This window comes from Centropristis striata, chromosome 12 (genome assembly GCF_030273125.1).
Source record: "Centropristis striata isolate RG_2023a ecotype Rhode Island chromosome 12, C.striata_1.0, whole genome shotgun sequence".
NCBI classification, from domain to species: domain Eukaryota; kingdom Metazoa; phylum Chordata; class Actinopteri; order Perciformes; family Serranidae; genus Centropristis; species Centropristis striata.
In genome coordinates, this window is record NC_081528.1 from 38,759,796 (window position 1) to 38,829,540 (window position 69,745).

The 69,745-nt window shown below is 42.4% G+C and overlaps 4 protein-coding genes, 4 long non-coding RNA genes and 1 pseudogene across 8 annotated transcripts in view; 5 read left to right on the plus strand and 4 right to left on the minus strand.

Moving 5' to 3' along the window:
* Positions 1-882, minus strand: part of LOC131981454 (uncharacterized) — a 2,179-nt gene extending 1,297 nt beyond the window's left edge. Inside the window, exon 1 of the mRNA XM_059345724.1 lies at positions 1-882. This exon is cut by the window's left edge and continues 46 nt beyond it. Coding sequence (XP_059201707.1) covers positions 1-138 — 138 coding nt within the window. The 5' untranslated portion in view covers positions 139-882.
* Positions 883-5,907: 5,025 nt separating this feature from the next.
* LOC131981250 (uncharacterized) lies at positions 5,908-7,658 on the plus strand (annotated as a pseudogene).
* A 3,471-nt stretch (positions 7,659-11,129) lies between these two features.
* On the minus strand, positions 11,130-12,741 carry LOC131981455 (uncharacterized). The gene is made up of 6 exons (XM_059345725.1): positions 12,699-12,741; positions 12,266-12,571; positions 11,834-12,178; positions 11,518-11,658; positions 11,374-11,432; positions 11,130-11,293 (listed from the first exon to the last, which is right to left on the minus strand). The coding sequence occupies exons 1-6, from the start codon at positions 12,739-12,741 to the stop codon at positions 11,144-11,146; spliced, it is 1,044 nt and encodes a 347-aa protein (XP_059201708.1). The 3' UTR covers positions 11,130-11,143.
* Positions 12,742-16,687: 3,946 nt separating this feature from the next.
* Positions 16,688-19,543, minus strand: LOC131981456 (signal-regulatory protein beta-2-like). The gene is made up of 6 exons (XM_059345726.1): positions 19,525-19,543; positions 18,423-18,752; positions 17,949-18,281; positions 17,715-17,831; positions 17,528-17,586; positions 16,688-17,291 (listed from the first exon to the last, which is right to left on the minus strand). The coding sequence occupies exons 1-6, from the start codon at positions 19,541-19,543 to the stop codon at positions 17,163-17,165; spliced, it is 987 nt and encodes a 328-aa protein (XP_059201709.1). The 3' UTR covers positions 16,688-17,162.
* Positions 19,544-23,122: 3,579 nt separating this feature from the next.
* On the minus strand, positions 23,123-24,530 carry LOC131982139 (uncharacterized). Its single transcript, XM_059346716.1, has 5 exons — positions 24,494-24,530; positions 24,020-24,352; positions 23,786-23,902; positions 23,599-23,657; positions 23,123-23,405 (listed from the first exon to the last, which is right to left on the minus strand). Exons 1-5 carry the CDS (start codon positions 24,528-24,530, stop codon positions 23,271-23,273), a joined length of 681 nt encoding a protein of 226 aa, XP_059202699.1. The 3' UTR covers positions 23,123-23,270.
* Positions 24,531-47,432: 22,902 nt separating this feature from the next.
* LOC131982067 (uncharacterized) lies at positions 47,433-48,421 on the plus strand. The gene is made up of 3 exons (XR_009395350.1): positions 47,433-47,711; positions 47,841-47,923; positions 48,048-48,421. It is a non-coding gene; the product is annotated as an uncharacterized LOC131982067 (long non-coding RNA).
* A 4,490-nt stretch (positions 48,422-52,911) lies between these two features.
* LOC131981310 (uncharacterized) lies at positions 52,912-53,900 on the plus strand. Its single transcript, XR_009395297.1, has 3 exons — positions 52,912-53,190; positions 53,320-53,402; positions 53,527-53,900. It is a non-coding gene; the product is annotated as an uncharacterized LOC131981310 (long non-coding RNA).
* A 7,435-nt stretch (positions 53,901-61,335) lies between these two features.
* On the plus strand, positions 61,336-62,324 carry LOC131982388 (uncharacterized). The gene is made up of 3 exons (XR_009395386.1): positions 61,336-61,614; positions 61,744-61,826; positions 61,951-62,324. It is a non-coding gene; the product is annotated as an uncharacterized LOC131982388 (long non-coding RNA).
* Positions 62,325-69,134: 6,810 nt separating this feature from the next.
* LOC131982389 (uncharacterized) overlaps positions 69,135-69,745 on the plus strand; it is a 989-nt gene continuing 378 nt past the window's right edge. The window contains exons 1-2 of the long non-coding RNA XR_009395387.1: positions 69,135-69,413; positions 69,543-69,625. This is a non-coding gene — a long non-coding RNA (uncharacterized LOC131982389). The remainder of the gene's footprint in view (positions 69,414-69,542; positions 69,626-69,745) is intronic.

Sequence of the window (69,745 nt, forward strand, 5' to 3'; positions counted from 1 at the left end):
TGTGAGTGCACAGTGATACATCCCCTCGTCTTCTTCAGTCGTCTTCAGGATGGTCAGGTTATTTGACTTCTTATCATGATTTAGCACGAACCTCGATGCAGGAAACTCTGGTGCATACTCAGGTTTTGAATTCCACATTGACACAACCAATCTCAGAGTCTCCCCGGCACTCTGTTTGTACCAGTGGAGCTTTCCCCTTCTCAAATCTTCATCAGGAGTAACACATGTCAAGGTTGCAGGTTCACCAAGATGAACTGTGGTAACTGGAGTCAGCGTGTCTAGATACACAAGACAAACAGCAAATAATCAGTGCAGTAAAGATGTTAAAAACCCTTACAATGTTCACATGAGGCACCACACATATAGACTACATGCAGATACAGATACATTAGAAAACAGTTATTAAATATCACTTACGTCCCTGATGAAGGAGAAGCAGTGTCACCCACAACACCATCATCTTCACTTTGTCCCTGGTGAGGAAACTTGTTGCTTATTTTGTGAGTGAAGGAGGTGAAATGAACCTGATAGGTTCAAATGCATCTTGTATCTGATTGGTTAAGACAGATTTACAATCAAAGTGCATTTCCTGCCACAGTGGTCTCCTTTTCCTGTTTTTTTTCTTTTTCTCTTTTTTTTTCATTTTTTGGAAGCCATAGTCATTGTTTACGTCATACACTACTTAAAAGAAGCGTACTTACCTCTGAGTCTGTGAAGTCAATGCAGAAGAGCCTTGAGGCGAGACACTACAGGCCAAAACATGTTTCTCCCAAGAACAAACATTATGGTGTATATTTTACTATTTTATTACTAGTCTAAACCTCGTCATCACAGGCATCGTTAGAAAACTCCCACTGTCCTGCAAAATATTAGGTGTTTTATATGTTCTATTGTTGTTGCTGTGAATGAGACACAATATTTTGTCTTCAAATAGTCATTTCCATTAAGGATGTAATGATGATATAATATTTAAATTAGTTTATATATATATATATTTCATTTTTATTTCTCAAATGTTTGGCATACAGGAATAGAATTTCTTTTCTTTTCTTCACTTAAATGAAACCCCCCCCCATGGTCCCATGTGAAAATAATAAAAAATAAAATAAATAGCGCAAAATAAAATAATATAAAATAAAAATAAATAAATAAGTAAAATATACATACATTAGTATACACATATACTTACACAGTAATAATTAAAAATACAAATGTAATGTCAATAACTGCTTACTCCTCAGTTTTGAAAGGAAGTTTGTCATGCTGGAGTGTCTCAGGGTGAATAGATCTCACAGGACTGCGTTCAAACATAACAATGGGACTTTACACAGATACTTCCCGGCTGGCAGCCCATCTAGATAGTTAAGTAGTGGTCTCCAATGAGTAGAACCTGTGAGATGAACCTCGGAGTGAGGATTTGATCTTCTCCTGTTTCAGAAGACTGAACATGCCATGTAACCAGACTTTGATTGATCGTGGTTGAGAAGACTTTAAAAATAAAATAATTCACGAGAGAAATAAGGGATGAGAAGGCATCAACGTTATTTTGAATGGCTGTGGTGCTGAAAATAGCGATATGAGGGGTTGGAATTAGATTTATGCCTAATATATCTGAAACTGCTTCAAAAATTGTTTCCTGAATTCAGACAACTTGGGGCATGGTTTTGAAAGTTTTCCCTTACCATAGTGCAGCCTGAAAAAGACCTTACTCACTGGAGTCAGCGTATGCAGATCCATCCATCCATCCATTTTCTTCCGCTTATCCGGGGCCGGGTCGCGGGGGCAGCAGGCTAAGCAGGGCATTCCAGACGTCCCTCTCCCCAGCCACAACGTCCAGCTCCTCCTGGGGGACCCCGAGGCGTTCCCAGGCCAGGAGAGAGATATAATGCCTCCACCATGTTCTGGGTCTTCCCCGGGGCCTCCTACCAGTTGGACCTGGACCTCCTCTAACGGGAGGCGCCCGGGAGGATCCTTACCAGATGCCCAAACCACCTCAGCTGACTCCTTTCGACGCGAAGGAGCAGCGACTCTACTCCGAGCTCCCTCCGGATGTCTGAGCTCCTCACCCTATCTCTAAGGCTGAGCCCAGCCACCCTACGGAGGAAGCTCATTTCAGCCGCTTGTATCCGCGATCTTGCTCTTTCGGTCACTACCCAAAGCTCATGACCATAGGTGAGGGTTGGAACGTAGATGGACCGGTAAATCGAGAGCTTTCTTTCGCTTTCAGCGACTGCCGCAGATGCAGCCCTTCTGGCCGAACGGTACCTGTCTGCTGATTCCAGAGACCCCTCGGCCAGCCAAGACCGAAAGGCCTCCTTCTTCAGCTTGATGGCCTCCCTCACCGCTGGTGTCCACCAGCGGGTTCTTGGATTGCCGCCACGACACCGACGGCCTTCAGGCCACAGCTCCTACCAGCCGCGTCAACAATTGAGGCTTTGAACATGGCCCATTCGGACTCCATGTCCCCAACCTCACCCGGGATGTTGGAGAAATTCTTCCGGAGGTGTGAGTTGAAGACCCTGCGGACAGGGGCCTCCGCTAGACGTTCCCAGTTCGGCCTCACTACACGTTTGGGTTGCCAGGTCTGTCCAGCATCCTCCCCCACCACCTGATCCAACTCACCACCAGGCGGTGATCAGCTGACAGCTCTGCTCCTCTCTTCACCCAAGTGTCCAGAACATGCGGCCGCAGATCTGACGATACGATAATGAAATCGATCATCGATCTTTGGCCTAGGGTGTTCTGGTACCAGGTACACTTATGAGCAACTCTATGTTTGAACATGGTGTTTGTTATGGACAATCCATGACTAGCACAGAAGTCCAATAACAAAACACCACTCGGGTTCAGATCGGGCAGGCCGTTCCTCCCAATCACCTCCTCCAGGTACCGTCATCGTTGCCCACGTGAGCGTTGAAGTCTCCCAGAAGAACTACAGAGTCTCCAGGCGGTACCCCTTCCAGGACACCACCCAGAGACTCCAAGAAGGCCGGGTACTCCGAACTGCTGTTCAGTGCATAGACACTAACAACAGTCAGAGACCTTCTCCTCGCGACTTGCAGCCGCAAGGAGACGACCCACTCGTTCCTCGGGGAGAACTCCAACACAGCGGCGCTCAGCCGGGGGCTTGTGAGTATCCCCACACCCGCCCGGCGCCTCTCACCCTGGGCAACTCCGGAAAAGGAGAGAGTCCAGCCTCTCTCCAGGAGTTTGGTTCCAGAGCCCACGCTATGTGTGGAGGTGAGCCCAACTATTTCTAGCTGGTAACGATCCACCTCCCGCACAAGCTCGGGCTCCTTCCCCGCCAGCGAGGTGACGTTCCACGTCCCCAGAGCTAGCCGCTGGAGCCGGGGGTCAGCACGCCCAGGTACCCGCCCTCGCCTGCTGCCCGACTCCCACTGCACCCGACCCCTATGCCCTACTCTGCGGGGGGTGGGCCCACAGGTCGGCGGATCCACGTCGCTTCTTCGGGCTGAGCCCGGCCGGGCCCCATGGACAAAAGCCCGGCCACCAGACGCTCGCCTGCGTGCTCCCCTCCCGGGTCTGGCTCCAGGAGGGGGCCCCGGTTTACCCGTGCCGGGCGAGGTACGCTGGTCTCTCATGGTCCGCTTCATAGAGGTCTTTTGAGGTATTTTAGTCTGGCCCCTCCCCTGGGACCACTTTGCCATGGGAAACCCTACCAGGAGCTATTGCTCCCGACAACACAGCTCCCAGGATCACTGGAGCACACAAACCCCTCCACCACGATAAGGTGGCGATTCTTGGAGGAGTGCGATGCACATGCATATGGATGTTAGATGTTAGATGGATGTTAGATGGATGTTAGATAGCTGTTAGATGGATGTTAGATGGATGTTAGATGATGTTAGATGGATGTTAGATAGATGTTAGATGGATGTTTGATGGATGGTAGATGGATGTTTGATGGATGTTAGATGGATGTTAGATGGATGGTAGATGGATGGTAGATGGATGTTTGATGGATGTTAGATGGATGTTAGATGGATGTTAGATGGATGTTAGATGATGTTAGATGGATGTTAGATAGATGTTTGATGGATGGTAGATGGATGTTTGATGGATGTTAGATGGATGTTAGATGGATGTTTGATGGATGTTAGATGGATGTTAGATGGATGGTAGATGGATGTTTGATGGATGTTAGATGGATGTTAGATGGATGTTTGATGGATGTTAGATGGATGTTAGATGGATGGTAGATGGATGTTTGATGGATGTTAGATGGATGTTAGATGGATGTTAGATGGATGTTTGATGGATGTTAGATGGATGTTAGATGGATGGTAGATGGATGTTAGATGGATGTTAGATGGATGGTAGATGGATGTTAGATGGATGTTTGATGGATGTTAGATGGATGTTAGATGGATGTTAGATGGATGGTAGATGGATGTTAGATGGATGTTAGATGGATGTTAGATGGATGTTTGATGGATGTTTGTTAGATGGATGTTTGATGGATGTTAGATGGATGTTAGATGATGTTAGATGGATGTTAGATGGATGTTAGATAGATGTTAGATGGATGGTAGATGGATGTTTGATGGATGGTAGATGGATGTTTGATGGATGTTAGATGGATGTTAGATGGATGGTAGATAGATGTTAGATGGATGTTAGATAGATGTTAGATGGATGTTTGATGGATGTTAGATGGATGTTAGATGATGTTAGATGGATGTTAGATGGATGTTTGATGGATGTTTGTTAGATGGATGTTTGATGGATGTTAGATGGATGTTAGATAGATGTTAGATGGATGGTAGATGGATGTTTGATGGATGGTAGATGGATGTTAGATGGATGTTTGATGGATGTTTGATGGATGTTAGATGGATGTTAGATGGATGTTTGATGGATGTTAGATGGATGGTAGATGGATGTTTGATGGATGTTAGATGGATGTTAGATAGATGTTAGATGGATGGTAGATGGATGTTAGATGGATGGTAGATGGATGTTTGATGGATGTTAGATGGATGTTAGATGGACGTTAGATGGATGTTAGATGGATGGATGTTAGATGGACGTTAGATGGATGTTAGATGGACGTTAGATGGATGTTAGATGGATGGATGTTAGATGGATGTTTGATGGACGTTAGATGGACGTTAGATGGATGTTAGATGGATGTTAGATGGACGTTAGATGGATGTTAGATGGATGTTTGATGGATGTTAGATGGACGTTAGATGGACGTTAGATGGATGTTAGATGGACGTTAGATGGATGTTAGATGGATGTTTGATGGATGTTAGATGGACGTTAGATGGACGTTAGATGGACGTTAGATGGATGTTAGATGGACGTTAGATGGATGTTAGATGGACGTTAGATGGATGTTAGATGGACGTTAGATGGATGTTAGATGGATGTTAGATGGATGTTAGATGGACGTTAGATGGATGTTAGATGGATGTTTGATGGATGTTAGATGGACGTTAGATGGACGTTAGATGGACGTTAGATGGATGTTAGATGGACGTTAGATGGATGTTAGATGGACGTTAGATGGATGTTAGATGATGTTAGATGGATTTAGATGGATGTTTGATGGATGTTTGATGGATGTGCTGTGCTTTGGCTGATCAACATCACCTGCATCTGCTGAAACCACCGATAACGACCCATATGAGCTTTTGGTCAAAATGACCCATATTAGGAGCACTCGAAAAACAAACAAGTTAAAAAAACACACAAGAAAACAATTTCATTGAATTTAGGCTACAAAACCACTGAAATAGGTTTATGTCCAAACATTTCCTGGTAAGGCTTTTTAAATATTAACCAATCAGGTGCATTTGATGGTTTGACCTATCAGGAGCATCTTTGCTTCCTCACTCACTGAAGTAACAACACGTTTCCGAATCAAACACTAGTCTCAAGATGATCCTGCTGTGTGTTGCATTGCTTGTTCTTCATCAGGGAGGTAAGTGTGCTCTCTAATCATAACTGAACATTTTCTCTGCATTCAAACTAGGTGTGTGATAGTTTGTGTGCTTATTGTTTTGCATCCTGATTATTATTTTCTTTACAATAACTGCCATTTATGTATTCATGTATGTCTACATTTACTTCAGATGCTCTGGTTCCAGTGATCACAGTTAAACTTGGTGAACCTGTGACCTTCACATGTGACGCTGCGATCAGTAGTGAGATGTTCACTGGTGCAAGCAGAGTGACGGGAGACTCTGAAATCACTTGTGACACTGCAGAGAAACGTACGGCATGTCTACGGACCAGAGTATTCAGCTTCAAGATTGGATTTAATAGTTAATAAAACTCATAGCAATCTGACTATTTTGAGCACGATTCAAGAAGACGAGGGAATGTGTCACTGTGCACTCGTGGACTGGATTAATAGAACTTGGAGTGGCTCCTATTTGTCATTGAAAGGTAATTATGTGAGCAGTGTTAATAAAAAGAAAAAAAAAAGGGTTTTTGAGACGATTTCCAAATTCACAGTACAACTTACCTTAAAAATATCCAACTGAAATGTTATGTCAAGTCAAGTCAAAGTTTATATCTACAACACAGTTAGGACAACCAATGATTGACTAAAGTGCTGTACAATTAAGCCTAAATATAGCGCGACAAGCGCATGGTAAAATAAAGTTTTTCAATAGAAACAAGATAGAAACATCAAAGAATACAATCAAAATATAGTCACAATAAATCCCGACAATAAAATATTTAGGAATCAAGCTCAACTAGATTTAAAGCCAGCTAAAGGAGATCAGTCTCACGCTCTGATATGGAAAGATATATTCATCACATTTTGTCATGTGGAGGTTTTACCATGGATCAAATTTAACTTCTGGAAAATGCATTTGTTATCATTTCTGCAGAGTATCACATTAAATCATTTTTGCTGACATTACATTTGAACTTTGAACAGTTCTTGCAACCCAGAATTTAAAAAAGCTGCAAAAGGTTTACAGGGACGCTGTAAAAATGACAATGCAATGATTTGCCACCTACATTCAGTTGAATAGAGTACAAAGATAAGATATCTAAAGCCCAAACTGGGAAACTTTATTTTTTTGTAAATATATACAATCATTTTCACTTACGTATTCTGTTTTTATGAGTGTCGCAACTTCTTTTTTTGGGTTGTACATCCTTTTTAATATTTTACAGTGTGTGGAGATCCACAACTTTTAACATAATGTTGTATGATGCAGGAAAGACTCAGAAGACGTCCGACTACACTGTTGTTCAGCTGTCAGAGTCTGATCCAGTCCGACCAGAAGCAGAGACTCTGAGAGAGACATGTCACGGAGGTCACAGCGTGTTCTGGTTCAGATCTGTTGAATCTCATCCAAACATCATCTACACTGATGGAGAATCAAGTCATGAATGTGAGAAGAAATCTGACTCTCAGAAGAAAAACGTTCATCGTTTCTCTAAGAACGTCATTTCATCTGATGCTGTGATTTACTACTGTGCTGTGGCCACATGTGGAGAAATATTATTTGGAGACGTAACAACACATCGGTATGACTCTGCTATGAAAAATATTCCATAAAAAGTCTCCTTTTCCTTCAGAACTATTGATATGATGTTTTCTTTGTTATTTAGGGAAAACAGTTAGTGCTGACTTCATGGTAGTGGTGATAGTAGCAGTCTTTTCTTTGTGTTTCTTTGATTGGAAACATCTTTTTCATCTGTTACCGAAATTCAAAACCAGCATGTTTACAACCTAAAGGTAAGTTTTGTTGACTGAGTCAAGTATCTTAATATTCCCATGGTTTTAATTGGAAAGTTATATATATATATATATATATATATATATATATATATATAGACCTCTGGACAGATTTGATGTCTCTAGTTCACTATACAATGAACATATCAACAAATCAGTTCTTTTAGTCTGATGTAGAATTCAGTGTACCAGACTGTGTCAGGATTTGTCTCAACAACAGAATGAGACTTAGCACTGAAGTTGGTTCTATCACCTATTTCAACAACGTAACTGCGTCCAGTAGTGACGTACTAAAGTTGTTATTTTAACACAAACCCTGATCTTTCGCCTCAACTTCATCAAGTTATTTTGCCTTGTTTGCCTTAAACAAGTAGATGCATTTCACAGTGTTATTGACATGTTTGAAACAGAGATTGTGTGACCATTTCTCAAAGGGAAACAGAACAATCATATTTCGTAAGATACTGTGCGAGCCATTGTGTATGTTTTTGTAGGATGAATAAATGAATACATGTATCTGCAAACATCTGTACCAGTCTTTATATTACTGTTTATTGTAAACAATGTCAATAATTGAAAAAAAAAAAAAGAAAGACATGTTTTGATTTAAACATGTTGAATCTTCTGAGGATATGGATTGTAAAGTCAGATAAAAAACAAAGTTTTTGTATTATTTTACATTTTAGAAATAGAAAGCACAGCTTCCAAAGCAAGAAATGACAACTCCTGCCTGCCACTTCAAGATATGGTCCAAAATTATACAAAATTACATTATTTGTTTTTTTTTCTCTGAACATGATTCCATACAGCAACATATAATACCATGACTATAAACTGAGGCTTTTTATCTGCTGCAGAGTGAAGCTGGACCTGTTCTTACTTACTTACTTGATTCCTGTGGTCTATGTCTAGTACCTTCAGGTTGAATGCACTTATTGTAAGTCGCTTTGGACAAAAGCGTCTGCTAAATGACATGTAATGTAATGTAATGTTCTGAACGACGCTGCGCTGCATTTCTCTGGAAACGAAGCTCCAAGAGGAAGCAAGAACGAGTTGAACACTGAAGAAAGTGTTTATTCACGAGTTAAACGGTGAATGTGAAAGTGTATCTTTATAAAACAAACTGGTTGGTTTAAAGTTCTGGCGTCTAACAGTGTAAATAAATAATTAAACATGTTGCATGTTCCTGTATACCTTTAATAAGATAAAAGACAAAATCATAATATACAGGCCGTTTCTCCAGACCCTTTGCATCTGTTTATTTTTATTATTTTCTGTGAGAAATATTAACCCTCACTTATTTTAACAGACATAAAGTTCAACAGGGCTATTAAAAATATAAAAATTTGTAAATAAATGGTTGAAATTGTTTGTACATGTGAAATATATTATGTGTGATTGCCCTGCTAACATTGACGTTTCTCACAACATCATCAATCTTGTAAGCAGCATTAGTGTTTTTCTCTGCTCTTACTGGTCACTGTAACTGTTACAAGAAATAAACTGAAGGAAACTTAAGAAGATAACAATTTGATTTGTCCAACTCTGACTGTTGTATTCTCCTGCTGCCGTTAGCTGATCTTTAACACTTCTTTGCAGGGAAAGATTATGTATTGGAATGGCTTAAATGGGGGATGAGGAACAATTACAAAGCCTAATAACTCTTAAAATACAGTGCAGGGGAGTGGGAACAGATAGACTTCAAAAAGTGTCAACCTACCTTTTATTGCTTCATAGTTTATGGAGAAAGATTATTATTAGCAACCATGATAGCGTGGCTGACATTGTTTTCTCTTGTGTGTGTCTGTGTTGTCATGGAGACGCCGACTGAAGCAGGAACTAAAACAGAAGCAGTGTTAGATGCGGTAAGGAAACTTGAAATGTGTGTTTGAGAGTTTGAAGATGGGTGTGGTCAGAGCAAAGGGGGCAGAAGTAGACCAATCTGTAACAGATTTGGTGTCTTGAGTTTCACTATAAAATTAACATATCAACTTCTTTTAGTCTGATGTAGAATTCAGTGTACCAGACTGCGTAAGGATTTGTCTCTTACAGCTTACAGGGAATAAGAGTTAGCACTGAAGTTGGTTTTATTATGAGAGCATGCAAACGGCGAGATCAAGTGATCACAAACTAAACCTGCCAGGGTCCCATTAACATGATCGAGATCAACAACTGGAGGGTCTGACCAGTCTGCCTCCTGTTGGGAGCTACTGGCAGCTACAACATGGAAAAGTGACTGCTGCTTCTAAAGGGGTTTGCATAGATTCTGCAGCATCAGTTATATCAGAACTGGAAAACATTTCTTCATTGCAAGAGCAGAGAACAGGACTGCAGGGCTTTGCCATAATAATAATAATAATAATAATAATAATAATAATAATAATAAGGACTGGGACTGGGGTTTGTGCCAGCCTTCTGCATTATTGTGTCGGTGTTGTGTGTTGCACTGATCAGTATTTAGCATTCAGTGCAGCACTGTTTGAATGTCTTGAACTTTGACATGAGTGGCCCTGACCTTTGTGAACAAAGTCAAAGTATCCTGCAGTGCTTAAAGTGGGTCAACAGTCACCGTGATGTGTTAGCAGTTCTGATTTCTGTAGTTTTGAGTAATTAAATATCAGGTCCTGAGGTATAAACTAAAGCAGGGTGAAAATATTCATGTTGAAATTGTTATACATGACTGAAAACATTAGAAATATCATCACCTGATGAGGTTGCATCAGCTTGATATGATTGAAATTCAGTGAAAAGTCAGTGTAACTCGCAGGCCGCTAACAGTTTCTCTTCTACTTGCACATTTATGAGTCATATCCAGAGAGGTGACTTTTTAAAATCAGCTGTATGTTCATAAATCTGGATCGCATGAGTGTTACCAGATCGTTATGTTTCTGTCTGAGTCATTACTGTTAATAGTTGTTTCTGAAATGCTGCAATTATTAAATATATAAAAAATAAAGACATTGAACCGGTGAGTCACACTGAGAAATAATGCAACAAAGGTTCAAAAGTCATGTCCCTTATTCAACCATCAGTTTGATTACTCGTCATGTTCTGTTTTATTTATAAAGGAAGCAACACACCTACACAACCATCACTGTTAGTACAATATGTTTTCATAGTACAGAGAGAAAAGTATGTGGGTCTTAGAGGAAAGTAACTTTAAGTTCATCATAAACAAAGGGAAGTTAAAAATAAAACTTTTATAGATTCTGAGGAATCAACACAGCATAAGTATCTTAAACTTAAATTCTAAAATACATTATTTTCTTTAAAGACCATATTATTACAATTTCAATAAAGTATGATACATATTTGTTAACTTATTAAAAAAAAAAAAGAATTATTTACCGACTTTAGAGGTGAAATTTAGTGCCGGTACATTTTCCACGAGCTAAAATCTCTCAGCATTAAGTATCAAGTCTGGTTTTCAGACTCGAGTCCACGAGCCCGGACATGGCTGTAGATGCTCTCTTCCTCGTCTGTTTTTGCGTCCCTCGTCCCTCCCTTGCTGGTTTTCCTGCTGGTGAAGGTTGGTGCAGAATAAACCAGCGAGTCCTCGTCTGTCTGAGAAAATATACAGAGATGTTATGAGACATAAACACTTATAGCATTTGAGAGGAAAACATGCTGTTTCTATTCTTTACCTGCTGACTTTGCTGATGACCACCAGCTGATGCTGCACTTGTTTGCAGAGCAAAAGCATCTGTAGTATAAAATAAAAACAGCATTAATGTGAATTCACATTTACCAAATGTGTAATAGATCGATGTGTGAATGACTTTACTTACCGTCGCAACAAGCGCAAGATTTTTTCTTGAGCTTCTTGACTGAATAAGTGAGAAAGGCTATAACAATCAGGCTTATAACCAAAGCTGCACATAACAGACAGACAACTGTGTTGTTTTTCTGTGAATTCCACATGTTGAGTGCTGAAACAAAGCAAAAAATAAAAAAAGAGCAAAATATAAAAGTAAGCAATTAGTAGAAGTGGAATTAAGAGTAGATTATCATTTATGATGGCATGGTACATTAAGAACAGAGACTTGACCTTAATTAGGTTCATATGCAAAATTTCATTTTTATACATAAATATGCTTCAGTTACCTTCAGTGTTGAGTTTTGAATCGTTGGAAATGGAAAATGTGTCCTCACATGTGGCAGCAGCACAGAAACATGTCCCGGCATCAGACGAGCTGACGTTCTTGAAGAAGCTGTAGACACATTTCTTCTGCGAGAGTCCGTCAGGGTTCTTTTCATGTTCTGCGACGCGGTTTCCATCAGTATAATTAAAACTTGGGTGACACTGATGTGATCCGGCTCTGAAACAGCACACACTGTGTCCTCCTGGACAGGTTTTGTTCTCGGAGTCGGAGAGGACTGAACACTGCAGAGACAACGAGGCTCCTGGACGGACTGGATCAGACGGAGGGACTGCAGTGGTATCTGGCCCTGAAATCAATTTAAAACGTCAAGGATTTTTAAAAAACATATGCCAATATCAAACAAAGCTGTAATGAAAGTAGGGTTTGTATTTACCTTTAACTCTGAGGTCTATTCCTTTCAGAAACGTGAAGTTGTTCTTGTATTTTTTCATGCAGAAGTAAACTGCAGCATCACTGAGCTTTGCTTCTTTAATAAGCAGAACAAAGAATCCAGGCTCTTCGGTGGCTGTGATGCGAGGATCCGTCTCAAAGCTAAATGTTTTTCCTAAGACTTTAGGCAAGTCTCCAGAAACAAGCCTGAACCAAAACAAGCTTCCTGAAGACTCACGGGCACATTTCAGTGCCACATCATCTCCAACACCAACAGTCTGTGTGTCAAAGATCTGATCAAGCTCACATCCTGGAAAAGACATTTTATATTAAAAACAGAGAAATAATAATGTAGCTCTCTACTAAACAACTGTAAAAACACAACAATGGATCAAATATATATCTGGAGTAAATCTGACATCTAGAAATATACTTACGCCCGACGCTGAGCATCAGCAGTAAATAAAATATGATCTTCATTTTCTGGTTATTCCGCCCGTTACTGCTGTAATTTATGAAACGATTCACCGTAATGTAATCATATGAAGTGGGAGGGAAATGTTTCAGAGCGATCTGATTGGCCTCTCACTATGTTCAACCACAGTGGAAATAAAATCAAGCATCTTTCCAACCAAAACACATGAAACAGCACCAACTACACGCTTCTGCTTCATGGTGGGTTTCTATAACTGACACTGAGAGAAAACACAACAGGTGCTTCTCTCATCTTGATTTAGTACCTTAAACTTAGACTTCATCCTTCGTCATTTATTTTTAAGTGGGCGGTAACGCTGTACATAGAATAGGAAAGCCCCTTTAGAGTCTAGACAAGAATGGTGGTGGTGATGAGAAAAATGTCAGAAGGTCACTAGATATAACAAACTGAAGGTGAAGGTGTTTTTTGCCTAAAATCACAGCTGACAGAGGCAGAGAGGAGATTTTAAGTTTGACAGCAATGACATGACTGACTGATGGAGATCCTCAATATTAGTTGATTTATCTAAAAGAATACATGCGAATAATGAGCAGATTAAGAAGCAGGATGTGTGTGTGAGAGTAATATGAAGCATAAAGAAAGACTTACTCACAAAACCAAAAAGCACAATATGACACAATCTTTTTTATGTTGTATATCTCATTTATTAGCGGAGGGGAACTTCAACAGCTCCACATCTTACTGTCTTTTTGCCATTTTTAAAATTCTTTTTTGGCTTTAGGCATTGACCGCCCTGTTTCCATCAATAAAATTTCTCTGCACATTTTTTACTTGAATTGGTTTTTGTCTTTATATATATATAAAAAAGTTAATGTGCTAAACAAGAGATGGAAACACTTTTTGTGAAAAAGTTCTGACGGGCGAATATTTAACACAATGTTTCCACTCTGACATGAAGGAACAATTATAAGTCGCCCAATTGAATCCAATTCCTGAAGACATGTTTTCTCTTGTCGACGGCCAAATAGCAATACTCTTTTGTATTATTTTTTCTCTCTTGCTCAATCTCAACTTCTTCTACTGTTTACTGATGGATTAGCCTATAGCAACACATTACACTGCCATCTTCTGACCAAAGTAAGTCTGTGCATCTTAGTTTATTCACTCTAAATCAGTAATCAGTAATTCACATTTTCTTTAATGCAACATTTCAATATTTCAATAAGACTCAGTCCTTGTGGTAGGCGCTCTACCAGTGAGCAACCAGGGCGCCCCCCAAAATATTGATCATGCTTTAAACAGGAACTCGATTGATCAGCTTGATTGGCTTACATTTAAAAATGTGTCCAGGTATTTGTGTGACAGTAACACAGAAAGGGGCAGTCTTACTGTGAATATAATGGGAACCCAGATGTTCTGATGAAGCAGTTTACCTCCAAGCAGCAACTTCTGGGGTTGAAGAATTAAGCAGAACTGAACTGAACAGAACTGACATGCTGGTCCTCCCTGCTAAACCCACAATACACCACAACATCAACATCAAGATTGACTCCCTGTGTCTTTCACCCACCAGGTGGTGAGAAACTTAGGGCTGATGATTGATGACCAACTGATCTTTTCCAGTCATGTCGCCTCAGTTACCCGGTCATGCCGCTTTGCACTTTACAACATCAGAAAAATCAGACCTTACCTAACTCAACATGCCACTCAACTCCTGACACAAGCTGTCGTCATCTCAGAACTTGACTACTGTAAACCTCCTGACAGGCTGCCAGCCTGCTCAGTAAAACCGCTTCAGATGGTCCAGAACGTGGTGCTCCTGGTCTACAACCAGCCAAGAAGGTCACATTTCCCATCGCTGCTCATTGAGCTCCACTGGCTACCTGTTATAGCATCAGATTCAAATCTCTACTGCTGACTCTTTATATAACTCCTCCATTTACATTACATTAAGGCTTAAAGTTATGCATAATTAGAGGTTAGGCCTATTTGATTGACAGGTGGGTGGTGTCACAGGTGGCGTGTTTCAGCAACCGGCGTGTTTCAACTCACCGGAGCTCCACCTCCACCACACTGAGCACAACAGCTCTACAGAAACCTCGGGGTGGAGTCACAGAGACGATGACCAAGCTCTTTCAAAGAAACTCAAACGAATTTAAATAAAAGGAAGCAGTGGACACCCACAGATAACAACAACACCTGAAGCTGTCATGTTGTTTATGACACCACAAACTCAAAGAATTACAGAAACAGAGTGGGGGGTTTCTAGCAAAACGCTTTTAGAGACTGACAAAAATAGATCGACAACTGACGGAAAAAACTGCAGTGACATTTGTCAGACCGCTGCACTGTGGTTTGTGGCCTTTATCGGGGTCAGTGAATTGTTACCACAAGCCCAAAGACATTGGTTTAAAGTTCTTCTTAATACAATAGAAAGTTTTAAAATAACCCTACAGTTAAATCAATGCCCTGTCCAACCCCTGCACACATCACACACAAGTTAGATATACAGAAGGGTGGAGACAGGAAACAACTGTGACACGTAGTTCAAAAGAAAACAGCCCTGCAGTGAAGACTATTACGTACTGAGTCCTGCTTTGTAGCATACGCAGACGCAGACGCATACAAAAATGCATTCACAGTCACTGATGGATGGAAACTTAAGCATTGTTGTGGTTTGGCTTCAACCTAAGGCGGCATTATAAAGGGGCTTTTTTATTTATTTTTTACTTCTCTCACTCTGTTTCAGCTCCAGGAAGTTGGGCTTGACTGCTGTTTTAACACAGTGTAACATCACATTCATGACTCTAATATCACAGCAGTTAAAGAGTAGAGTCACGCCTTGTCGTTTTTTAAATGCATTTTTCTGCTGTTTGGTGCTTTTCATTGGAAGTCGTGTTCGGAGGTGGTGCTTGTGAAGCACAGAGCTGAAGTTTGCCAGATAACTGACAAAAAGGTTTGACAGTCTTTTCATCACATGGCACAGTGACGTACGTTATGTTCCAATAAAATAAAAACATGAATCAATGTGCGTCTGAGGTGTTTTAAGACTGCAAATGCATCTAGTCGTTGCACGATGCATCTTTTAAAACAACAGATATTTTTGTAGTTTTAGCTCTCCCCTCACTGAACATCCTGTTGAATAGTCTGTTCTGACTAAACAGCCTTGTTGGTTGGTCAAAGGGAGGAGAATCAGCCCACCACAGCACATGTCAGTCAGTGGAGCTGTTGCATGTGGCTTTACTTGTTCTCACGACAGACAGGCAGAAGATCTTTACAGAGTGCCGTGAGACCACAAAAACAGAGCAGCCATTATCCCCTGACAGATTTTTATACTTTTGAAACATGTTTTTTTGAAGGATGTTGTGGTGTGCAGCACACCGACATACAGAAAAACTAGTGGAAAGTGGCTGTCCTCGAAACGTTTAAGACATTAGCTTAATTACCCAAAGGTAACCGTTTTCTGTCAACATGGAAGTTTATTTTGCAAAGTCACGATGGGAAAGTGACACACTGTCAGACTTATAAATTGCTATTTGCATAGGTTAAAGGTCAAATTAGTGACATTTTGTGTATTTGAAGAATAAATGAAGCTCTAGTCACACACAAACCAAGTAAGCACACACACATTTTGGAAACAAGTCACATACAAATTATGTCACTAAACTACAGATAATCATCATCAAATCGTTATTTTATCTCAAGTCGATAACAGCTGTTTTTTGTTTTTGTTTGAACGTTTTGGTTTTTGGCCTTACACTAGTTGAACCCTGTGTTCAAATTCTAATTTCAGAGTAGTCCATATGTTAGTTTTTCCAGGAGCAAATGTGAGAAACATGTTTGCACTGCAGAGTCTTCACAGCAGCAAAAATCCATGCATTTTAATTGTAGCACTAAGAGATCAGCATGAGTGACACATTAAGCAATATGAAATAATTCTACCATTTAAGCCTCCGGGGTTATTGCTTTAAAAGTGATTTATTTGTTTTATTTTGTTAAAAACAAAGTACTTTACCATACAAGATGCATCATCAAGTAAGTGCAACTAAAAGTATTTTCAAAATAAACAAATCATGACTTAACAATTAAAATGAAACACAACCACAGATCGTCATAAAACAGAAAGAGAAAACACTTTGAAAAACCTGAAAATGGTGCTCTAACATTGCTCTAACATCTAAAATTGCAATGATAAGAAAAGTTAACTTGAATGTCCACATAACTTAAGATAACTTAAAAATGCATTTCAATAAAAGAGACAGAAAGGAAACCTCCCTAAAAAAGAAAGAAATAAGCCAACCAGTGATTGGACAAAGCATAATGTCAAAATGATAAAATAAAATGTTTGAAGGTTATCAACCATACAAAGACGAAATTTGATTTGAAATGTATGTAAAGGCAGCATTATTACAACAGGTGCAGCAGTAAAACATTCAAAGCATTTATTAGCAAATCCAGTAGATTGTTAATCTGTCACCCTGACATCAGTGTAGACGGTCTCTCCCTCTGCTGTTTTTGCTTTCCTTCTCTCTGCTCGGACAGTTTTCTTCTTGCTGAAGGTTGGTGCAGAATAAACCAACGAGTCCTCATGTCTCTAAAGGAAATACATGGAACAATATTATGCAAATTTGTATCTTTCTTTATAAAGATTTAATTAACAAAATCTCTTTAAATCAAGGAGATAATAAACAACTCAACACCAGTTCAACTTATTTTCCCTGGCTTGCACAAAAAACATGATTTAGGAAAATAAATGAATAAGATATTTGTTTTTGAAAATGCACTGTTCATATGTAGGAAGAAAAGCTTGCAAGAATCTTTTCTTTTTACCTGCTGACTGTGTTGATCACAGCTGGCTGTTGCAGAGTTTGTTTGCAGACCAAAAGCATCTGGATTATAAATAAAAACAAAAAGATTATGTTCTGTAGGTTAATTACACAAATTGTCATTCTAAATGTTGGTTACTAGCTATTGCAAAAACTGTATGAGAAACGTATTTTACTATTGCAACACTCACAAGTTTTGTTCTTGATGGAATAAATCAGTGCTGCGATAACAATCAGACTTATAGCCAACGCTGCACATAACAGAATCAGAGCTGTTCTGGTTTGCTGCAGTTCCCACATGTTGAGTGCTGAAACAATACCAGGAACAAATCATTAAAGCTATTAATGTATTACTGACAAATGTTTTCTAATACTTGATAGTTTCTACCAGACTCAAAATTAAAATTGAATCATTCTGCACTCACCTTCAATGTCCAGTTTTGTCCCGTTTCCAAATAATATCTGTCCACATGTGGCCACAGCACAGTAATAAGTCCCAGCGTCAGAGGAGCTGACGTTCTTAGAGAAGCTGTAGACACATTTCTGTGGAGAGTGAGCTTCAGGGCTCCTCTCACATCCATCACTGCTGTTTCCTGCATGAACTAAACTGGGAGTTTCATCTGATCTGGCTCTGAACCAGAACACACTGTGTCCTCCTGGACAGGTTTTATTCTCTGAGTCGGAGAGGACTGAACACTGCAGAGTCACTGAGTCTCCTGGAAGGACTGCATCAGAGTGAATGATATCAGGTTCTGTTCCTGGTGAGTAAAAAATAAACATGCTTTAACAAACATATTCTGCCCTCATTCTTCCCTATGAAGTATGGAAACTTGTGCTGTCTTTATATATGCATGAAGGAGAATTAAACTGTGTAAACTGTTGTTATAAATGGTGTTTACCTTCAATTCTCAGAAATGTTCCTTTCAGAAGTGTCATTTCAAAGCCGTTTACATTTATACAGTAGTAAACTCCAGTATCGCTTAGCTTAGCTTCATTAATATGCAGGATAAATGCTCCAGGTTCTTGTTTTGTTGTAATGCGAGGAGTCTCATTAACACCATCATAGTCAAATGAATATGTTCCTCCAAAGAATTCAGGGATGCTTCCAGAAACAAGTCGGATCCAAAACAAGGTTGCTCTGAGCTCAGATGTCTGCCGGGAACACGTCAAAGTCGCATCATCTCCAACACCAACAGACTTCGTCTCGAAGATCTGATTCTGTTTGCATCCTGAAAATATAAAACACTGATTAGTGATTAAAGACAAAAAGACAAACGTGTGCCCTGTTAATCCACTGTGAGAAGATGAAAATACTTAGATTTACTTACGGCCCAATGTGAGACTCAGCAGCAAATAAAACAAGATCAGCATTTTGTTGTTATTTCACTTCCACCTGCAGTCGAGGAGGGTCGTATTAGAAGACGAGTCGCCTTAATATAATCCTATAAAGTGGGAGGGAACATTTCAGAGCGATCTGATTGGCCTCTTATTATGTCGGTGTTTCACTGTTTGACCACAGTGGAAATAAAATCTACTCTTTCCAACCTGAGCACATGAAACAACATCAACAGCACACTTCTGTTTCATGTTTCATGGTGGGTTTCTAAAGCTGACACTGACAGTAAACACAACACATGATTTGTTTGTTAGGTGAACTATAGTAATCCAAACTTTCTGGTTATTTTTGCTTTGTACCTTCAGAATATATGGCAGGGCTGCAGATTATGACCATGATCTGAATAATTATTTTTTATCAATATTGAGATCACAATTATTTAAGAAGAAATATCATGCATTTATTGAAATTTCAATACAATTAAACTGAAAAACCTAAAATCCAACTTATAATAATAATAATTAAAAATATATATCATTGAAAAGATGAGTAATATATAATCAAAATAATAATAATAGATAATTTAATAAATATATGATTAAAAATATATAATACATAATTCAAGAAATAGTAATATATTATTATTTTTTTAAATTCTACGATACCCTGTCCTTTGACCCTCATGGTGGACAAGGAAAAACTACTAAAAAAAAATAAACAAAGTAAAATGGGCTTATCCAAGCCAAAATTGTAACTGAAATAAAATTTGATTAATCGGCAGCTGAAATATTTGGAAAGAGATAGCGGTTATTCACTAATATGGCTGACCTGTTTGTGATATTACCTGTTGGGAGTCATGAGTTAAGAACGCAATCCAGCACATTTTGTGTTGTACATCTTGTTTTTGTTCGCTGATGTACTACCATAACTATATTTGTAGCCTGATTTCCAGAAACCCTAAAAGATATAGTAAGTACAGTTGAGATAAAGAGGAAATGTATTTGTACATGTGGACAAACAGCCCTAAGAAGTTTCGCTTTCTTATTAAGAATATGTGAATATAAAAGTAAGTAAAAATAAGTAGAAATAGAACTGCAAACAAAGACACCGTGACGGGTAAAAAGATGATGCAGCTGTGCCACATATAAGATGCACCGTGAATGCACACGACAGTAGTTCCTACATTGGCACCAAACATAAACACTGGATGTAAATGATGCACTGCAGAGAAGTCCAGTTAATTCCTAGAGACTGGACTTACTGCTGTAAGTTCTGAGTCCAAACATTTACATTTAATGGCTGTATTCTATATGTAGAGTTGGGAGATAGATGAGATTTTATCAAAACATTAACAACTCCATCACATCAGTGCCACCCTGTGGTAAATGTAATGGACCTGCACTTATATAGCGCTTTTCTAGTCGATTTGCGACCACTCAAAGCGCTTTACACTACAGACTGACTCATTCACCCGTTCACACATTCATCCTGGTGGCAGAGGCTACCCTAAACGCTGCCTCCTGCCACCGTTGGGAATTCATTCACACACCGATGAACGCAGCATCGGGAGCAGTATCTTGCTCGGTGGGCAACCTGATCTACCAACTGAGCCACAGCCACCTCAGAGGACAAGAAGAAGAAAAGGTTTACAACACAACCCTTTCTGTTAACCATGTAAGTGGTCATCTTTAAGGGAATGTTTCATTTCCATTTCATTATAAATGCTTTGCATAGAATGCAATGAAGGCTCTGACCTCTCTGCCTATAGCTCTGCACAGGAGAAACCGGGGTGTAATTAACTGCCTTTTGTCTGCAAATCAAAATGTGTGTTACCACTTAATTAAACAGAGATTTAATTGCATGAAAGAAAAACATGTATCCAGCTATTTGCCACAGTGACAAAGACACAGGAGCCATCTTAAATATTGTGCAAGCCAGCCAATCAAAATGCTGCACATTCTGATGACCCGCCCACTCTGCCTGTCAATTACTTCAGCAGGAAGAGCTCAGCGTTCAGAGGAGGGCAGTTAAAGCATCTATCTGCTATACAAATGTCAGGAGATTCAGTTTCTGAGCTGCATATTTGTATCTAAAGGGCCACCATATGTACAGTGTTTGACACCAGCTGATAATATAAAACAGTCTAATACAACACCACAAACTCTGGCGTCAAGAAGAATTAAAATAGACAGACAACGTATCTATCTACAGGGCCAACACTGCAGGAAGGTTTGTCAGACCAGCACACTGTGGTTTGTGGCCTTCATCAAGGTCAATATATTGTTGACAACGATCCAAAACACTCTTTGCACTTTCACACATATAGAAACACACCACGACAAACAAATGATGCATGGAAACTTTAGCATTGTTGTGGTTGGGCTTGAAACTGAGGTGTTGATATAAAAGGGGCCTTTCTACCTTTCTCTCAGTCAGCTTTAGCCTCAGGGAGCTGGGCTACACTGCTGTTTGAAAAAGGCAAGAGGGAGAATTTAAAACAATTGACAGGAGTCGGTGAAGGGTTCAGGAGGGTTGGACACCCAGAAACACGTCTTTACTGTTTTTCATTGCACTTGTTTGGTGTTTTTAATTTAGCAGCAGTCTAAACTGTGATCTTAAGTTTGCCTGATTATCCACAAATAAGTATGAGAGCCTTACTAAAGTTAATGGGAAAAAAATATTAGTGAATTAATCAATAAATCTACATTAAAGTTAAAACCAACATCAACTAATAGAAATATTTTATATTTTACATCTGCAGATGAGTCGGCTGTAGGTGACTGTGGCTGCATCTTTTAAGAGTTTAGAGTTTCTATAAAATGTTTTAAATGTTAAGAGCCAAGAAAAAACCAACAACACCCATTTTAAGTAAATGTAGCCTGCAGAGACCTCATGTAGCTCTCCCCTCTCTGCACATCCTGTTGAATAGTCTGTTCTGAGTGAACAGCCTTGATGGTCACAGGGAGGAGGAACAGCCCACAGAGCAGCTCAGTCAGTGGAGCTGTTGCATGTGGCTTTACTTTCTCATGTTCTAATGACGGACATGTTGAAGGCCTTTACAAAGTGCTGCCTGACCAGAAAGACAGAGGGACTTATTCATTCATGTAGTCATCCCTTGACCATTATTTTGTACTGTCTAACTTTGAAAGGTTAAATATGTCTACAACCCTGCATGTGCACAGATAGACCTCAAAGGGGCTTGAGCTCCTGCCCTTTGGCCTCCCACAGAGAAAATACCCTTTTAAAGCAGTTTAAAAAAATAAATAGATACATTCCTGTTTGTGCACAGCCTGCCCTGCCAAACAGATATATTGATGGAGTCAAACTGTCATGTTGGGAGTATGTGCTCCCAGGTGATGCCCTCTGCGGGCAGCGAGCCTTTCTATGGTGAAGAACACATATGCATGAGAAATTGTATACATGCATGCATAGTTTCTCCACTTTTATGTGGACTTTAAGACCCTAAATGGTGAGATGTCTTTCTGATCAGAAGTGTTTTCAGTTAGTTTCAGTTTCCACCTCAGATAAAGAACAGCGCTGCCTCTTGTATGAAATTTATTTCATGCAGAGGCCAAAGTGTGTCACACCTCCATCAGACGTCTGAGGGGATATTACCGAATCAGCAGACAATAATTTCATGCACGGAAGATTATAGGACAGATTGTTTTTGTCGTTATGTAATATGATTTTACTTTAATTCAATTCAGATTTTTTTCTATAAATATAAGCCTCCAACTTTATTACCAACTTCTAAATGAACACAGATATTTGTAATGTGTTTCAAATGTGTTGAAAGAAATTAGCAGAACTCGTTATAAAATAATAAAAATGAATAAAAACAATCACAAGATTGGACAGGAGAGTAAATCATGTCTACATATGTGATTCCATTATATATTTTCATTTTAAATTGTCATCTAGTGCATGAAGTTTGTGTTGTGTTTTGTTTCCTTTACAAAAATAAACACAATTCCACCATAAATTGATGCAAAAAGGCACAAATTAGTGCATAGAAACTCATCTTAATGCAGAAATTTAAATTTTCAGTGTTTCAATAACAGTGTTGCACAACACAGTTTTTAAGGCAAATATTTATTTACATGTTTGGGGGTATTTTTATGAATGTATTACATATAGTAAATGATGACAGGAAATGAAGCAGGGAGACATAATGCTCCAAACAGACTTGAGCTCAGGCCACTCCTGCTATGTTCATCTGAACACCTGCATTAAAATATACAATCTGGAATCAATATACAATCAAACAACTGGACAAAACTTAATTCTAACATTAGAATACTATAATAGGTGCAGTACCACCTACTAGCCACATACTGTTTCACAAACTGTTTAGACTAACATTAACGTGATCATACAGTATCAACTGATGGTAAACAGACCTGTTGACTCACTAATCCAACCCAAAAGTTTTGACAGCAGCGTAGATCCTCTGTCTCTCTGATGCGTTTTTCTCCTTCGTTGCATCACATCCAGTTTTCATCACAGTGAAGACGACAGCAGAATAAAACTGTGCCTCCTCCTCTCTCTGAAAATATAAATGATACAACAAAGTTAAACTACTATGAGAATGATTATAACAAAGTCAATCTGACTGTGACTTTATTTCTTAGGGTTAAAAAAAAACATGATTTAAGAAAATAAATGAATAAGATATTTGTTTTTGAAAATGCACTGTTCATATGTAGGAAGAAAAGCTTGCAAGAATCTTTTCTTTTTACCTGCTGACTTTGTTGATCACAGCTGGCTGTTGCAGAGTTTGTTTGCAGACCAAAAGCATCTGGATTATAAATAAAAACAAAAAGATTATGTTCTGTAGGTTAATTACACAAATTGTCATTCTAAATGTTGGTTATTAGCTGTTGCAAAAACTGTATGAGAAACTTATTTTACTATTGCAACACTCACAAGTTTTGTTCTTGATGGAATAAATCAGTGCGGCGATAACAATCAGACTTATAGCCAACGCTGCACATAACAGAATCAGAGCTGTTCTGGTTTGCTGCAGTTCCCACATGTTGAGTGCTGAAACAATACCAGGAACAAATCATTAAAGCTATTAATGTATTAGTGACAAATGTTTTGTAATACTTGATAGTTTCTACCAGACTCAAAATTAAAATTGAATCATTCTGCACTCACCTTCAATGTCCAGTTTTGTCCCGTTTCCAAATAATATCTGTCCACATGTGGCCACAGCACAGTAATAAGTCCCAGCGTCAGAGGAGCTGACGTTCTTAGAGAAGCTGTAGACACATTTCTGTGGAGAGTGAGCTTCAGGGCTCCTCTCACATCCATCACTGCTGTTTCCTGCATGAACTAAACTGGGAGTTTCATCTGATCTGGCTCTGAACCAGAACACACTGTGTCCTCCTGGACAGGTTTTATTCTCTGAGTCGGAGAGGACTGAACACTGCAGAGTCACTGAGTCTCCTGGAAGGACTGCATCAGAGTGAATGATATCAGGTTCTGTTCCTGGTGAGTAAAAAATAAACATGCTTTAACAAACATATTCTGCCCTCATTCTGCCCTATGAAGTATGGAAACTTGTGCTGTCTTTATATATGCATGAAGGAGAATTAAACTGTGTAAACTGTTGTTATAAATGGTTTTTACCTTCAATTCTCAGAAATGTTCCTTTCAGAAGTGTCATTTCAAAGCCGTTTACATTTATACAGTAGTAAACTCCAGTATCGCTTAGCTTAGCTTCATTAATATGCAGGATAAATGTTCCAGGCTCTTGTTTTGTTGTAATGCGAGGAGTCTTATTAACACCATCATAGTCAAATGAATATGTTCCTCCAAAGAATTCAGGGATGGTTCCAGAAAGAAGTCGGATCCAAAACAAGGTTGCTCTGAGCTCAGATGTCTGCCGGGAACACGTCAAAGTCGCATCATCTCCAACACCAACAGACTTCGTCTCGAAGATCTGATTCTGTTTGCATCCTGAAAATATAAAACACTGATTAGTGATTAAAGACAAAAAGACAAACGTGTGCCCTGTTAATCCACTGTGAGAAGATGAAAATACTTAGATTCACTTACGGCCCAATGTGAGACTCAGCAGCAAATAAAACAAGATCAGCATTTTGTTGTTATTTCACTTCCACCTGCAGTCGAGGAGGGTCGTATTAGAAGACGAGTCGGCTTAATATAATCCTATAAAGTGGGAGGGAACATTTCAGAGCGATCTGATTGGCCTCTTATTATGTCGGTGTTTCACTGTTTGACCACAGTGGAAATAAAATCTACTCTTTCCAACCTGAGCACATGAAACAACATCAACAGCACACTTGTGTTTCATGTTTCATGGTGGGTTTCTAAAGCTGACACTGACAGTAAACACAACACATGATTTGTTTGTTAGGTGAACTATAGTAATCCAAACTTTCTGGTTATTTTTGCTTTGTACCTTCAGAATATATGGCAGGGCTGCGAGATTATGACCATGATCTGAATAATTACTTTTTATCAATATTGAGATCACAATTATTTAAGAAGAAATATCATGCATTTATTGAACTTTCAATACAATTCAACTGAAAATAAAAATAAAAAATAAAATATATACATATATTTATAAATAATCTAAAAGTTGAGTAATAATAAGTTAAGATAAGTTAAGAGTATAATTAAAATAATATCTAATTTGAAAATTAATATATAATAAAAATATCTAATATATTATTTTTTAAATAATAATATATCATTTAAAAAAAATTGTACGACATCCTGTCCTCATGGTGGACAAGGTAAAACTATTAAAAAAAATTGACAAAGGAAACCCTAAGAAATAGTAGGTACGGCTCAGATAAAGAGGAAATGTATTGGTACATGTAGACAGTCATCTCCAGGAAGTTTCTCTTTCTGATTAAGAATTTGTGAATATAAAAATGAGTCAAAAATAAATAGAAATAGAACTGCACACATATGCAGCTGTGCCACACATATTTAATTGACAGCTCAGAAACATGAATGTCTCATTTTGTTAAAATCCTGTTGCTCTGACTCGTCTCTCCTCGTGTCTCTTCCCTGCCTCCTCCATTGGCATCTCCTGTGGGAGGACTAAGCTGTTGGAAGAGGAGGCCAGAAAAGCTATCGAGGGTGTGCACACTGGGAAACAGGGAAGGCCCATAGTCACGATGCACCGTGAACGGCACACGACAGTAGTTCCTACATTGGCACCAAACATAAACACTGGATGTAAATGATGCACTGCAGAGAAGTCCAGTTAATTCCTAGAGACTGGACTTACTGCTATAAGTTCTGAGTCCAAACATTTACATTTAATGGCTGTATTCTATATGTAGAGTTGGGAGATAGATGAGATTTGATCAAAACACAACAGCATCAGTGCCACCCTGTGGTAAAAACCAGAGGACAAGAAGAAGAAAAGGTTTACAACACAACCCTTTCTGTTAACCATGTAAGTGGTCATCTTAAAGGGAACGTTTTATTTCCATTTCATTATAAATGCTTTGCATAGAATGCAATGAAGGCTCTGACCTCTCTGCCTATATCTCTGCACAGGAGAAACTGGGGTGTAATTAACTGCTTTTTGTCTGCAAATCAAAATGTGTATTACCACTTGGTTAAACAGAGATTTCATTGCATGAAAGAAAAACATGTATCCAGCTATTTGCCACAGTGACAAAGACACAGGAGCCATCTTAAATATTGTGCAAGCCAGCCAATCAAAATGCTGCACATTCTGATGACCCGCCCACTCTGCCTGTCAATTACTTCAGCAGGAAGAGCTCAGCGTTCAGAGGAGGGCAGTTAAAGCATCTATCTGCTATACAAATGTCAGGAGATTCAGTTTCTGAGCTGCATATTTGTATCTAAAGGGCCACCATATGTACAGTGTTTGACACCAGCTGATAATATAATACAGTCTAATACAACACCACAAACTCTGGCATCAAGAAGAATTAAAATAGACAGACAACGTATCTATCTACAGGGCCAACACTGCAGGAAGGTTTGTCAGACCAGCACACTGTGGTTTGTGGCCTTCATCAGGGTCAATATATTGTTGACAACGAGCCAAAACACTCTTTGCACTTTCACACATATAGAAACACACCACGACAAACAAATGATGCATGGAAACTTTAGCATTGTTGTGGTTGGGCTTGAAGCTGAGGTGTTGATATAAAAGGGGCCTTTCTACCTTTCTCTCACTCAGCTTTAGCCTCAGGGTGGGCTACACTGCTGTTTGAAAAAGGCAAGAGGGAGAATTTAAAACAATTGACAGGAGTCGGTGAAGGGTTCAGGAGGGTTGGACACCCAGAAACACGTCTTTACTGTTTTTCATTGCACATGTCTGCAGTTTGGTGCTTTTAATTTAGCAGCAGTCTAAACTGTGATCTTAAGCTTGCCTGATTATCCACAATTAGCTGTGAGAGCCTTGCTAAAGTCGCTTGGCACAGTGATTAATGTTGAATGAATCAATACATTTATATCAAAATTAAAACAAGAGATAAACAAATTGTACAAAATTGTATATTTTACAAGTTTACACACGTTTATGCATATGCGGTTGCAACTGAACATTGAATTCAAAGATATTATTTATTCTTCAGACGAACTGAATAAAAAGCAAGAAAAATGATAATTTAATCTAAATTTAGCCTGCTGAAGCCTCTTCTCTCCCCTCACTGCACATTCTGTTGAATAGTCAGGTCTGTTCTGAGTAATCAGCCTTGATGGTTGGTCAAACAGCCCACCACAGTGCATCATCAGTCAGTGTAGCTGTTGCATGTGGCTTTCCTTGTTCTCACAGCAAACAGACAGAAGATATTTACAGAGTCCTTTGAGATCTGAGGGGTTCATCCATTTGAGTAGTCATCCTCTGACAATTTTTTTAAGCAGATTTTTTTTTCCAATCACAATTGCGTCCACAACATAAAACTCTCTGCATGTATTTTTGTAAGCTGCTTTGTTGTAGAGTTGAGGTGGACAGAAAACCACTGACTGTGTGTCTGTCTTACTATGCAAAATGCAAAAATGTGGAAAGAAACTAAAGGTGATGAAACCCTTGTGGATAAAAAGAGATGGAACTATCAATTGCTGGAACAGGCCTGTCCTTTTGTTTTGGTTTAACAAGCAAACAAATAAAATCACTAAAGAGTGCTTGCCGGACTAAATATGTAAGATGGATGGACAGAAACATGCTCATGAATTAAACACATTACTGAGATTCATTTTTTAAAAAGTCTATGCAATGCAATAGACTTTGCAATGGTAGGGTACTTGCTTTCGTCTCTGTGTAAAAAATAAATTAAAATCACCTTTACTAGTATATAGTTAATGTTGTTATGAGTTGGTAAAAGGAAAATGCTCCATCTCAACCACAATTTGAACATTCACAAGAGCTGTCTTTTCTCACATATGTTTACTGGTGAGTTCTTCACATCTCTTTTCTGTGTGGTTGTAGCCACATTTCCTTTCATCTTTACCCAAACCACCTGTCCCTCAGACCTGCAGGCTACCACCTACGTTGCAGCCAACCTTATTTCAGAAGTCCTTCTTTCTTCCTCTTTGTTTTGATTTGGACATCGAGACAAAGATCTAGCCTTTTAATCTTGCTCCAGGATGAGTTGAGTCCATCTTAGCACAACACAGGAAGCACATTGCCAACAATGGAAAATAGTTTACCGGTAGAAACCAGCAGAAGATGTGAACCGTGTCACATATCTTTAGTGTGAATAACGCCTGGTGTTTATTCTACAGTACCGTCTAATGTGAGGATGACAACAGGAGCACCGAGGGCTTGTCATCATCTTGGACATGACAGGTCATCTGTGGATCAATCAAATAATCTGGTAATTACTCATCGATGTGTCGTCCTATGTGGCTGTGTGATAAATATTCTGTCTACTCTTAATAAAAATACACACATATTATTAATAGGGCCGGGACTCGATAAAAAAAAAAAATCTAATTAATTAGAGGCTTTGTAAGCAATTAATCAAAATTAATCGCATGTTAATCGCATATAAATATTTGACCTGAGAACAGTAAGTAATTTTTTTCACATGGATTTTTAGTATACCATTGAATAATGACTGAATACATAAGCTTAAGCAACAAAAAAATTGTTTTTTTTTTCAAGTCCAACAGACCACTGCGATTTTAGCCATTAAGTGTAGCAATAGCATATTTATAAATATAGTACATTTCATAAATCAAGGTAGCCTATAGGTAGGTAGACCTTCTGTAAACTAGAATACTTTGGTTTTTGAAGTAAAACACAATCCACGCTAGCTAGCACGCTAGCCGCTAGCTGCTATATGTTTAGCATTGAGGTGATACTTGAGGCTGGATGTGCTGCTATGGTGATATGTGAATTCCTTGTTGCATAGCAACACCACCATGCTCTTATGGACGCTTCCATCCGTTGGTTTTTAGTAACTAAATGTCCCATCATCCACGGGGCCAACCAAAGGTCTCATCAGCTTCTTCCTTCATGTTCACTGTGGTTTGTTGTTGTCTCAACTCATCAACGCTAGTTGGTGCTTCACACAGCCCTTCTCATCAGTGGAAGCTGAGGTTCACCTGAGAGAAATTATTCAATTTAGGAGACATTTTCAGTAAAAAAAAAAAATATATAAAAAAAATTTAAATGTAGAAAATGTGCTTGACAGATTTTGACAACTAGTTCAACATTTTTGTATGTAATGACTCAAGCAATGAAATGAGGAATATTAGTTTCATATGGAATGACTATCCAGCATTCACTAGTTAATTTTGACTGACATGACATAAACAATGATCATATTATAAAACAGTAGAGAGTTGTATGAAAGCATTGATGAAATAAAAGTATTTGTATTTGTAATTTGTTGTAAGAAATGAGAAACTGCTACTATGATGAGCACAAATGACTGAATGTTGTGGAGGTTGAACTAACTGTTGTGTTAATGTTAACAGTGATGTGAGAAATGCACCAAAGCCACTGAGAAAAACTGTATTTAGCTGATGTTTATTGTTATAAACTGGGTGGACAAAAATCTCCGACATCTGATCACACCAAAGTCAGGGATCAAATCTGTTGATTTGAAGATTCATTCATAACATGATTTTCTTGACTCTGACATTAAGAAACTTGTTGATTGTGACTTGGAGTTGCTGTGTTACTGTGTCCGAGGTGTCGGAGGGTTATGTGGATGACTGCAGGAACACAGATAATGCCTGGGTGGAAACCACCGCCCTTAACATTCACCTGGACAGAACGAGCCAGTCCATGGTGGACATCGACAGGATGGTGAGAACATTATTAATATCTTATTAAATAGAATATATTAAATAAAATAGAATAGCATGTAATAGAATAGAATAGCATATAATAGAATAGAACACAACAGATCAGAATAGAACACAACTGAAGGGAAGGAACTATAATATAATATAATATCTTTCTTGTCATTGTACATTGTCATTATACAATAAATATAAAAGAGCTTTCTAAAATATCGTAAATACCAGAAGACATTACACCACACTTACCGGACATCTACAATCACATTCTTACCCTAACCCTGGCATAAAAATCTTTAATGTGTAGGGACCCTTTAATGTCCTTGCAACTGTTCTCACTCGCTGTGTTGGTCAAAAATTTTGACCTGAGCAGGTTAAGAGCACTGAGGTTACAACTCTGCTCAGCTCATGTCTGAGGTTGTTAAGGATGTTTCTTAAGTTCTTCTATGTTTCTGATCTGGATTTAGTCTGGAAGAAATCCTTTCACTGCACTTAAATCCTGATTACTGAGTTTACAGGACGAGGTTTCCAGCTTTAAGTTACTGTCTGTTCTTTCCATATATATTTGTTTCTTCATTTCACTGCAGCCATTTATAAACAGAAATACACTATATAGCATGAGAAGATCAGGATGTTTTGTTTGCATGCTACACTGCAAAACTTTTCAACTTGATTTTTACTGCGTGTTTGAAGTGGGTCTTTAGTTTCTGGTGGTTGAGAGCAGAGAAAGTGTTTGTTTCTGCATGTTAGCTGATGTTTTAATTGTTTAAAGGACTTTTATTGTGACGTGTCGGAGCATGTTTCCTCTAAGTGGTTTCTAGGAAAAGAAAACGATGCATGAATGTATACGTGCCTCCACGTGCCTCACAAATACAGGAAATCATGTAAAACAATGTAAAGATATTTAAATAACACTTGTGATATAAAGAATAGTACGTGAACTGTATACTGTTTTAAAAAGAATGTCTTCTTGGACAGCGTGCCGCCATGTTGGAAGAATTTCACATTTGATATTTTAACTCTTTGGTAACTTGAACTGCACAAGTTAAAGGGATGAGTTTCTTAAGGGCATTTTATCATAAGTTACAAATTTCTTCAAAATAGTTTTGGTAACTTTACGTCAGAGATTTAAAAACTCTTCTTCTGTCAAGTTTAAAATGTGTAGAAAACTCTTAAGTAATAGCTGAAGATGTTTTTTCTCCCAAACTCCATACGGAACTCTAGTATGTTTTCAACTGGACTCAGTACCATCCTTTGGGTTGTAAGGGGCCCAATGAGAACAATTTCTTTACTGTATCTGTCAGAATAAACGGAGATCCCCTCCAAAAAGATATCTGGTCTAAGCCTCATCAAATCACACAACGCAGAGTAGCCTCCACCGGATACATAAATAAATTTTTGATTCATATTCAACTAGGTTTATTTTTATGCATCCAAAAGGAAAAAAAAAGTATTTCACCATGTCAGCTTTTGGTGGGTGTGACCGGCTGCTGTTATTTATCTGTACTGCTTTTAGACCAGAGCTGGTGCCCAAAGAACCGGCTCCAGCCCAAAAAAAAAAGAGTACATGCTGCTTCAAAACCCTAACCCTAACCCTAGCTGAACCTTACCCTAACCCTAGCTGAACATAACACTAACCCTAGCTGAACCTAACCCTAACCCTAGCTGAACATAACACTAACCCTAGCCAAAAGAACCCAAAGAACCGGCTTCAGCCCACAAAAGTTTTGAAGCAGCATGAATTATCTTTGGCTCAAAGAGAGTTCATGCTGCTTCAAAACCCTAACCCTAACCCTAACCCTAACTGAACCTAACCCTATCCTTAACCCCTCCAGGAGGCGCTATAGCTCCCTGCGCTCCAGAACCAACAGGTTCAGGAACAGCTTTTTCCCCTCAGCCGTCACCCTCTTGAACTCTACACAGAGGTGACCCACCTACTGTTCTGTAATCTGCCCACATTCATGACTATTTTTGACTATTTATTACCATCCATTCATCTACCTGCACTGCTGATTTACTGTACATTCTTTACTGTATATATTTCTAGAACATATTCATTCACTGTATATATCCTATAGTATATTCAATTCATACCTGCACTATATTTATACACTGGATATATACACTTAGGGTTAGGGTTAAGTCTTTAATACATTTTTGATTCATATTCAACTAGGTTTATTTTTATGCATCCAAAAGGGAAAAAAACTATTTCACCATGTCAGCTCTTGGTGGGTGTGACCGGCTGCTGTTATTTACCTGTACTCCTTTTGGACCAGAGCCGGTGCCCAAAGAACCCAAAGAACCCAAAGAACTGGCTCCAGCATGAACTCTATACCCAGTCTCCTGTATCATGTCAGTGGCCTTATTTTTATGTCTCTAAATTAACTAGTAATTTAAGTAATTAATGACACCTTTATCTAAAGTGAAAACATTTGTAATTATTTCACTATTTATTCAGTTATTTCACTATATAATCAGTTATTTCATGGACCTGTGTTGCAGTGCGTCATGAATTTATTTCATCGGTCAAAGTCACCCATCAAAGTCAGTGGGCGGGACTAACGCTGATCTGGTCTGAAGCGGCAACAAGGAGCAAGTTAGATTGACCGTCACGGTAAAATGTCCGTCAGTATGTTAACAGGCTGGCTTTCTGTAGCCGCTACCCGCTAGCTTTCTGTAGCCGCTAGATGTCTGTAGGCTCTTGTTGTTAGCCGCTAGCTTTCTGTAGCCTCTAGATGTCTGTAGCCGCTAGTCGTTAGCCGCTAGCTTTCTGTAGCAGCTAGCAGCTAATTGACTGTAACCTTCACCTGTCGGAGTCTCACCTGCAGACATCGGACTAATAACACCTCCTGCTGTCGGACTAATAACACCTCCTTTTGGACTAATAACACCTCCTGCTGTCGGACTAATAATACCTCCTGCTGTGTGCTGAGCTGTACCACTGACTCACAAGAGGCCCAACAGGCTCCAGTTATTGGTGAGTTTAATTCTAGTTTTATGTCATTATATATATTATCAGTTATTAGTGTTCTCAGTAGTTTGTTGTCTGACGTTATTAGCAGCTAATGCTGCCTTCGATGCTAACGGGAGCAAATGAAAGAAGATATAATTAAATGTAAATATTAGTTATTATCTGATGATTGAACTGATAAGTAATAGAGAAATGTCATAATTCATTGTGACAAAACATTTAATCAGAAACTGTTTGTGTTTGTAAAATAAAGCTTAACCGTTTTAGTTAGATACAATTATTATTCTTATTTAATGTCATGATGACTAAACTCACCATTTGACCAGTTAACTATAAACTCAGCCACAATTTAAAGTGTTGAACTGTGCGTGATTATAATGTCTGTGTAATTAAAGATTATCACATTTGGTTCATAAATAATGTAGTGAGTTGTAATTATCAGTTTATAAACAACTATAAATATCACAATAACTAGGATTGAAGTACTCATTAATTTAACCAGTCTGATATTCAGTCTTGATATTGCATTTGTTACATATTTCTTTCGTATAATTATTTTATTTATTTTATTGAGTTGAAAGATTGCAATGCCCATTTAGAGGTGAATTGTGCCCTCTGCTGGTCAAAGTCTGTATTCCACAGACAGAGTTAGAAGTGATTTCCACCTTTAATGCTTCTCAGAGAGATTTTACTGAGTGAATTCTGCTCCCTTCTGGTTTAGTTTATATTCAGAGTTCAGTCCCCTTGAGGTTTTAGTGTTAGATTGTTCATTTATGGTACAATTGTGGTTTTAAATAATTTATTCAAGGTGAAAGCAGATCTTTGTGCATTTTTTCTCAGCCAAGTTCAGACACATTTACCATATTTCAATAATGAATTAATGTATTTATAAATGTATACTTACTTTTTCCAGAAACGTGATTTTACATTGTATTGTTGAATTTAATTTATAATTTTTACTTAGCTTTTATAGACAAAGTTTCTTAAATTTTATTCATGAATAGAAATTATTTTTATATTAATATATTTATTTTTGACCATTTACAGAGACCTTATTTTACATTGTATTACTGAATTGCATTTGCTCTTCCTGTTTACTCAGATTAAATCTGATGTTGACACCGTTAGCTGGCCAAGTAAACCTGAAGGAAGGATGGACTCAGTGTGTCTCTGTGTTTCATACACTACAGAACCTTTCTTAACTCCTATTTTCTTCTTTTTCATTCCAGATGGGCGGATTGATTTCAATGTACTTCCCAGCACTTCACTCCAAACGGTAAGATTTGTTTTGGTTATTTTATCTTTCTTCTTGGGAGGATTGGGACACACACACACACACACACACACACACACACACACACACAGATAGACACAGACACATATTGAAATCATGCAATTTGTTTTTATTTATTTATTTATTTGACAAATAATCACATCTGTAACATTTAAAAGAAAGACACTTCTTTTACATTTAGAAATGAATCATATCACATTTGTACTAATAAACAAATGTTCATTTTTTAACAAGTCATCACATCTGTAACAGTTATTAAACAATATTTGAGTTTAAATTTCCATGTCATTTCACTGAAAACATCTCTTTTCTTTAAAGTTGTTGCAGTGTTGTTGAAGTTGTTGCTGTGTGTTTTAACTTGTTGCAGTGTGTTTTTAAGTTGTTGCAGTGTGGTTTTAGGTTGTTGTCGTGTTGTTTTAGTTAGGTTAGGGTTAGGGTTAGGGTTAGGGTTAGGGTTAGGTTAGGGTTAGGGTTAGGGTTAGGGTTAGGGTTAGGGTTAGGTTAGGTTATAGGGATAAATACGTCCTTTGAGGGGCCCCTCAAGAATGTTTTTGCCAATAACTCCGGATAGGAATGTCCTATCATCATGGAACCAAGTTCCTTGGATTCCTTGGCCCCAGACCTTTCCAATGGTGTGTCGTTTGACCCCGTGGAACCTTGGGAAATTTTCGAAATCTTAGTTTGAAACTTTAAAATGGCCATATCTCCGGAACGGTAAGTCGTAGAGACTTGAATTCAACTCTGGCGTGTTCAGCGACCCCAAATTAGGTCTGACGCGACCGACTTTCAAGTCTCTAGCACCTTCGGTTCCGGAGATATTGGCCAAAAACGGAATTTGGAAATTTCCGTTTTCTGAAAAATTCTAACTTTTGATAGGAAGGGTTAGGGTTAGGGTTAGGGTTAGGGTTAGGGTTCAGTTAGGGTTAGGGTTAGGGTTAGGGTTAGGGTTAGGGTTAGGTTATAGGGATAAATACGTCCTTTGAGGGGCCCCTCAAGAATGTTTTTGCCAATAACTCCGGTTAGGGTTAGGGTTAGGGTTAGGGTTAGGGTTAGGGTTAGGTTATAGGGATAAATACGTCCTTTGAGGGGCCCCTCAAGAATGTTTTTGCCAATAACTCCGGATAGGAATGTCCTATCATCATGGAACCAAGTTCCTTGGATTCCTTGGCCCCAGACCTTTCCAATGGTGTGTCGTTTGACCCCGTGGAACCTTGGGAAATTTTCGAAATCTTAGTTTGAAACTTTAAAATGGCCATATCTCCGGAACGGTAAGTCGTAGAGACTTGAATTCAACTCTGGCGTGTTCAGCGACCCCAAATTAGGTCTGACGCGACCGACTTTCAAGTCTCTAGCACCTTCGGTTCCGGAGATATTGGCCAAAAACGGAATTTGGAAATTTCCGTTTTCTGAAAAATTCTAACTTTTGATAGGAAGGGTTAGGGTTAGGGTTAGGGTTAGGGTTAGGGTTCAGTTAGGGTTAGGGTTAGGGTTAGGGTTAGGGTTAGGGTTAGGGTTAGGTTATAGGGATAAATACGTCCTTTGAGGGGCCCCTCAAGAATGTTTTTGCCAATAACTCCGGTTAGGGTTAGGGTTAGGGTTAGGGTTAGGGTTAGGTTAGGGTTAGGGTTAGGGTTAGGTTATAGGGATAAATACGTCCTTTGAGGGGCCCCTCAAGAATGTTTTTGCCAATAACTCCGGATAGGAATGTCCTATCATCATGGAACCAAGTTCCTTGGATTCCTTGGCCCCAGACCTTTCCAATGGTGTGTCGTTTGACCCCGTGGAACCTTGGGAAATTTTCGAAATCTTAGTTTGAAACTTTAAAATGGCCATATCTCCGGAACGGTAAGTCGTAGAGACTTGAATTCAACTCTGGCGTGTTCAGCGACCCCAAATTAGGTCTGACGCGACCGACTTTCAAGTCTCTAGCACCTTCGGTTCCGGAGATATTGGCCAAAAACGGAATTTGGAAATTTCCGTTTTCTGAAAAATTCTAACTTTTGATAGGAAGGGTTAGGGTTAGGGTTAGGGTTAGGGTTAGGGTTCAGTTAGGGTTAGGGTTAGGGTTAGGGTTAGGGTTAGGGTTAGGTTATAGGGATAAATACGTCCTTTGAGGGGCCCCTCAAGAATGTTTTTGCCAATAACTCCGGTTAGGGTTAGGGTTAGGGTTAGGGTTAGGGTTAGGGTTAGGTTAGGGTTAGGGTTAGGGTTAGGGTTAGGTTATAGGGATAAATACGTCCTTTGAGGGGCCCCTCAAGAATGTTTTTGCCAATAACTCCGGATAGGAATGTCCTATCATCATGGAACCAAGTTCCTTGGATTCCTTGGCCCCAGACCTTTCCAATGGTGTGTCGTTTGACCCCGTGGAACCTTGGGAAATTTTCGAAATCTTAGTTTGAAACTTTAAAATGGCCATATCTCCGGAACGGTAAGTCGTAGAGACTTGAATTCAACTCTGGCGTGTTCAGCGACCCCAAATTAGGTCTGACGCGACCGACTTTCAAGTCTCTAGCACCTTCGGTTCCGGAGATATTGGCCAAAAACGGAATTTGGAAATTTCCGTTTTCTGAAAAATTCTAACTTTTGATAGGAAGGGTTAGGGTTAGGGTTAGGGTTAGGGTTAGGGTTCAGTTAGGGTTAGGGTTAGGGTTAGGGTTAGGGTTAGGGTTAGGTTATAGGGATAAATACGTCCTTTGAGGGGCCCCTCAAGAATGTTTTTGCCAATAACTCCGGTTAGGGTTAGGGTTAGGGTTAGGGTTAGGGTTAGGGTTAGGGTTAGGTTAGGGTTAGGGTTAGGGTTAGGGTTAGGTTATAGGGATAAATACGTCCTTTGAGGGGCCCCTCAAGAATGTTTTTGCCAATAACTCCGGATAGGAATGTCCTATCATCATGGAACCAAGTTCCTTGGATTCCTTGGCCCCAGACCTTTCCAATGGTGTGTCGTTTGACCCCGTGGAACCTTGGGAAATTTTCGAAATCTTAGTTTGAAACTTTAAAATGGCCATATCTCCGGAACGGTAAGTCGTAGAGACTTGAATTCAACTCTGGCGTGTTCAGCGACCCCAAATTAGGTCTGACGCGACCGACTTTCAAGTCTCTAGCACCTTCGGTTCCGGAGATATTGGCCAAAAACGGAATTTGGAAATTTCCGTTTTCTGAAAAATTCTAACTTTTGATAGGAAGGGTTAGGGTTAGGGTTAGGGTTAGGGTTAGGGTTCAGTTAGGGTTAGGGTTAGGGTTAGGGTTAGGGTTAGGGTTAGGTTATAGGGATAAATACGTCCTTTGAGGGGCCCCTCAAGAATGTTTTTGCCAATAACTCCGGTTAGGGTTAGGGTTAGGGTTAGGGTTAGGGTTAGGGTTAGGTTAGGGTTAGGGTTAGGGTTAGGGTTAGGTTATAGGGATAAATACGTCCTTTGAGGGGCCCCTCAAGAATGTTTTTGCCAATAACTCCGGATAGGAATGTCCTATCATCATGGAACCAAGTTCCTTGGATTCCTTGGCCCCAGACCTTTCCAATGGTGTGTCGTTTGACCCCGTGGAACCTTGGGAAATTTTCGAAATCTTAGTTTGAAACTTTAAAATGGCCATATCTCCGGAACGGTAAGTCGTAGAGACTTGAATTCAACTCTGGCGTGTTCAGCGACCCCAAATTAGGTCTGACGCGACCGACTTTCAAGTCTCTAGCACCTTCGGTTCCGGAGATATTGGCCAAAAACGGAATTTGGAAATTTCCGTTTTCTGAAAAATTCTAACTTTTGATAGGAAGGGTTAGGGTTAGGGTTAGGGTTAGGGTTAGGGTTCAGTTAGGGTTAGGGTTAGGGTTAGGGTTAGGGTTAGGGTTAGGTTATAGGGATAAATACGTCCTTTGAGGGGCCCCTCAAGAATGTTTTTGCCAATAACTCCGGTTAGGGTTAGGGTTAGGGTTAGGGTTAGGGTTAGGGTTAGGGTTAGGTTAGGGTTAGGGTTAGGGTTAGGTTATAGGGATAAATACGTCCTTTGAGGGGCCCCTCAAGAATGTTTTTGCCAATAACTCCGGATAGGAATGTCCTATCATCATGGAACCAAGTTCCTTGGATTCCTTGGCCCCAGACCTTTCCAATGGTGTGTCGTTTGACCCCGTGGAACCTTGGGAAATTTTCGAAATCTTAGTTTGAAACTTTAAAATGGCCATATCTCCGGAACGGTAAGTCGTAGAGACTTGAATTCAACTCTGGCGTGTTCAGCGACCCCAAATTAGGTCTGACGCGACCGACTTTCAAGTCTCTAGCACCTTCGGTTCCGGAGATATTGGCCAAAAACGGAATTTGGAAATTTCCGTTTTCTGAAAAATTCTAACTTTTGATAGGAAGGGTTAGGGTTAGGGTTAGGGTTAGGGTTAGGGTTCAGTTAGGGTTAGGGTTAGGGTTAGGGTTAGGGTTAGGTTATAGGGATAAATACGTCCTTTGAGGGGCCCCTCAAGAATGTTTTTGCCAATAACTCCGGTTAGGGTTAGGGTTAGGGTTAGGGTTAGGGTTAGGTTAGGGTTAGGGTTAGGGTTAGGGTTAGGTTATAGGGATAAATACGTCCTTTGAGGGGCCCCTCAAGAATGTTTTTGCCAATAACTCCGGATAGGAATGTCCTATCATCATGGAACCAAGTTCCTTGGATTCCTTGGCCCCAGACCTTTCCAATGGTGTGTCGTTTGACCCCGTGGAACCTTGGGAAATTTTCGAAATCTTAGTTTGAAACTTTAAAATGGCCATATCTCCGGAACGGTAAGTCGTAGAGACTTGAATTCAACTCTGGCGTGTTCAGCGACCCCAAATTAGGTCTGACGCGACCGACTTTCAAGTCTCTAGCACCTTCGGTTCCGGAGATATTGGCCAAAAACGGAATTTGGAAATTTCCGTTTTCTGAAAAATTCTAACTTTTGATAGGAAGGGTTAGGGTTAGGGTTAGGGTTAGGGTTAGGGTTCAGTTAGGGTTAGGGTTAGGGTTAGGGTTAGGGTTAGGGTTAGGTTATAGGGATAAATACGTCCTTTGAGGGGCCCCTCAAGAATGTTTTTGCCAATAACTCCGGTTAGGGTTAGGGTTAGGGTTAGGGTTAGGGTTAGGTTAGGGTTAGGGTTAGGGTTAGGGTTAGGTTATAGGGATAAATACGTCCTTTGAGGGGCCCCTCAAGAATGTTTTTGCCAATAACTCCGGATAGGAATGTCCTATCATCATGGAACCAAGTTCCTTGGATTCCTTGGCCCCAGACCTTTCCAATGGTGTGTCGTTTGACCCCGTGGAACCTTGGGAAATTTTCGAAATCTTAGTTTGAAACTTTAAAATGGCCATATCTCCGGAACGGTAAGTCGTAGAGACTTGAATTCAACTCTGGCGTGTTCAGCGACCCCAAATTAGGTCTGACGCGACCGACTTTCAAGTCTCTAGCACCTTCGGTTCCGGAGATATTGGCCAAAAACGGAATTTGGAAATTTCCGTTTTCTGAAAAATTCTAACTTTTGATAGGAAGGGTTAGGGTTAGGGTTAGGGTTAGGGTTAGGGTTCAGTTAGGGTTAGGGTTAGGGTTAGGGTTAGGGTTAGGGTTAGGTTATAGGGATAAATACGTCCTTTGAGGGGCCCCTCAAGAATGTTTTTGCCAATAACTCCGGTTAGGGTTAGGGTTAGGGTTAGGGTTAGGGTTAGGTTATAGGGATAAATACGTCCTTTGAGGGGCCCCTCAAGAATGTTTTTGCCAATAACTCCGGATAGGAATGTCCTATCATCATGGAACCAAGTTCCTTGGATTCCTTGGCCCCAGACCTTTCCAATGGTGTGTCGTTTGACCCCGTGGAACCTTGGGAAATTTTCGAAATCTTAGTTTGAAACTTTAAAATGGCCATATCTCCGGAACGGTAAGTCGTAGAGACTTGAATTCAACTCTGGCGTGTTCAGCGACCCCAAATTAGGTCTGACGCGACCGACTTTCAAGTCTCTAGCACCTTCGGTTCCGGAGATATTGGCCAAAAACGGAATTTGGAAATTTCCGTTTTCTGAAAAATTCTAACTTTTGATAGGAAGGGTTAGGTTTTGTTTAAGAAAAGGTGGTGGCAAAACAAGACTGTTTTGCCACATGCACTGGCACAGGCTATTTATTAAAATCATCTAAAATCCCATCATTTGGTAAAAAATAACTCCTTTTGTGATTAAAAATATGTTTACTTATGTTAAAAAAAGAATAAAATAAAAAATAAGTAAATTAAAAAAACCGGAAATAAAAGTATGGGACAGCTTCCCCTATGTATTTTGTGTGGGGAGAGCAACTGTCTTTTATTTCTTTTATTTTCCCTAGGGGGTCTTTTTTTTAGGGTTAGGGTTAGGGTTAGGGTTAGGGTTCAGTTAGGGTTAGGGTTAGGGTTAGGGTTAGGGTTAGGGTTAGAGTTAGGTTATAGGGATAAATACGTCCTTTGAGGGGCCCCTCAAGAATGTTTTTGCCAATAACTCCGGTTAGGGTTAGGGTTAGGGTTAGGGTTAGGGTTAGGGTTAGGTTAGGGTTAGGGTTAGGGTTAGGGTTAGGTTATAGGGATAAATACGTCCTTTGAGGGGCCCCTCAAGAATGTTTTTGCCAATAACTCCGGATAGGAATGTCCTATCATCATGGAACCAAGTTCCTTGGATTCCTTGGCCCCAGACCTTTCCAATGGTGTGTCGTTTGACCCCGTGGAACCTTGGGAAATTTTCGAAATCTTAGTTTGAAACTTTAAAATGGCCATATCTCCGGAACGGTAAGTCGTAGAGACTTGAATTCAACTCTGGCGTGTTCAGCGACCCCAAATTAGGTCTGACGCGACCGACTTTCAAGTCTCTAGCACCTTCGGTTCCGGAGATATTGGCCAAAAACGGAATTTGGAAATTTCCGTTTTCTGAAAAATTCTAACTTTTGATAGGAAGGGTTAGGGTTAGGGTTAGGGTTAGGGTTAGGGTTCAGTTAGGGTTAGGGTTAGGGTTAGGGTTAGGGTTAGGGTTAGGTTATAGGGATAAATACGTCCTTTGAGGGGCCCCTCAAGAATGTTTTTGCCAATAACTCCGGTTAGGGTTAGGGTTAGGGTTAGGGTTAGGGTTAGGTTATAGGGATAAATACGTCCTTTGAGGGGCCCCTCAAGAATGTTTTTGCCAATAACTCCGGATAGGAATTTCCTATCATCATGGAACCAAGTTCCTTGGATTCCTTGGCCCCAGACCTTTCCAATGGTGTGTCGTTTGACCCCGTGGAACCTTGGGAAATTTTCGAAATCTTAGTTTGAAACTTTAAAATGGCCATATCTCCGGAACGGTAAGTCGTAGAGACTTGAATTCAACTCTGGCGTGTTCAGCGACCCCAAATTAGGTCTGACGCGACCGACTTTCAAGTCTCTAGCACCTTCGGTTCCGGAGATATTGGCCAAAAACGGAATTTGGAAATTTCCGTTTTCTGAAAAATTCTAACTTTTGATAGGAAGGGTTAGGGTTAGGGTTAGGGTTAGGGTTAGGGTTCAGTTAGGGTTAGGGTTAGGGTTAGGGTTAGGGTTAGGTTATAGGGATAAATACGTCCTTTGAGGGGCCCCTCAAGAATGTTTTTGCCAATAACTCCGGTTAGGGTTAGGGTTAGGGTTAGGGTTAGGGTTAGGGTTAGGTTAGGGTTAGGGTTAGGGTTAGGGTTAGGTTATAGGGATAAATACGTCCTTTGAGGGGCCCCTCAAGAATGTTTTTGCCAATAACTCCGGATAGGAATGTCCTATCATCATGGAACCAAGTTCCTTGGATTCCTTGGCCCCAGACCTTTCCAATGGTGTGTCGTTTGACCCCGTGGAACCTTGGGAAATTTTCGAAATCTTAGTTTGAAACTTTAAAATGGCCATATCTCCGGAACGGTAAGTCGTAGAGACTTGAATTCAACTCTGGCGTGTTCAGCGACCCCAAATTAGGTCTGACGCGACCGACTTTCAAGTCTCTAGCACCTTCGGTTCCGGAGATATTGGCCAAAAACGGAATTTGGAAATTTCCGTTTTCTGAAAAATTCTAACTTTTGATAGGAAGGGTTAGGGTTAGGGTTAGGGTTAGGGTTAGGGTTCAGTTAGGGTTAGGGTTAGGGTTAGGGTTAGGGTTAGGGTTAGGTTATAGGGATAAATACGTCCTTTGAGGGGCCCCTCAAGAATGTTTTTGCCAATAACTCCGGTTAGGGTTAGGGTTAGGGTTAGGGTTAGGGTTAGGGTTAGGTTATAGGGATAAATACGTCCTTTGAGGGGCCCCTCAAGAATGTTTTTGCCAATAACTCCGGATAGGAATGTCCTATCATCATGGAACCAAGTTCCTTGGATTCCTTGGCCCCAGACCTTTCCAATGGTGTGTCGTTTGACCCCGTGGAACCTTGGGAAATTTTCGAAATCTTAGTTTGAAACTTTAAAATGGCCATATCTCCGGAACGGTAAGTCGTAGAGACTTGAATTCAACTCTGGCGTGTTCAGCGACCCCAAATTAGGTCTGACGCGACCGACTTTCAAGTCTCTAGCACCTTCGGTTCCGGAGATATTGGCCAAAAACGGAATTTGGAAATTTCCGTTTTCTGAAAAATTCTAACTTTTGATAGGAAGGGTTAGGGTTAGGGTTAGGGTTAGGGTTAGGGTTCAGTTAGGGTTAGGGTTAGGGTTAGGGTTAGGGTTAGGGTTAGGTTATAGGGATAAATACGTCCTTTGAGGGGCCCCTCAAGAATGTTTTTGCCAATAACTCCGGTTAGGGTTAGGGTTAGGGTTAGGGTTAGGGTTAGGGTTAGGTTAGGGTTAGGGTTAGGGTTAGGGTTAGGTTATAGGGATAAATACGTCCTTTGAGGGGCCCCTCAAGAATGTTTTTGCCAATAACTCCGGATAGGAATGTCCTATCATCATGGAACCAAGTTCCTTGGATTCCTTGGCCCCAGACCTTTCCAATGGTGTGTCGTTTGACCCCGTGGAACCTTGGGAAATTTTCGAAATCTTAGTTTGAAACTTTAAAATGGCCATATCTCCGGAACGGTAAGTCGTAGAGACTTGAATTCAACTCTGGCGTGTTCAGCGACCCCAAATTAGGTCTGACGCGACCGACTTTCAAGTCTCTAGCACCTTCGGTTAGGGTTAGGGTTAGGGTTAGGGTTAGGGTTAGGGTTAGGGTTAGGGTGAGGGTTAGGGTGAGGGTTAGGGTTAGGGTTAGGGTTAGGGTTAGGGTTAGGGTGAGGGTTAGAGGGTTAGGGTTAGGGTTAGGGTTAGGGTTAGGGAAGAAAGGATATGGATGACAGAGTGCCGTAGGCACTCTGTCATCAATGCACACTCCATGCCACCTCCCCCTGTGTCCAGGCCAGCCCCCCAGGTCCCACAGAGCTGGCAGTCCCCCTGCACAATCATATCCCCCAATAACTGTAATAAATCAGCAGATTTAGTTGAAGTATTTACATTTCTGATTCCATGTATTTCCAACTGTACATTTATACAAAGAACAGGTTAATAAAAGTATTTACATTTTCATAGTTATACATATATATGTATATATATACAGAAAAAAAGAACAATCATAATAATACAGTAATAAATAATTATGTACAGTTAAATTGGCATATTTACATTCATATTTACAGTTATAGGACAAGATTGACTTCAAAAAACTATGTACATCTCCTGACATCAACCGAAAGTGCCCTCTAAGATGTTTCAGCACTGGGTTTTTGTTAGGGGGGTGTGTCAGGGGGTCTGGGGTTAGGGTTCAAAGGTCAAATGGGTCTGGGGGGTTAGTCGTTTGTTCCCAGTGTCTGTTAGGGTTAGGTTTGGAGGTAAGGTTAGGGTTAGTTTTTTTGGGGGGGAGGGGGTTTCAAGCGTCCAAGGATTAGGGTTAGGGGTGGGTTTGAGAGTCCTTTAGGGTTAGAGTAGGGGTCTTGGGTGGAGTTAGGGTTAGTTAATTAAGTCCAGTGTCAAGGGTTACGGTTAGGGGTGGGTTTCAGAGTCTTTAGGGTTAGAGTAGGGGTCTTGGGTTAGGGTTAGGGTTAGATTATTAGTCTTTTAGGGTTAGAGTAAGGGTCTTGGGTAGGGTTAGGGTTAGTTTATTAGTCTTTTAGGGTTAGAGTAATGGTCTTGGATGGGGCTAGGGTTAGTTTAATAGTCTTTTAGGGTTAGAGTGGGGGTCTTGGATGGGGTTAGGGTTAGGTTTTTAAGTCCAGTGTCTAGGGTTACGGTTAGGGGTGGGTTTCAGAGTCCTTTAGGGTTAGGGTAAGGGTCTTGGGTGGGGTTAGGGTTAGTTTAATAGTCCTTTAGGGTTAGAGTGGGGGTCTTGGATGGGGTTAGGGTTAGGTTTAGGTTTAGGGTTAGGGTTAGGGTTAGGGTTAGGGTTAGGGTTAGGGTTAGGGTTAGGGGTTAGGGTTAGGGTTAGGGTTAGGGTTAGGGTTAGGGTTAGGTTATAGGGATAAATACGTCCTTTGAGGGGCCCCTCAAGAATGTTTTTGCCAATAACTCCGGATAGGAATGTCCTATCATCATGGAACCAAGTTCCTTGGATTCCTTGGCCCCAGACCTTTCCAATGGTGTGTCGTTTGACCCCGTGGAACCTTGGGAAATTTTCGAAATCTTAGTTTGAAACTTTAAAATGGCCATATCTCCGGAACGGTAAGTCGTAGAGACTTGAATTCAACTCTGGCGTGTTCAGCGACCCCAAATTAGGTCTGACGCGACCGACTTTCAAGTCTCTAGCACCTTCGGTTCCGGAGATATTGGCCAAAAACGGAATTTGGAAATTTCCGTTTTCTGAAAAATTCTAACTTTTGATAGGAAGGGTTAGGGTTAGGGTTAGGGTTAGGGTTAGGGTTCAGTTAGGGTTAGGGTTAGGGTTAGGGTTAGGGTTAGGGTTAGGGTTAGGTTATAGGGATAAATACGTCCTTTGAGGGGCCCCTCAAGAATGTTTTTGCCAATAACTCCGGTTAGGGTTAGGGTTAGGGTTAGGGTTAGGGTTAGGGTTAGGTTAGGGTTAGGGTTAGGGTTAGGGTTAGGTTATAGGGATAAATACGTCCTTTGAGGGGCCCCTCAAGAATGTTTTTGCCAATAACTCCGGATAGGAATGTCCTATCATCATGGAACCAAGTTCCTTGGATTCCTTGGCCCCAGACCTTTCCAATGGTGTGTCGTTTGACCCCGTGGAACCTTGGGAAATTTTCGAAATCTTAGTTTGAAACTTTAAAATGGCCATATCTCCGGAACGGTAAGTCGTAGAGACTTGAATTCAACTCTGGCGTGTTCAGCGACCCCAAATTAGGTCTGACGCGACCGACTTTCAAGTCTCTAGCACCTTCGGTTAGGGTTAGGGTTAGGGTTAGGGTTAGGGTTAGGGTTAGGGTTAGGGTGAGGGTTAGGGTGAGGGTTAGGGTTAGGGTTAGGGTTAGGGTTAGGGTTAGGGTTAGGGTGAGGGTTAGGGTTAGGGTTAGGGTTAGGGTTAGGGTTAGGGAAGAAAGGATATGGATGACAGAGTGCCGTAGGCACTCTGTCATCAATGCACACTCCATGCCACCTCCCCCTGTGTCCAGGCCAGCCCCCCAGGTCCCACAGAGCTGGCAGTCCCCCTGCACAATCATATCCCCCAATAACTGTAATAAATCAGCAGATTTAGTTGAAGTATTTACATTTCTGATTCCATGTATTTCCAACTGTACATTTATACAAAGAACAGGTTAATAAAAGTATTTACATTTTCATAGTTATACATATATATGTATATATATACAGAAAAAAAGAACAATCATAATAATACAGTAATAAATAATTATGTACAGTTAAATTGGCATATTTACATTCATATTTACAGTTATAGGACAAGATTGACTTCAAAAAACTATGTACATCTCCTGACATCAACCGAAAGTGCCCTCTAAGATGTTTCAGCACTGGGTTTTTGTTAGGGGGGTGTGTCAGGGGGTCTGGGGTTAGGGTTCAAAGGTCAAATGGGTCTGGGGGGTTAGTCGTTTGTTCCCAGTGTCTGTTAGGGTTAGGTTTGGAGGTAAGGTTAGGGTTAGTTTTTTTGGGGGGGAGGGGGTTTCAAGCGTCCAAGGATTAGGGTTAGGGGTGGGTTTGAGAGTCCTTTAGGGTTAGAGTAGGGGTCTTGGGTGGAGTTAGGGTTAGTTAATTAAGTCCAGTGTCAAGGGTTACGGTTAGGGGTGGGTTTCAGAGTCTTTAGGGTTAGAGTAGGGGTCTTGGGTTAGGGTTAGGGTTAGATTATTAGTCTTTTAGGGTTAGAGTAAGGGTCTTGGGTAGGGTTAGGGTTAGTTTATTAGTCTTTTAGGGTTAGAGTAATGGTCTTGGATGGGGCTAGGGTTAGTTTAATAGTCTTTTAGGGTTAGAGTGGGGGTCTTGGATGGGGTTAGGGTTAGGTTTTTAAGTCCAGTGTCTAGGGTTACGGTTAGGGGTGGGTTTCAGAGTCCTTTAGGGTTAGGGTAAGGGTCTTGGGTGGGGTTAGGGTTAGTTTAATAGTCCTTTAGGGTTAGAGTGGGGGTCTTGGATGGGGTTAGGGTTAGGTTTTTGAGTCCAGTGTCTAGGGTTACGGTTAGGGGTGGGTTTCAGAGTCTTTTAGGGTTAGAGTAAGGGTCTTGGGTGGGGTTAGGGTTAGTATAATAGTCTGTTAGGGTTAGAGTGGGGGTCTTGGATGGGGTTAGGGTTAGGTTTTTAAGTCCAGTGTCCAGGGCTAGGGTTAGGTGTGGGTTAGATGAAAGTGCCTGGGTTAGGATTAGTCCTGTAAGTCAGAGGGTTGAGTGGGTGGGCTGTGCCCCCCAGAGTCATTAGGGTTAGAGTAGTTGGTGGGTAGGTGGGTAGGTAAGGTGTTGGAGATGAATGGGTTAATCCTGTAAGTCAAAGGGTTTTATGGGTGGGCTATGCCCCCCAGAGTCATTAGGGTTAGAGTAGTTGGTGGGTAGGTGGGTAGGTATGGTGTTGAGGGTGAGTAGTTTAGTCAAAAGTCAATAGTACGGGGGTCTGGAGAGTCAGATTAGGGTTAAAATGTCCAATAATTGACTTTTAAGACCTGTAATAAACTCTTTCATTTAGACCCCGTGGGTAAGTAGTGTCTAATTGGTTAATCCAATTTCTTTCAGCTCTTCTCCTCTGTGCCCTGGACCAGTGGGGGTTACATTCAAGGACCAGGGCTTGGACCGAGCTCCAGTCGTGGGCTATAAAATGTTGGACTATGTGTCTATCAGTGTGTCTCCCAGTACTGATGTTGGACTTGTGGCATGTGAACCTGTCACTGATGGAGAGCCCAGTCTCTCCTACATACCTGAGGCCACAGGTGGCACAAGTGATGAGGTAAACACAATTTTTTGTTTTAATATTAGCCATTTGGGCAGTCTGAAAAACTCTTTGTTTCTGTGAATCATAGATCCACTTTCTCTGTTTGAAATAATTATGAGTTGTATCTTTCTTTTTTTCTGACAGGGGTTGGAGTTTAGCCCTAACTAAGTAGTCTTGTAAGTTTTTATTTTTTCTGAAGGCTGCAATGAGTCTGAGATCAGATTCTGGTAGGTTGGTCCTAATAGTGTTGCCTAAATGCTTTTTAATTTGTTTCACTAATTGAACTGTGGAAGGTGAATAAGTGGTGACTAAGGGGAGAGCTGTGGATAACTGTATTGTTTTTGTTTGCAGGAAAACCCTGTGACATTTTCTCAGGAAGGTCCTGGAGTACCCTCTGGTGGCCAAAGCGTGAAATAGAATTTTAGTGGCTTGTTTAAAATCCTCATTTTGAGTGCAGATTCTGTGAAATCTCAATAATTGAGATTTAATTAAGCCTGCAAATGTATGTTTAGGGTGATGACTACTCATCTGCAACAGGGCATGGGTATCTGTGTCCTTGAAATAAACCTTGATGTCTAATTGTCCATTTGTCTTGAATTTGTTTCCTTTAAAGGTGGTAGTGTCTAAAAAATTGACCGAATTCATGTCTGTAGTAGCTTTAAGTTTAATTGAAGGATTGTGTTGATTAAGGGTATTTAAAAATGTGTCAAAGTCTTCCTGTGAATAATTCCAGACTCCCCATACGTCATCAAGATACCTGTAATAGTGAATAGGTTTTTTGTTACAGGTTTGGAGGGCTGAGGTCTCCCATGACGCCATAAAAATATCAGCGTAGGCAGGGGCAAATTTCTTGCCCATAGCTGTGCCTTTAATTTGAAGGTAATAATTTTGGTCAAATTCGAAGTCATTTTTAGTCAGATTAATTTCTAGAAGTTCCAATATTTCCCTGTCAGGTCTGTTTTTGTCCTGATATTTCTGAAATATTTCTTTGACAGCTTGGATGCCTTCAGTAGTGTCTATGTTTGTATAAAGGCTATCCACATCTATGGTAAATAAGATCGAATTGGGGGGGATGGTTATTGATTTTATTTTATTAATAAAATCATAAGTGTCTTTTACATAACTATCATGTTTTTTGGCTAAGGGGTTGAGAAAATAATCTATGTATTCAGCCGACCTGTAGGTCTCGCTGCTGCAATCAGAAACTATCGGCCTTCCTGGAGGTATCTCAAAAGGCCTGCTCCATTTCTCAGGCTCTTTGACGTCCTCCAGCGTGAAGGGTGGGATTCTGGCAAGGTTGGAATCCCCCATAATGACAGTTTTTTTGCGGACGCATAGGCCCCAGTCCTGAAGCTTCCTGGTGGTGTTCAGGTGTCTGGTGGGCCGGCGGGTAGGGGTCCGCGGCGTGGATGGAGCTGAGGGCTCGGGTGTGGCAGGAGGGGCTTGAGGGGGTTGTTGGGGCCCGCTGCTGGGGTCTTTGGGGGTCTTTGTGGGGCTCTCTTCTTCCATTTCGATAGTGAAGACCCCAGGCTGCACACATGGATTATTGAGATGCCTCTGAGGCGTCTGCATAGCAACCGGCTCTCCTCCAGGGGATGCAGGTGGCATTACCTGCAGAGGGGGAGATGGAGAGCGGCGTGGAGGGGTGGCAGCGGGAGGAGGAGGGGGGGGCCGGAGGTGGCGGGGGGGGCGAGGGTCTCTGGGTGGGAGGCCAGGTGCGATGGGGAAGAAGGGAGGGGCAGCCGGTGAAAGGATGGGGGGGTCCTGGTCCTTCTCTGGCTGTGTGGCGGTCTCAGTCGTCCCCCCTATGTGGACCTGGGCCTGGATGGTGGTCTGACGCTCAGCTGCAGGGCGGGGGGCCGGGGCCGTCGGGGCTGGAGCGATGATGGGGGGAGGCTGGGGAGGCTGGACAGGTGCTGGAGCGATGATGGGGGGAGGCTGAGGAAGCTGGACAGGTGCTGGAGCGATGCTGGGGGGAGGCTGAGGAGGCTGGGCTTGTTCTGGAGCTGGTTTTTCAGCCGAGGGAAGCTCATTTAGGTTAGCCTTTAAAAAGGCTTCGGCCTCTCTGATGGACTCCTCTTTGAGCCTGGTCCCCAGGTTCCTCTTGGCCCAGACAGTGGCGACCTGGAAAGGACCTTCCCAGTCGCGGCTTGTAAAATCTGCCAGGTCCTGAATATCACTGTCCATACTGTCCTCATAATGTTGCTTTAATATGAGCATAGTATTATGCTGCCAGTTCTTGGCGTTACCCTCAAGCAGCGACTGTGTTGCCTCAGAGGGGAAAGCAGGCTTAATCAAATCTATTAAATCCTGCGTGGTTTTCTTTATGGTGGGGGGTGGGGCGCTGCCTGAGGCATTTTTAAGGTGGTGATGCGCCTTGATTATTTTAAAAATAATCCTCACCTTAAAAGAAAAGTCCGGATCATCTGATGGGACCAGGTGTTGCGGTGTGGGATCCTGGTGGTCGTCGTGGGGGGGCCGACGTTGATCCCAGCGTCCGAAGCGGGCGTCACGGCTCTGTGGAGCGGCGGCGCGTCTCCGCTCGGGAGCCCGATAACGGCCGTTATCTCTCCGCTGCTGTTGGTAGGCGGGGGGTCTGTAACGGGCCCCGTAGTCCGGTCCGGTCCAGCGGGTGCGTCCGTCGGAGCGCTCGGGATAATCTCCGCCGTTGTAGCGGCGCTCGTACCTGACGGCTGGAGCGTTGTAGCGCTGCGGCTCGAAGCGCTCGGCTCGGCGGGTGCGGCTGTCCCCCTGGCGTGTCGGATACTCGTGTCTGGATCTCCGGCGGTCATTTCTCACCGCCTGTGCGTAGCTCTGGGCCGGCTGCGGTGACCAGCGGCGGCGGCGCTGTACCGGCTCATTTCCCCGGTCCGTGAACGCGCGCGGCCGCTGCTGCTGTCTCTCCGGGCGAAACTGTCTCCGGCCTCGGCGATAAGAAACTCGATACCAGCCGTCTTCTTCGCCGTGAAAAACCATTCCGAATCGTGTGGTGTGTGCAACTATCCTACACTTTTCAAAGAATAAAGAGCAGGTTGCTCGCTAAATGTAACGAAAACGAAACTGAATTTCCATTAAACACGGGCAATTTATTGAAAAGTGCCAAAATACGAACCATATACAAACTTGCAGAATATGAACGACGTTTCGGCTCTGGAACGAGCCTTCTTCAGGTTAGTTTGTAGCAGAGTCACGAGCGGACAGGTTGCGAGGCTGCCAGGCTCAATGGTGAAAGTGAATGAATGAAACTCAGCGAGAGCTGAGCGGCAGAAATTTGGATTTTGGCGCCTTGGCAGCTGATTGGCTGGACAAAAAATGTGACCTTCGCCTAGAGCGCTATCCGCTGGTGACCCCTTGCTATTGCACACAAATAAGTTTACAAGAAGGATAGTGCACACAGTATAAGTTACAGAGTATTTAGAAATAAAAATAAAACAGAATAATACAATAACATGAACCTTAGTGAAAGCTTGTAATAAAATCAGCATAGAAATTGTGAACTTTGAATATTGATATTAATGAAAATGAATGACAGTGAAAAAACAATTGATAACCAATTAACAACAAATTGTGTTATTGCAGGAGGGACCAGCAGAGCGAGGAGAAGAGCCAGGCCTGGAGGGAGAGGTGCAGGATCGGGCCGGATAGGGAAGAAAGGATATGGATGACAGAGTGCCGTAGGCACTCTGTCATCAATGCACACTCCATGCCACCTCCCCCTGTGTCCAGGCCAGCCCCCCAGGTCCCACAGAGCTGGCAGTCCCCCTGCACAATCATATCCCCCAATAACTGTAATAAATCAGCAGATTTAGTTGAAGTATTTACATTTCTGATTCCATGTATTTCCAACTGTACATTTATACAAAGAACAGGTTAATAAAAGTATTTACATTTTCATAGTTATACATATATATGTATATATATACAGAAAAAAAGAACAATCATAATAATACAGTAATAAATAATTATGTACAGTTAAATTGGCATATTTACATTCATATTTACAGTTATAGGACAAGATTGACTTCAAAAAACTATGTACATCTCCTGACATCAACCGAAAGTGCCCTCTAAGATGTTTCAGCACTGGGTTTTTGTTAGGGGGGTGTGTCAGGGGGTCTGGGGTTAGGGTTCAAAGGTCAAATGGGTCTGGGGGGTTAGTCGTTTGTTCCCAGTGTCTGTTAGGGTTAGGTTTGGAGGTAAGGTTAGGGTTAGTTTTTTTGGGGGGGAGGGGGTTTCAAGCGTCCAAGGATTAGGGTTAGGGGTGGGTTTGAGAGTCCTTTAGGGTTAGAGTAGGGGTCTTGGGTGGAGTTAGGGTTAGTTAATTAAGTCCAGTGTCAAGGGTTACGGTTAGGGGTGGGTTTCAGAGTCTTTAGGGTTAGAGTAGGGGTCTTGGGTTAGGGTTAGGGTTAGATTATTAGTCTTTTAGGGTTAGAGTAAGGGTCTTGGGTAGGGTTAGGGTTAGTTTATTAGTCTTTTAGGGTTAGAGTAATGGTCTTGGATGGGGCTAGGGTTAGTTTAATAGTCTTTTAGGGTTAGAGTGGGGGTCTTGGATGGGGTTAGGGTTAGGTTTTTAAGTCCAGTGTCTAGGGTTACGGTTAGGGGTGGGTTTCAGAGTCCTTTAGGGTTAGGGTAAGGGTCTTGGGTGGGGTTAGGGTTAGTTTAATAGTCCTTTAGGGTTAGAGTGGGGGTCTTGGATGGGGTTAGGGTTAGGTTTTTGAGTCCAGTGTCTAGGGTTACGGTTAGGGGTGGGTTTCAGAGTCTTTTAGGGTTAGAGTAAGGGTCTTGGGTGGGGTTAGGGTTAGTATAATAGTCTGTTAGGGTTAGAGTGGGGGTCTTGGATGGGGTTAGGGTTAGGTTTTTAAGTCCAGTGTCCAGGGCTAGGGTTAGGTGTGGGTTAGATGAAAGTGCCTGGGTTAGGATTAGTCCTGTAAGTCAGAGGGTTGAGTGGGTGGGCTGTGCCCCCCAGAGTCATTAGGGTTAGAGTAGTTGGTGGGTAGGTGGGTAGGTAAGGTGTTGGAGATGAATGGGTTAATCCTGTAAGTCAAAGGGTTTTATGGGTGGGCTATGCCCCCCAGAGTCATTAGGGTTAGAGTAGTTGGTGGGTAGGTGGGTAGGTATGGTGTTGAGGGTGAGTAGTTTAGTCAAAAGTCAATAGTACGGGGGTCTGGAGAGTCAGATTAGGGTTAAAATGTCCAATAATTGACTTTTAAGACCTGTAATAAACTCTTTCATTTAGACCCCGTGGGTAAGTAGTGTCTAATTGGTTAATCCAATTTCTTTCAGCTCTTCTCCTCTGTGCCCTGGACCAGTGGGGGTTACATTCAAGGACCAGGGCTTGGACCGAGCTCCAGTCGTGGGCTATAAAATGTTGGACTATGTGTCTATCAGTGTGTCTCCCAGTACTGATGTTGGACTTGTGGCATGTGAACCTGTCACTGATGGAGAGCCCAGTCTCTCCTACATACCTGAGGCCACAGGTGGCACAAGTGATGAGGTAAACACAATTTTTTGTTTTAATATTAGCCATTTGGGCAGTCTGAAAAACTCTTTGTTTCTGTGAATCATAGATCCACTTTCTCTGTTTGAAATAATTATGAGTTGTATCTTTCTTTTTTTCTGACAGGGGTTGGAGTTTAGCCCTAACTAAGTAGTCTTGTAAGTTTTTATTTTTTCTGAAGGCTGCAATGAGTCTGAGATCAGATTCTGGTAGGTTGGTCCTAATAGTGTTGCCTAAATGCTTTTTAATTTGTTTCACTAATTGAACTGTGGAAGGTGAATAAGTGGTGACTAAGGGGAGAGCTGTGGATAACTGTATTGTTTTTGTTTGCAGGAAAACCCTGTGACATTTTCTCAGGAAGGTCCTGGAGTACCCTCTGGTGGCCAAAGCGTGAAATAGAATTTTAGTGGCTTGTTTAAAATCCTCATTTTGAGTGCAGATTCTGTGAAATCTCAATAATTGAGATTTAATTAAGCCTGCAAATGTATGTTTAGGGTGATGACTACTCATCTGCAACAGGGCATGGGTATCTGTGTCCTTGAAATAAACCTTGATGTCTAATTGTCCATTTGTCTTGAATTTGTTTCCTTTAAAGGTGGTAGTGTCTAAAAAATTGACCGAATTCATGTCTGTAGTAGCTTTAAGTTTAATTGAAGGATTGTGTTGATTAAGGGTATTTAAAAATGTGTCAAAGTCTTCCTGTGAATAATTCCAGACTCCCCATACGTCATCAAGATACCTGTAATAGTGAATAGGTTTTTTGTTACAGGTTTGGAGGGCTGAGGTCTCCCATGACGCCATAAAAATATCAGCGTAGGCAGGGGCAAATTTCTTGCCCATAGCTGTGCCTTTAATTTGAAGGTAATAATTTTGGTCAAATTCGAAGTCATTTTTAGTCAGATTAATTTCTAGAAGTTCCAATATTTCCCTGTCAGGTCTGTTTTTGTCCTGATATTTCTGAAATATTTCTTTGACAGCTTGGATGCCTTCAGTAGTGTCTATGTTTGTATAAAGGCTATCCACATCTATGGTAAATAAGATCGAATTGGGGGGGATGGTTATTGATTTTATTTTATTAATAAAATCATAAGTGTCTTTTACATAACTATCATGTTTTTTGGCTAAGGGGTTGAGAAAATAATCTATGTATTCAGCCGACCTGTAGGTCTCGCTGCTGCAATCAGAAACTATCGGCCTTCCTGGAGGTATCTCAAAAGGCCTGCTCCATTTCTCAGGCTCTTTGACGTCCTCCAGCGTGAAGGGTGGGATTCTGGCAAGGTTGGAATCCCCCATAATGACAGTTTTTTTGCGGACGCATAGGCCCCAGTCCTGAAGCTTCCTGGTGGTGTTCAGGTGTCTGGTGGGCCGGCGGGTAGGGGTCCGCGGCGTGGATGGAGCTGAGGGCTCGGGTGTGGCAGGAGGGGCTTGAGGGGGTTGTTGGGGCCCGCTGCTGGGGTCTTTGGGGGTCTTTGTGGGGCTCTCTTCTTCCATTTCGATAGTGAAGACCCCAGGCTGCACACATGGATTATTGAGATGCCTCTGAGGCGTCTGCATAGCAACCGGCTCTCCTCCAGGGGATGCAGGTGGCATTACCTGCAGAGGGGGAGATGGAGAGCGGCGTGGAGGGGTGGCAGCGGGAGGAGGAGGGGGGGGCCGGAGGTGGCGGGGGGGGCGAGGGTCTCTGGGTGGGAGGCCAGGTGCGATGGGGAAGAAGGGAGGGGCAGCCGGTGAAAGGATGGGGGGGTCCTGGTCCTTCTCTGGCTGTGTGGCGGTCTCAGTCGTCCCCCCTATGTGGACCTGGGCCTGGATGGTGGTCTGACGCTCAGCTGCAGGGCGGGGGGCCGGGGCCGTCGGGGCTGGAGCGATGATGGGGGGAGGCTGGGGAGGCTGGACAGGTGCTGGAGCGATGATGGGGGGAGGCTGAGGAAGCTGGACAGGTGCTGGAGCGATGCTGGGGGGAGGCTGAGGAGGCTGGGCTTGTTCTGGAGCTGGTTTTTCAGCCGAGGGAAGCTCATTTAGGTTAGCCTTTAAAAAGGCTTCGGCCTCTCTGATGGACTCCTCTTTGAGCCTGGTCCCCAGGTTCCTCTTGGCCCAGACAGTGGCGACCTGGAAAGGACCTTCCCAGTCGCGGCTTGTAAAATCTGCCAGGTCCTGAATATCACTGTCCATACTGTCCTCATAATGTTGCTTTAATATGAGCATAGTATTATGCTGCCAGTTCTTGGCGTTACCCTCAAGCAGCGACTGTGTTGCCTCAGAGGGGAAAGCAGGCTTAATCAAATCTATTAAATCCTGCGTGGTTTTCTTTATGGTGGGGGGTGGGGCGCTGCCTGAGGCATTTTTAAGGTGGTGATGCGCCTTGATTATTTTAAAAATAATCCTCACCTTAAAAGAAAAGTCCGGATCATCTGATGGGACCAGGTGTTGCGGTGTGGGATCCTGGTGGTCGTCGTGGGGGGGCCGACGTTGATCCCAGCGTCCGAAGCGGGCGTCACGGCTCTGTGGAGCGGCGGCGCGTCTCCGCTCGGGAGCCCGATAACGGCCGTTATCTCTCCGCTGCTGTTGGTAGGCGGGGGGTCTGTAACGGGCCCCGTAGTCCGGTCCGGTCCAGCGGGTGCGTCCGTCGGAGCGCTCGGGATAATCTCCGCCGTTGTAGCGGCGCTCGTACCTGACGGCTGGAGCGTTGTAGCGCTGCGGCTCGAAGCGCTCGGCTCGGCGGGTGCGGCTGTCCCCCTGGCGTGTCGGATACTCGTGTCTGGATCTCCGGCGGTCATTTCTCACCGCCTGTGCGTAGCTCTGGGCCGGCTGCGGTGACCAGCGGCGGCGGCGCTGTACCGGCTCATTTCCCCGGTCCGTGAACGCGCGCGGCCGCTGCTGCTGTCTCTCCGGGCGAAACTGTCTCCGGCCTCGGCGATAAGAAACTCGATACCAGCCGTCTTCTTCGCCGTGAAAAACCATTCCGAATCGTGTGGTGTGTGCAACTATCCTACACTTTTCAAAGAATAAAGAGCAGGTTGCTCGCTAAATGTAACGAAAACGAAACTGAATTTCCATTAAACACGGGCAATTTATTGAAAAGTGCCAAAATACGAACCATATACAAACTTGCAGAATATGAACGACGTTTCGGCTCTGGAACGAGCCTTCTTCAGGTTAGTTTGTAGCAGAGTCACGAGCGGACAGGTTGCGAGGCTGCCAGGCTCAATGGTGAAAGTGAATGAATGAAACTCAGCGAGAGCTGAGCGGCAGAAATTTGGATTTTGGCGCCTTGGCAGCTGATTGGCTGGACAAAAAATGTGACCTTCGCCTAGAGCGCTATCCGCTGGTGACCCCTTGCTATTGCACACAAATAAGTTTACAAGAAGGATAGTGCACACAGTATAAGTTACAGAGTATTTAGAAATAAAAATAAAACAGAATAATACAATAACATGAACCTTAGTGAAAGCTTGTAATAAAATCAGCATAGAAATTGTGAACTTTGAATATTGATATTAATGAAAATGAATGACAGTGAAAAAACAATTGATAACCAATTAACAACAAATTGTGTTATTGCAGGAGGGACCAGCAGAGCGAGGAGAAGAGCCAGGCCTGGAGGGAGAGGTGCAGGATCGGGCCGGATAGGGAAGAAAGGATATGGATGACAGAGTGCCGTAGGCACTCTGTCATCAATGCACACTCCATGCCACCTCCCCCTGTGTCCAGGCCAGCCCCCCAGGTCCCACAGAGCTGGCAGTCCCCCTGCACAATCATATCCCCCAATAACTGTAATAAATCAGCAGATTTAGTTGAAGTATTTACATTTCTGATTCCATGTATTTCCAACTGTACATTTATACAAAGAACAGGTTAATAAAAGTATTTACATTTTCATAGTTATACATATATATGTATATATATACAGAAAAAAAGAACAATCATAATAATACAGTAATAAATAATTATGTACAGTTAAATTGGCATATTTACATTCATATTTACAGTTATAGGACAAGATTGACTTCAAAAAACTATGTACATCTCCTGACATCAACCGAAAGTGCCCTCTAAGATGTTTCAGCACTGGGTTTTTGTTAGGGGGGTGTGTCAGGGGGTCTGGGGTTAGGGTTCAAAGGTCAAATGGGTCTGGGGGGTTAGTCGTTTGTTCCCAGTGTCTGTTAGGGTTAGGTTTGGAGGTAAGGTTAGGGTTAGTTTTTTTGGGGGGGAGGGGGTTTCAAGCGTCCAAGGATTAGGGTTAGGGGTGGGTTTGAGAGTCCTTTAGGGTTAGAGTAGGGGTCTTGGGTGGAGTTAGGGTTAGTTAATTAAGTCCAGTGTCAAGGGTTACGGTTAGGGGTGGGTTTCAGAGTCTTTAGGGTTAGAGTAGGGGTCTTGGGTTAGGGTTAGGGTTAGATTATTAGTCTTTTAGGGTTAGAGTAAGGGTCTTGGGTAGGGTTAGGGTTAGTTTATTAGTCTTTTAGGGTTAGAGTAATGGTCTTGGATGGGGCTAGGGTTAGTTTAATAGTCTTTTAGGGTTAGAGTGGGGGTCTTGGATGGGGTTAGGGTTAGGTTTTTAAGTCCAGTGTCTAGGGTTACGGTTAGGGGTGGGTTTCAGAGTCCTTTAGGGTTAGGGTAAGGGTCTTGGGTGGGGTTAGGGTTAGTTTAATAGTCCTTTAGGGTTAGAGTGGGGGTCTTGGATGGGGTTAGGGTTAGGTTTAGGGTTAGGGTTAGGGTTAGGGTTAGGGTTAGGGTTAGGGTTAGGGTTAGGGGTTAGGGTTAGGGTTAGGGTTAGGGTTAGGGTTAGGGTTAGGTTATAGGGATAAATACGTCCTTTGAGGGGCCCCTCAAGAATGTTTTTGCCAATAACTCCGGATAGGAATGTCCTATCATCATGGAACCAAGTTCCTTGGATTCCTTGGCCCCAGACCTTTCCAATGGTGTGTCGTTTGACCCCGTGGAACCTTGGGAAATTTTCGAAATCTTAGTTTGAAACTTTAAAATGGCCATATCTCCGGAACGGTAAGTCGTAGAGACTTGAATTCAACTCTGGCGTGTTCAGCGACCCCAAATTAGGTCTGACGCGACCGACTTTCAAGTCTCTAGCACCTTCGGTTCCGGAGATATTGGCCAAAAACGGAATTTGGAAATTTCCGTTTTCTGAAAAATTCTAACTTTTGATAGGAAGGGTTAGGGTTAGGGTTAGGGTTAGGGTTAGGGTTCAGTTAGGGTTAGGGTTAGGGTTAGGGTTAGGGTTAGGGTTAGGGTTAGGTTATAGGGATAAATACGTCCTTTGAGGGGCCCCTCAAGAATGTTTTTGCCAATAACTCCGGTTAGGGTTAGGGTTAGGGTTAGGGTTAGGGTTAGGGTTAGGTTAGGGTTAGGGTTAGGGTTAGGGTTAGGTTATAGGGATAAATACGTCCTTTGAGGGGCCCCTCAAGAATGTTAGGGTTAGGGTTAGGGTTAGGGTTAGGGTTAGGGTTAGGGTTAGGGTTAGGGTTAGGGTTAGGGTTAGGGTTAGGGTTAGGGTTAGGGTTAGGGTTAGGGTTAGGGTTAGGTTATAGGGATAAATACGTCCTTTGAGGGGCCCCTCAAGAATGTTTTTGCCAATAACTCCGGATAGGAATGTCCTATCATCATGGAACCAAGTTCCTTGGATTCCTTGGCCCCAGACCTTTCCAATGGTGTGTCGTTTGACCCCGTGGAACCTTGGGAAATTTTCGAAATCTTAGTTTGAAACTTTAAAATGGCCATATCTCCGGAACGGTAAGTCGTAGAGACTTGAATTCAACTCTGGCGTGTTCAGCGACCCCAAATTAGGTCTGACGCGACCGACTTTCAAGTCTCTAGCACCTTCGGTTCCGGAGATATTGGCCAAAAACGGAATTTGGAAATTTCCGTTTTCTGAAAAATTCTAACTTTTGATAGGAAGGGTTAGGGTTAGGGTTAGGGTTAGGGTTAGGGTTCAGTTAGGGTTAGGGTTAGGGTTAGGGTTAGGGTTAGGGTTAGGGTTAGGTTATAGGGATAAATACGTCCTTTGAGGGGCCCCTCAAGAATGTTTTTGCCAATAACTCCGGTTAGGGTTAGGGTTAGGGTTAGGGTTAGGGTTAGGGTTAGGTTAGGGTTAGGGTTAGGGTTAGGGTTAGGTTATAGGGATAAATACGTCCTTTGAGGGGCCCCTCAAGAATGTTTTTGCCAATAACTCCGGATAGGAATGTCCTATCATCATGGAACCAAGTTCCTTGGATTCCTTGGCCCCAGACCTTTCCAATGGTGTGTCGTTTGACCCCGTGGAACCTTGGGAAATTTTCGAAATCTTAGTTTGAAACTTTAAAATGGCCATATCTCCGGAACGGTAAGTCGTAGAGACTTGAATTCAACTCTGGCGTGTTCAGCGACCCCAAATTAGGTCTGACGCGACCGACTTTCAAGTCTCTAGCACCTTCGGTTAGGGTTAGGGTTAGGGTTAGGGTTAGGGTTAGGGTTAGGGTTAGGGTGAGGGTTAGGGTGAGGGTTAGGGTTAGGGTTAGGGTTAGGGTTAGGGTTAGGGTTAGGGTGAGGGTTAGGGTTAGGGTTAGGGTTAGGGTTAGGGTTAGGGAAGAAAGGATATGGATGACAGAGTGCCGTAGGCACTCTGTCATCAATGCACACTCCATGCCACCTCCCCCTGTGTCCAGGCCAGCCCCCCAGGTCCCACAGAGCTGGCAGTCCCCCTGCACAATCATATCCCCCAATAACTGTAATAAATCAGCAGATTTAGTTGAAGTATTTACATTTCTGATTCCATGTATTTCCAACTGTACATTTATACAAAGAACAGGTTAATAAAAGTATTTACATTTTCATAGTTATACATATATATGTATATATATACAGAAAAAAAGAACAATCATAATAATACAGTAATAAATAATTATGTACAGTTAAATTGGCATATTTACATTCATATTTACAGTTATAGGACAAGATTGACTTCAAAAAACTATGTACATCTCCTGACATCAACCGAAAGTGCCCTCTAAGATGTTTCAGCACTGGGTTTTTGTTAGGGGGGTGTGTCAGGGGGTCTGGGGTTAGGGTTCAAAGGTCAAATGGGTCTGGGGGGTTAGTCGTTTGTTCCCAGTGTCTGTTAGGGTTAGGTTTGGAGGTAAGGTTAGGGTTAGTTTTTTTGGGGGGGAGGGGGTTTCAAGCGTCCAAGGATTAGGGTTAGGGGTGGGTTTGAGAGTCCTTTAGGGTTAGAGTAGGGGTCTTGGGTGGAGTTAGGGTTAGTTAATTAAGTCCAGTGTCAAGGGTTACGGTTAGGGGTGGGTTTCAGAGTCTTTAGGGTTAGAGTAGGGGTCTTGGGTTAGGGTTAGGGTTAGATTATTAGTCTTTTAGGGTTAGAGTAAGGGTCTTGGGTAGGGTTAGGGTTAGTTTATTAGTCTTTTAGGGTTAGAGTAATGGTCTTGGATGGGGCTAGGGTTAGTTTAATAGTCTTTTAGGGTTAGAGTGGGGGTCTTGGATGGGGTTAGGGTTAGGTTTTTAAGTCCAGTGTCTAGGGTTACGGTTAGGGGTGGGTTTCAGAGTCCTTTAGGGTTAGGGTAAGGGTCTTGGGTGGGGTTAGGGTTAGTTTAATAGTCCTTTAGGGTTAGAGTGGGGGTCTTGGATGGGGTTAGGGTTAGGTTTTTGAGTCCAGTGTCTAGGGTTACGGTTAGGGGTGGGTTTCAGAGTCTTTTAGGGTTAGAGTAAGGGTCTTGGGTGGGGTTAGGGTTAGTATAATAGTCTGTTAGGGTTAGAGTGGGGGTCTTGGATGGGGTTAGGGTTAGGTTTTTAAGTCCAGTGTCCAGGGCTAGGGTTAGGTGTGGGTTAGATGAAAGTGCCTGGGTTAGGATTAGTCCTGTAAGTCAGAGGGTTGAGTGGGTGGGCTGTGCCCCCCAGAGTCATTAGGGTTAGAGTAGTTGGTGGGTAGGTGGGTAGGTAAGGTGTTGGAGATGAATGGGTTAATCCTGTAAGTCAAAGGGTTTTATGGGTGGGCTATGCCCCCCAGAGTCATTAGGGTTAGAGTAGTTGGTGGGTAGGTGGGTAGGTATGGTGTTGAGGGTGAGTAGTTTAGTCAAAAGTCAATAGTACGGGGGTCTGGAGAGTCAGATTAGGGTTAAAATGTCCAATAATTGACTTTTAAGACCTGTAATAAACTCTTTCATTTAGACCCCGTGGGTAAGTAGTGTCTAATTGGTTAATCCAATTTCTTTCAGCTCTTCTCCTCTGTGCCCTGGACCAGTGGGGGTTACATTCAAGGACCAGGGCTTGGACCGAGCTCCAGTCGTGGGCTATAAAATGTTGGACTATGTGTCTATCAGTGTGTCTCCCAGTACTGATGTTGGACTTGTGGCATGTGAACCTGTCACTGATGGAGAGCCCAGTCTCTCCTACATACCTGAGGCCACAGGTGGCACAAGTGATGAGGTAAACACAATTTTTTGTTTTAATATTAGCCATTTGGGCAGTCTGAAAAACTCTTTGTTTCTGTGAATCATAGATCCACTTTCTCTGTTTGAAATAATTATGAGTTGTATCTTTCTTTTTTTCTGACAGGGGTTGGAGTTTAGCCCTAACTAAGTAGTCTTGTAAGTTTTTATTTTTTCTGAAGGCTGCAATGAGTCTGAGATCAGATTCTGGTAGGTTGGTCCTAATAGTGTTGCCTAAATGCTTTTTAATTTGTTTCACTAATTGAACTGTGGAAGGTGAATAAGTGGTGACTAAGGGGAGAGCTGTGGATAACTGTATTGTTTTTGTTTGCAGGAAAACCCTGTGACATTTTCTCAGGAAGGTCCTGGAGTACCCTCTGGTGGCCAAAGCGTGAAATAGAATTTTAGTGGCTTGTTTAAAATCCTCATTTTGAGTGCAGATTCTGTGAAATCTCAATAATTGAGATTTAATTAAGCCTGCAAATGTATGTTTAGGGTGATGACTACTCATCTGCAACAGGGCATGGGTATCTGTGTCCTTGAAATAAACCTTGATGTCTAATTGTCCATTTGTCTTGAATTTGTTTCCTTTAAAGGTGGTAGTGTCTAAAAAATTGACCGAATTCATGTCTGTAGTAGCTTTAAGTTTAATTGAAGGATTGTGTTGATTAAGGGTATTTAAAAATGTGTCAAAGTCTTCCTGTGAATAATTCCAGACTCCCCATACGTCATCAAGATACCTGTAATAGTGAATAGGTTTTTTGTTACAGGTTTGGAGGGCTGAGGTCTCCCATGACGCCATAAAAATATCAGCGTAGGCAGGGGCAAATTTCTTGCCCATAGCTGTGCCTTTAATTTGAAGGTAATAATTTTGGTCAAATTCGAAGTCATTTTTAGTCAGATTAATTTCTAGAAGTTCCAATATTTCCCTGTCAGGTCTGTTTTTGTCCTGATATTTCTGAAATATTTCTTTGACAGCTTGGATGCCTTCAGTAGTGTCTATGTTTGTATAAAGGCTATCCACATCTATGGTAAATAAGATCGAATTGGGGGGGATGGTTATTGATTTTATTTTATTAATAAAATCATAAGTGTCTTTTACATAACTATCATGTTTTTTGGCTAAGGGGTTGAGAAAATAATCTATGTATTCAGCCGACCTGTAGGTCTCGCTGCTGCAATCAGAAACTATCGGCCTTCCTGGAGGTATCTCAAAAGGCCTGCTCCATTTCTCAGGCTCTTTGACGTCCTCCAGCGTGAAGGGTGGGATTCTGGCAAGGTTGGAATCCCCCATAATGACAGTTTTTTTGCGGACGCATAGGCCCCAGTCCTGAAGCTTCCTGGTGGTGTTCAGGTGTCTGGTGGGCCGGCGGGTAGGGGTCCGCGGCGTGGATGGAGCTGAGGGCTCGGGTGTGGCAGGAGGGGCTTGAGGGGGTTGTTGGGGCCCGCTGCTGGGGTCTTTGGGGGTCTTTGTGGGGCTCTCTTCTTCCATTTCGATAGTGAAGACCCCAGGCTGCACACATGGATTATTGAGATGCCTCTGAGGCGTCTGCATAGCAACCGGCTCTCCTCCAGGGGATGCAGGTGGCATTACCTGCAGAGGGGGAGATGGAGAGCGGCGTGGAGGGGTGGCAGCGGGAGGAGGAGGGGGGGGCCGGAGGTGGCGGGGGGGGCGAGGGTCTCTGGGTGGGAGGCCAGGTGCGATGGGGAAGAAGGGAGGGGCAGCCGGTGAAAGGATGGGGGGGTCCTGGTCCTTCTCTGGCTGTGTGGCGGTCTCAGTCGTCCCCCCTATGTGGACCTGGGCCTGGATGGTGGTCTGACGCTCAGCTGCAGGGCGGGGGGCCGGGGCCGTCGGGGCTGGAGCGATGATGGGGGGAGGCTGGGGAGGCTGGACAGGTGCTGGAGCGATGATGGGGGGAGGCTGAGGAAGCTGGACAGGTGCTGGAGCGATGCTGGGGGGAGGCTGAGGAGGCTGGGCTTGTTCTGGAGCTGGTTTTTCAGCCGAGGGAAGCTCATTTAGGTTAGCCTTTAAAAAGGCTTCGGCCTCTCTGATGGACTCCTCTTTGAGCCTGGTCCCCAGGTTCCTCTTGGCCCAGACAGTGGCGACCTGGAAAGGACCTTCCCAGTCGCGGCTTGTAAAATCTGCCAGGTCCTGAATATCACTGTCCATACTGTCCTCATAATGTTGCTTTAATATGAGCATAGTATTATGCTGCCAGTTCTTGGCGTTACCCTCAAGCAGCGACTGTGTTGCCTCAGAGGGGAAAGCAGGCTTAATCAAATCTATTAAATCCTGCGTGGTTTTCTTTATGGTGGGGGGTGGGGCGCTGCCTGAGGCATTTTTAAGGTGGTGATGCGCCTTGATTATTTTAAAAATAATCCTCACCTTAAAAGAAAAGTCCGGATCATCTGATGGGACCAGGTGTTGCGGTGTGGGATCCTGGTGGTCGTCGTGGGGGGGCCGACGTTGATCCCAGCGTCCGAAGCGGGCGTCACGGCTCTGTGGAGCGGCGGCGCGTCTCCGCTCGGGAGCCCGATAACGGCCGTTATCTCTCCGCTGCTGTTGGTAGGCGGGGGGTCTGTAACGGGCCCCGTAGTCCGGTCCGGTCCAGCGGGTGCGTCCGTCGGAGCGCTCGGGATAATCTCCGCCGTTGTAGCGGCGCTCGTACCTGACGGCTGGAGCGTTGTAGCGCTGCGGCTCGAAGCGCTCGGCTCGGCGGGTGCGGCTGTCCCCCTGGCGTGTCGGATACTCGTGTCTGGATCTCCGGCGGTCATTTCTCACCGCCTGTGCGTAGCTCTGGGCCGGCTGCGGTGACCAGCGGCGGCGGCGCTGTACCGGCTCATTTCCCCGGTCCGTGAACGCGCGCGGCCGCTGCTGCTGTCTCTCCGGGCGAAACTGTCTCCGGCCTCGGCGATAAGAAACTCGATACCAGCCGTCTTCTTCGCCGTGAAAAACCATTCCGAATCGTGTGGTGTGTGCAACTATCCTACACTTTTCAAAGAATAAAGAGCAGGTTGCTCGCTAAATGTAACGAAAACGAAACTGAATTTCCATTAAACACGGGCAATTTATTGAAAAGTGCCAAAATACGAACCATATACAAACTTGCAGAATATGAACGACGTTTCGGCTCTGGAACGAGCCTTCTTCAGGTTAGTTTGTAGCAGAGTCACGAGCGGACAGGTTGCGAGGCTGCCAGGCTCAATGGTGAAAGTGAATGAATGAAACTCAGCGAGAGCTGAGCGGCAGAAATTTGGATTTTGGCGCCTTGGCAGCTGATTGGCTGGACAAAAAATGTGACCTTCGCCTAGAGCGCTATCCGCTGGTGACCCCTTGCTATTGCACACAAATAAGTTTACAAGAAGGATAGTGCACACAGTATAAGTTACAGAGTATTTAGAAATAAAAATAAAACAGAATAATACAATAACATGAACCTTAGTGAAAGCTTGTAATAAAATCAGCATAGAAATTGTGAACTTTGAATATTGATATTAATGAAAATGAATGACAGTGAAAAAACAATTGATAACCAATTAACAACAAATTGTGTTATTGCAGGAGGGACCAGCAGAGCGAGGAGAAGAGCCAGGCCTGGAGGGAGAGGTGCAGGATCGGGCCGGATAGGGAAGAAAGGATATGGATGACAGAGTGCCGTAGGCACTCTGTCATCAATGCACACTCCATGCCACCTCCCCCTGTGTCCAGGCCAGCCCCCCAGGTCCCACAGAGCTGGCAGTCCCCCTGCACAATCATATCCCCCAATAACTGTAATAAATCAGCAGATTTAGTTGAAGTATTTACATTTCTGATTCCATGTATTTCCAACTGTACATTTATACAAAGAACAGGTTAATAAAAGTATTTACATTTTCATAGTTATACATATATATGTATATATATACAGAAAAAAAGAACAATCATAATAATACAGTAATAAATAATTATGTACAGTTAAATTGGCATATTTACATTCATATTTACAGTTATAGGACAAGATTGACTTCAAAAAACTATGTACATCTCCTGACATCAACCGAAAGTGCCCTCTAAGATGTTTCAGCACTGGGTTTTTGTTAGGGGGGTGTGTCAGGGGGTCTGGGGTTAGGGTTCAAAGGTCAAATGGGTCTGGGGGGTTAGTCGTTTGTTCCCAGTGTCTGTTAGGGTTAGGTTTGGAGGTAAGGTTAGGGTTAGTTTTTTTGGGGGGGAGGGGGTTTCAAGCGTCCAAGGATTAGGGTTAGGGGTGGGTTTGAGAGTCCTTTAGGGTTAGAGTAGGGGTCTTGGGTGGAGTTAGGGTTAGTTAATTAAGTCCAGTGTCAAGGGTTACGGTTAGGGGTGGGTTTCAGAGTCTTTAGGGTTAGAGTAGGGGTCTTGGGTTAGGGTTAGGGTTAGATTATTAGTCTTTTAGGGTTAGAGTAAGGGTCTTGGGTAGGGTTAGGGTTAGTTTATTAGTCTTTTAGGGTTAGAGTAATGGTCTTGGATGGGGCTAGGGTTAGTTTAATAGTCTTTTAGGGTTAGAGTGGGGGTCTTGGATGGGGTTAGGGTTAGGTTTTTAAGTCCAGTGTCTAGGGTTACGGTTAGGGGTGGGTTTCAGAGTCCTTTAGGGTTAGGGTAAGGGTCTTGGGTGGGGTTAGGGTTAGTTTAATAGTCCTTTAGGGTTAGAGTGGGGGTCTTGGATGGGGTTAGGGTTAGGTTTAGGGTTAGGGTTAGGGTTAGGGTTAGGGTTAGGGTTAGGGTTAGGGTTAGGGGTTAGGGTTAGGGTTAGGGTTAGGGTTAGGGTTAGGGTTAGGTTATAGGGATAAATACGTCCTTTGAGGGGCCCCTCAAGAATGTTTTTGCCAATAACTCCGGATAGGAATGTCCTATCATCATGGAACCAAGTTCCTTGGATTCCTTGGCCCCAGACCTTTCCAATGGTGTGTCGTTTGACCCCGTGGAACCTTGGGAAATTTTCGAAATCTTAGTTTGAAACTTTAAAATGGCCATATCTCCGGAACGGTAAGTCGTAGAGACTTGAATTCAACTCTGGCGTGTTCAGCGACCCCAAATTAGGTCTGACGCGACCGACTTTCAAGTCTCTAGCACCTTCGGTTCCGGAGATATTGGCCAAAAACGGAATTTGGAAATTTCCGTTTTCTGAAAAATTCTAACTTTTGATAGGAAGGGTTAGGGTTAGGGTTAGGGTTAGGGTTAGGGTTCAGTTAGGGTTAGGGTTAGGGTTAGGGTTAGGGTTAGGGTTAGGGTTAGGTTATAGGGATAAATACGTCCTTTGAGGGGCCCCTCAAGAATGTTTTTGCCAATAACTCCGGTTAGGGTTAGGGTTAGGGTTAGGGTTAGGGTTAGGTTAGGGTTAGGGTTAGGGTTAGGGTTAGGTTATAGGGATAAATACGTCCTTTGAGGGGCCCCTCAAGAATGTTAGGGTTAGGGTTAGGGTTAGGGTTAGGGTTAGGGTTAGGGTTAGGGTTAGGGTTAGGGTTAGGGTTAGGGTTAGGGTTAGGTTATAGGGATAAATACGTCCTTTGAGGGGCCCCTCAAGAATGTTTTTGCCAATAACTCCGGATAGGAATGTCCTATCATCATGGAACCAAGTTCCTTGGATTCCTTGGCCCCAGACCTTTCCAATGGTGTGTCGTTTGACCCCGTGGAACCTTGGGAAATTTTCGAAATCTTAGTTTGAAACTTTAAAATGGCCATATCTCCGGAACGGTAAGTCGTAGAGACTTGAATTCAACTCTGGCGTGTTCAGCGACCCCAAATTAGGTCTGACGCGACCGACTTTCAAGTCTCTAGCACCTTCGGTTAGGGTTAGGGTTAGGGTTAGGGTTAGGGTTAGGGTTAGGGTTAGGGTGAGGGTTAGGGTGAGGGTTAGGGTTAGGGTTAGGGTTAGGGTTAGGGTTAGGGTTAGGGTGAGGGTTAGGGTTAGGGTTAGGGTTAGGGTTAGGGTTAGGGAAGAAAGGATATGGATGACAGAGTGCCGTAGGCACTCTGTCATCAATGCACACTCCATGCCACCTCCCCCTGTGTCCAGGCCAGCCCCCCAGGTCCCACAGAGCTGGCAGTCCCCCTGCACAATCATATCCCCCAATAACTGTAATAAATCAGCAGATTTAGTTGAAGTATTTACATTTCTGATTCCATGTATTTCCAACTGTACATTTATACAAAGAACAGGTTAATAAAAGTATTTACATTTTCATAGTTATACATATATATGTATATATATACAGAAAAAAAGAACAATCATAATAATACAGTAATAAATAATTATGTACAGTTAAATTGGCATATTTACATTCATATTTACAGTTATAGGACAAGATTGACTTCAAAAAACTATGTACATCTCCTGACATCAACCGAAAGTGCCCTCTAAGATGTTTCAGCACTGGGTTTTTGTTAGGGGGGTGTGTCAGGGGGTCTGGGGTTAGGGTTCAAAGGTCAAATGGGTCTGGGGGGTTAGTCGTTTGTTCCCAGTGTCTGTTAGGGTTAGGTTTGGAGGTAAGGTTAGGGTTAGTTTTTTTGGGGGGGAGGGGGTTTCAAGCGTCCAAGGATTAGGGTTAGGGGTGGGTTTGAGAGTCCTTTAGGGTTAGAGTAGGGGTCTTGGGTGGAGTTAGGGTTAGTTAATTAAGTCCAGTGTCAAGGGTTACGGTTAGGGGTGGGTTTCAGAGTCTTTAGGGTTAGAGTAGGGGTCTTGGGTTAGGGTTAGGGTTAGATTATTAGTCTTTTAGGGTTAGAGTAAGGGTCTTGGGTAGGGTTAGGGTTAGTTTATTAGTCTTTTAGGGTTAGAGTAATGGTCTTGGATGGGGCTAGGGTTAGTTTAATAGTCTTTTAGGGTTAGAGTGGGGGTCTTGGATGGGGTTAGGGTTAGGTTTTTAAGTCCAGTGTCTAGGGTTACGGTTAGGGGTGGGTTTCAGAGTCCTTTAGGGTTAGGGTAAGGGTCTTGGGTGGGGTTAGGGTTAGTTTAATAGTCCTTTAGGGTTAGAGTGGGGGTCTTGGATGGGGTTAGGGTTAGGTTTTTGAGTCCAGTGTCTAGGGTTACGGTTAGGGGTGGGTTTCAGAGTCTTTTAGGGTTAGAGTAAGGGTCTTGGGTGGGGTTAGGGTTAGTATAATAGTCTGTTAGGGTTAGAGTGGGGGTCTTGGATGGGGTTAGGGTTAGGTTTTTAAGTCCAGTGTCCAGGGCTAGGGTTAGGTGTGGGTTAGATGAAAGTGCCTGGGTTAGGATTAGTCCTGTAAGTCAGAGGGTTGAGTGGGTGGGCTGTGCCCCCCAGAGTCATTAGGGTTAGAGTAGTTGGTGGGTAGGTGGGTAGGTAAGGTGTTGGAGATGAATGGGTTAATCCTGTAAGTCAAAGGGTTTTATGGGTGGGCTATGCCCCCCAGAGTCATTAGGGTTAGAGTAGTTGGTGGGTAGGTGGGTAGGTATGGTGTTGAGGGTGAGTAGTTTAGTCAAAAGTCAATAGTACGGGGGTCTGGAGAGTCAGATTAGGGTTAAAATGTCCAATAATTGACTTTTAAGACCTGTAATAAACTCTTTCATTTAGACCCCGTGGGTAAGTAGTGTCTAATTGGTTAATCCAATTTCTTTCAGCTCTTCTCCTCTGTGCCCTGGACCAGTGGGGGTTACATTCAAGGACCAGGGCTTGGACCGAGCTCCAGTCGTGGGCTATAAAATGTTGGACTATGTGTCTATCAGTGTGTCTCCCAGTACTGATGTTGGACTTGTGGCATGTGAACCTGTCACTGATGGAGAGCCCAGTCTCTCCTACATACCTGAGGCCACAGGTGGCACAAGTGATGAGGTAAACACAATTTTTTGTTTTAATATTAGCCATTTGGGCAGTCTGAAAAACTCTTTGTTTCTGTGAATCATAGATCCACTTTCTCTGTTTGAAATAATTATGAGTTGTATCTTTCTTTTTTTCTGACAGGGGTTGGAGTTTAGCCCTAACTAAGTAGTCTTGTAAGTTTTTATTTTTTCTGAAGGCTGCAATGAGTCTGAGATCAGATTCTGGTAGGTTGGTCCTAATAGTGTTGCCTAAATGCTTTTTAATTTGTTTCACTAATTGAACTGTGGAAGGTGAATAAGTGGTGACTAAGGGGAGAGCTGTGGATAACTGTATTGTTTTTGTTT

What these genes read in the sequence shown, in the direction of transcription:
- LOC131981456 (XM_059345726.1), bottom strand. An exon ending in GACAAAACTGGACATTGAAG is followed by an intron (nt 17,832 to 17,948) that starts GTGAGTGCAGAA and finishes GTATTGTTTCAG; the next exon opens with CACTCAACATGTGGGAACTG. An exon ending in TTCCATCAAGAACAAAACTT is followed by an intron (nt 17,587 to 17,714) that starts GTGAGTGTTGCA and finishes TTTATAATCCAG; the next exon opens with ATGCTTTTGGTCTGCAAACA.
- LOC131982139 (XM_059346716.1), bottom strand. Translation starts at nt 24,530, where the DNA reads ATGACACTTCTGAAAGGAACATTTCTGAGAATTGAAG. An exon ending in GACAAAACTGGACATTGAAG is followed by an intron (nt 23,903 to 24,019) that starts GTGAGTGCAGAA and finishes GTATTGTTTCAG; the next exon opens with CACTCAACATGTGGGAACTG. An exon ending in TTCCATCAAGAACAAAACTT is followed by an intron (nt 23,658 to 23,785) that starts GTGAGTGTTGCA and finishes TTTATAATCCAG; the next exon opens with ATGCTTTTGGTCTGCAAACA.
- LOC131981455 (XM_059345725.1), bottom strand. Translation starts at nt 12,741, where the DNA reads ATGAAGATCATATTTTATTTACTGCTGATGCTCAGCGTCGGGC. An exon ending in GCTGATGCTCAGCGTCGGGC is followed by an intron (nt 12,572 to 12,698) that starts GTAAGTATATTT and finishes TGTCTTTTCCAG; the next exon opens with GATGTGAGCTTGATCAGATC. An exon ending in TTCAAAACTCAACACTGAAG is followed by an intron (nt 11,659 to 11,833) that starts GTAACTGAAGCA and finishes GCTTTGTTTCAG; the next exon opens with CACTCAACATGTGGAATTCA.